This window comes from Rattus rattus, chromosome 5 (genome assembly GCF_011064425.1).
Source record: "Rattus rattus isolate New Zealand chromosome 5, Rrattus_CSIRO_v1, whole genome shotgun sequence".
Taxonomy (NCBI): Eukaryota; Metazoa; Chordata; class Mammalia; order Rodentia; family Muridae; genus Rattus; species Rattus rattus.
The window spans coordinates 131,879,843-131,940,790 of record NC_046158.1 but is presented as its reverse complement, the minus strand read 5'-3'; the positions used below and the strand labels follow the sequence as shown (position 1 = coordinate 131,940,790).

The 60,948-nt window shown below is 47.8% G+C and overlaps 4 protein-coding genes across 4 annotated transcripts; 2 read left to right on the top strand and 2 right to left on the bottom strand.

Annotated features, from left to right (window-relative positions):
- Positions 1–725: 725 nt before the first annotated feature.
- Defb123 (defensin beta 123) lies at positions 726–10,882 on the bottom strand. Its single transcript, XM_032902404.1, has 2 exons — positions 10,814–10,882; positions 726–975 (listed from the first exon to the last, which is right to left on the bottom strand). The coding sequence occupies exons 1-2, from the start codon at positions 10,869–10,871 to the stop codon at positions 830–832; spliced, it is 204 nt and encodes a 67-aa protein (XP_032758295.1). The 5' UTR covers positions 10,872–10,882; the 3' UTR covers positions 726–829.
- Positions 10,883–20,145: 9,263 nt separating this feature from the next.
- Positions 20,146–23,671, top strand: LOC116900700 (beta-defensin 36-like). Its single transcript, XM_032902403.1, has 2 exons — positions 20,146–20,220; positions 23,431–23,671. Exons 1-2 carry the CDS (start codon positions 20,163–20,165, stop codon positions 23,574–23,576), a joined length of 204 nt encoding a protein of 67 aa, XP_032758294.1. The 5' UTR covers positions 20,146–20,162; the 3' UTR covers positions 23,577–23,671.
- Positions 23,672–35,753: 12,082 nt separating this feature from the next.
- Defb119 (defensin beta 119) lies at positions 35,754–42,356 on the top strand. Its single transcript, XM_032902402.1, has 2 exons — positions 35,754–35,862; positions 42,086–42,356. Exons 1-2 carry the CDS (start codon positions 35,805–35,807, stop codon positions 42,277–42,279), a joined length of 252 nt encoding a protein of 83 aa, XP_032758293.1. The 5' UTR covers positions 35,754–35,804; the 3' UTR covers positions 42,280–42,356.
- A 2,394-nt stretch (positions 42,357–44,750) lies between these two features.
- Positions 44,751–46,080, bottom strand: Defb118 (defensin beta 118). The gene is made up of 2 exons (XM_032902400.1): positions 45,995–46,080; positions 44,751–44,969 (listed from the first exon to the last, which is right to left on the bottom strand). The coding sequence occupies exons 1-2, from the start codon at positions 46,050–46,052 to the stop codon at positions 44,776–44,778; spliced, it is 252 nt and encodes an 83-aa protein (XP_032758291.1). The 5' UTR covers positions 46,053–46,080; the 3' UTR covers positions 44,751–44,775.
- Between the last annotated feature and the right edge of the window lie 14,868 nt (positions 46,081–60,948).

The following is a 60,948-nucleotide window of genomic DNA, read 5'->3' as shown; positions in this document are numbered from 1 at the left end:
CCGGGGCTGGTTGTCCTGGCTTTTGTAAAAAAGATCTGAGCAAGGCATGAGGAGCAAGCAAGCAAGCAGAACCCATCCGTGGCCTCTACATCAGCTCCTGCCTCCAGGTTCCTGTCCTGACGTCCTTTGATGATGAGCTATGATATGGAGGCATAAGCTGAATAAAACCCCTCTCTCTCCAGCCTGCTTTTTGGTCACGGTGTTTCATTGCAGCTATAGAAAGCCTGACTAAGACGGCATCTAAAATACTCTATAGACAGGAATATCATCTTCCCTTCAGAGGTAGCATAGTTTCCTCTACTAGGCAGTTGAATGTGCTCGTTAATACACTTCTGCAAATAATAATAACGAGGCTCTAATAGAGAACACTTATGTCTCAGGCAAGGAAGGTTTCGGGATTTAAAGATAATGATTTTGAGGTTACAGAGGTTAATAATACCAACAATCATTGTATGAGGGTAGTGGAATTACTGTGAATTGATCGAGTCAAGCTCTGAAAATGATTATACCTTAAGCTTTATGCCTAAATGATTCTAGAGACACAAATGTATAAAAGCACATCTCTGTGAGCTGCCCAGCAGCGTGTGGGCATATGCCTCATGGAGTCGAGAAAAGCCCGCTCTGCACCTATGAGAGGCAGAGATGTCATGCGATGACGATGGCGGTGATTATTATAATTCTGACTCCCCTGACTAAACACTGCTAGTGTGGATGAGCGGGCAGCATTGAGGTTGGGCAGGCACATTTATTGACTGAGCGCAAGAGTCCATGGGGTCAGCCTAGGACAGCTTGGCCATCTGCATCGTCTGGGCTTCCGGCTTCCGGGCAGTTAGAACATCCACGGCTTCGGCTTCGGCTGGTATTTGGGCTTCACGCAGCACATCTTCCCGTTTGTGCAGTAGACATAGACGCTTTCCTTCCGGGAGCATCGGTGACGGCACTTGCCGTGGAGATTCCAGCATTTCTGAGCATCACCTGATACAAAGAAGACAGAGCAGATCGTGGTAAGAAGAGGGTGGCCCTGGCCGGGAGGAGCTGGCACAGGTGTGAAAGGCTTCCCGCTTTACCTCTGACCCCTCCCACCTTGTCTTGTTATTTTTCCCGACCCCATTTTTTCTACCTTTTTTTGAGCACAAATTTAGACTAAATGACAAGTGATGGAACTTTGAAAATGTACCTTTCAAGGACTGCTGTACCAGCCTGGGTTCCAGGAAACCCTGTCGTCTACACCCCCCAACCCCTCATAACATGGATAGTCACAACAGGATGAGGCTACACCAAACAGCTGGAGGCAAAGAAGAGGTGCAGAAAGTAATGGATCCCTCCAGAGCTGCAGGAGGGGCAGCCCCTGCTGCCGGAGACAAAGCAAATCCCCATAACCACTTCTCCGTGAAATGCCAATCCTGCTTCGGCTTACAGATGCCTAGGTGTTCATCAGCCAATCCTGCTTCGACTTACAGATGCCTAGGTGTCCCTCAGCCAATCCTGCTTCAGCTTACAGATGCCTCGGTGTCCCTCAGCCAATCCTCCTTTGGCTTATAGATGCCTCGGTGTCCCTCAGATGAATGACGTCTTTAAGCTCTATTTGAGTCACAGATTTTCTTTGGGAGAGTCTGATGGAGACCCAGACATGGAGCAAGGCATGGAGAAATCAAGGGGGAGCCTTTGAAGAGGAGGCCTAGAGTCCCAGCTTCTACAGCCTCTCTACCGGCCTTGCCCTCTCTGCGTGTTCTCTCTTAGAGCACAGAAGGGCAGCCACATTCCCATCTGCCACCAAAGAAAGAAATGGCACCGATTGTCTCCAAGGATGTGGGGAGAGGGGAACCCTTGTTCACTGCTGGTGGAGTGGAAACCTGAGCAACCATTCTGGAAATCAGTGCAGAGGTTCCCCATCTGAAATGGGCACGGCCACGTAGCCCACGTGCGTCCTTCCTGAATATACTTAGAGCTTTTACAGCAGTCCGTGCTGTCAGAGATGCTTGCATTTCTGTGTCTGTTGATGTACCATTCACAATAGCCTAGACGTGGAATCAGTCTAGATGTCCATCAACAGACGAACAAAGCAAACGAGGTCCTTGTACACATTATGTTCAGTTATAAGAATAGAATCGGGGTTGAGGATTTAGCTCAGTGGTAGGGCTTGGATGGGGCGCAAGGCCCTGGGTTCGGTCCCCAGCTCAAAAAAAAAAAAAGAACTCAAAAAAAAAAAAAAAAAAAGAATAGAATCATGCCCGGTGCAGGAAAATGGGTGGATGGGGATTATAATGTGACATAGACTCAGAAAGACAAACATGGCCCCTTTCATAGATGGAATCCAGATGGAATCACACACGTTTGGCATGAAGGTAGAGAGGGACCTGGGAAAGGAGACGATGTTCGGAGATGGGGACCAGGAACAAGAGAGGGTAATGGAATGTACAGACAGAAAAGCAGAAGGTGGAGAGACCAACCAAAGGGCAGAGGGGAAGGCAAGGTGTATACGGGAGGAGAGACACAAAATGTGATATAAATGCTCAGAAATGTCGCAGTGAGACCCTTTATGGGCTAGCTAAACATTAGTAAAAATAATTTTAAAAGACTAATGCCAGCTCTTTTAATCAGCATATAAAACTTCAGATGGGCCCGAGAAGAGAGAAAAGAGGAGAGGGAAAAGGATACGCCCATGGTGTGGAGGTCTCCAGAGGGACCCCTCGACTTTGAAGAATACTTATTTGAACACACATCGCAGAAACTACCAAAGCCTGGGAAGAATCACCAAGAGAGCAGAACTGTCCTCGGGGCTGGGATATTCTACACGCTCACCGGTCAGAGCGGAAAGGCTTTAGAAGACACATTGCATTTAGGGGCTGCAGGGATGTCTCAGAGGTTAAGAGCACTTGGTGTTCTGTCAGAGGATCTGGGTTTGCTTCCCTGAACCCACATGGCAGCTCACAAGCTGTAACTTCAATTCCAGGGGATCCAACAGCCTCCTCTGGTCTCTGAAGATGCCAGGCATGCACAGGGTATACAGACACACACACAGATAGTATATGCACATAAATAATAAGAAATACATCTTTAAAAGCCCTCAGCCAATCAGTGTAGCCCACAGGTATGATTCCAGCACCCGGGAGGTGGAGACGGGAAGATTAGGAGACGAGTCTCCGCCATAGGGTGAGATAAGTCAACCTGGTTTATACGAGACTAAATAAATACATAAATAAATAAACTTTGAAGTCTTTTTGAAAAGGCTTGGAGGTCCAAAACAAACTATTCAAAATGAAGTACAGAGAAGGAGCAAGGTCTTGGTGACTGTGGAATAATAGTAACGGATCAACGTGTCAGCAGCTGCCGTGCCATGGGAGAGCAAGAGGCAGCGAGGGTCCGTGGAGAAACAGCACCTGAAAACCTCAGGTGTGAAGATCCCGAGTAGCCGGGAGCCTCGGTTTCCTAATACGACTCCCAGAAGATTTTTCCTGATGTGCACACATGCACACATCTGCCGTGGTACATGAACGTAGGTATGGAAGTGGAAGGGGGATGTTTGGAGGCTGAGAAGGAGATCAGCAGGAGTGGGTGGGAACCAGAGAGGGTAGAAGGGTAGATGTGTGTGAGTGTGTGTGTGTGCCGTGTGTGGTGTATGTGTGAGTGTGTGCTGTGTGGGTGTGCTGTGTGTGGGGCATGTGTGTGTGTGCTGTGTGGGTGTGCTGTGTGGTGTGTGTGGTGTGTGTGGTGTGTGCTGTGGGTGTGGTGTGTGTGGTGTGTGTGTGGGTGTGTGCTGTGTGGGTGTGCTGTGTGTGGTGTGTGTACTAGTGTGTGTGTGTGTGCTGTGTGGATGTGCTGTGTGTGGTGCATGTGTGGTGTGTGCTGTGTGGGGTGTGTGCTGTGTGTGTGGTGCATGTGTGGGTGTGTGCTGTGTGGTGTGTGTGTGTGGTGTGTGTGGTGTGTGCTGTGTGGGTGTGCTGTGTGTGGTGCATGTGTGGGTGTGTGTTGTGTGGTGTGCTGTGTGTGGTGTGTGTGGGGTGTGTGTGTGTGTGCTGTGAATGTGCTGTGTGTGGTGCATGTGTGGTGTGCTGTGTGTGGTATGTGTGGTGTGTGCTGTGTGGTGTGCTGTGTGTGGTGCAGGTGTGGTGTGTGTTGTGTGTGGTGTGTGTGCTGTGTTTAGTGCGTGGTGTGTGCTCTGTGCAGTTTGCTGTGTGTGTGCTGTATGCGTTGTGTGTGGTGTGTGCTGTGTGTGTGTGTGTTGTGTGGGTGTGCTGTGTGTGGTTTGTGTGGGTGTGTGTGTGTGGGGTGCTGTGTGTGGTGCATGTGTGGTGTGTGTGTGTGTGTGTGCTGTGTGTGGTGTGTGTGTGGTGTGTGCGGGGTGTGTGGGGTGTGTGGGGGGTTTGGGGGGTAGGTGTGTGGTGTGGTGGGGGTTTGTGGGGGGGGGGGTGTGTGGGGTGTGTTTGTGGTTTGGTGGGTGTGTGTGTTGTGTGTGGTGTGTGTGTGTGGGGTCTGTGTGTGTGTGTGTGGTGTGTGTTTTCCTGTGTGTGGTGTGGGTGTGCTGTGTGTGGGTGTTTGTGTGGGGTGTGTGTGTGGTGAGTGTGTGGGGGTGTGGTGGGCTGGTGGGTGTGGTGATGTGTGTGTGTGGTGTGTGTGCTGTGTGAGTATGTGTGAGTGTGTGTGTGTGCTGTGTGTGTGCTGTGTGCTATGTGAGTGTGTGTGTGTGTGTGGTGTGTGTGGGTGTGCTGTGTGTGGTGCATGTGGTGTGTGTTGGTGGTGTGCTGTGTGGTGTGTGGTGTGTGTGGTGTGTGCTGTGTGGGTGTGCTGTGTGTGTGTGTGTGTGTGTGTGTGTGTGTGTGCTGTGTGTGTGCGTGGTGTGTGTGTGTGTGCATGCAGTGTGTGTGTGTGTGCAGGGTGTGGTGTGTGTGTGTGTGTGTGGTGTGTGTGTGGGTGTGTGTGTGTGTGTGTTGTGTGGTGTGCTGTGTGTGGTGCATGTGTGGTGTGTGCTGTGTGTGGTGTGTGTGGTGTATGCTGTGGTGTGCTGTGTGTGGTGTGTGCTGTGTGTGTGTGCTGTGTGGTGTGGGGACGAGTGTATGTGTGAGTGTGTGCTGTGTGAGTGTGCTGTGTGTGGTGCATGTGTGAGTGTGCTGTGTGTGGTGTATGTGTGAGTGTGTGCTGTGTGAGTGTGCTGTGTGTGGTGTGTGTGTGTGTGCTGTGTGAGTGTGCTGTGTGTGGTGCATGTGTGAGTGTGTGCTGTGTGTGGTGCATGTGTGAGTGTGTGCTGTGTGAGTGTGTGCGTGTGTGTGGTGCATGTGTGAGGTGTGGGTGTGTATAGGTGTGTGTGGTGTGTGTGTGTACAGTGTGTGTGTGTGTGGTGTATGTGTGTGTGTGCATGTAAGTATGTATGCATGAGTGTGTGTGTGTGTGTGGTGAATATGTATGTGTGCTGTGAGTGTGCTGTATGTGTGCCTGTGTGTGAGTGTGTGTGTGTGTGTGGTGTGTGTGTGAGTGTGTGCTGTGTTGTGTGTTCTATGGAATGTTGTTCTCTTGAGAATAGCAGCCATTCCTTAAGGAAAGTAGATTTATTTATAGTTTGGCTGAGCTGGGTCAACAAAGACGCCTCCATTCTCCCTTTCCTGTTTGGATGCTACGGTTCCGCAGAAAGAATACAACAGTCCAGGCATCGCATGTGTTCCCAGATAAGCAGTCAGAACTGTGTGGGCTCTCTTCCGGGGAGGCAAACTGAAGCAATGGCTCCGGGACTTCAGCCCGAGAGACTACTGAGAAAATTACAAACCTTTGGGGTGCACTATTCCAGTAGTATCAAAGCAAGAAAGCCACACCCAAAGCCCCCCCTCCCATCTCTCCTCTGGTGTAGAGAGTGCTTGGCTTTTTATCTGTCCAGAAAAGATGGGTCTCTTCGTCAGGTCATGAATCCATGTCCCATGGCAAGGGCCAGCATGTGACAGGTCTGCCATCACACTACTCCACCTCTCAGGCAGCATAAACAGACTGAGTCACAGGCCTTCCCAGAAACTGATGTGCGTGAATGGTTGTCACTGTGAGCCTCTGCCATCACCATATGACTTACATATCTTCGGTCTATATGTACGACATTTTTGCCTGCGTGTATGTATGGGAGCCACGAGTGTGCAGTACCCAAGGAAGCCAGACGAGGGCATAGGATCCCCTGGAACTGGAGTAGCAAAAGGTTGAGTGATGCCGTGTGGGTGTTGGGAACCCAACCCAAGTCCTTCTGAAGAGCAGCAAGCGCTCTGAACCCCTGAGCCATCTCTGCAGCCTCACCATCACCATCTCAGTCAGAGCAGCCGTGACTTCCTGCACGAGGCCCTCCAGGCTGGGCCTACTGAAGGCCCTTCATAGAGGGAGGGGTTGGGTAGATCATTAGATTCCCATTTCCTCTCGAACCCTCTCCCAACAGTTTGCAATTCTGCCCCGGTTGCATTTGTGTCAGGAGCTACTGGAGTATTGAGTAGGAAGGCTGGGGGTGGGGGGCGGGACTAGATCTATGCAGCCACGAATCCCATCGTCCATGCTGACACAAGACATTGGTAGTGCGCCTGTTTTGGGGTCACCTGTGCCCCTCTCTGTATATACCTCTCACTCGTGCCCTTATAACGTAAGCCCAGTAAATTGCTAGACTTGGGTGGAATTCTTACTTTGGTCTGTTGCTGGTGTTCCATTTGGAATGAGCAGACAGTTTTTACATCTCGGGAACTGTTCACACATTGGGTGGATACAAGCAAAGTACAATGGTATACATGTGTGAAGACGTCAGAACGAACGGTTAGTTTGTATCCTAATGTTTAAAAAGTGACTTAAAAGAGCATGCTCCGAAAGAAAACAAGATAATTGTTAAGGTCGGAGGTGCTGGTCAGAGGTCCAGCACTGTCTAATATATATGAGGCCCTGGGTGCAATCTCCAGTGTAAAAGCAATGATCGTGAGCTCAAGGAACATAAGAGCAGTGCATTGTGGGTTGACAGCACATGTAAGTGGCAGGGCTGGTGGAGGGAATCAGGATGCTTGCTGGTTTAAGGTTCTTATATTCTGTGAATTGGCCTGTTAGCATCCGAAGGCCAACTGGGGTCAACCTTGGAGCTAACTTGAGATCGATGCAGAGACTGGACAAGAGTGGTCTATTACTTCCTGTTACACCAGCGTGAACTCCTCTGACAGCTTTGTTGCTGAACAAAAGGACTAACTAACTATGGCAGAGAAACTGGTTTTCTCAAATCAGAACCACGTCAGACACTTTGTATCTGAAATCCTACCCCCAAGAGTAAAACATCCCATTCTTTCCCCACCCAATCAGGTTTCCCAAAACAAACTCTCACTCCTGCTCAGGGACTTTGCCTTTCTTCTTTAGGTGGGGAGGGAGGGAGCACTGGTCATTCTATTCTGTAGTCGAGGATGACCTTACACTCCTGCTTCTCCCAACTGGTGTGTGTGTGTGTGTGTGTGTGGGAATCCCGAGGTTTGTGCCACCATGGTCCGCTTCTCTTTCTTCTTTATTTTGTGCTTTCCTCAGAAATTCGGCCTTGAATTCGTTCTCCCCTGGGCCTGATGTCAGCCTTTTTCAAACTTCGTGGTGGCTCACTCTTGCGTGGGATTTTCCCAAGCATCATTCATCCCTCTCCTCCTCTCCTAGATGAGTGGTTCTCAACTTCTTAACGCATCAACTCCTTAATACAGTTCCTCATGGCGTGGTGACTCCCAGCCACAAAATTATTTTGTTGCTACTTCATAACTGTAATTTTACTACTGTTATGAATACCAATGCAAATATCTGATATGTGACCCCAAAGGGGGTCTAAATCTACTAGAACTGCTGTGTCTAGAAAGGTTTGCTTCTTCATTGGGCGAACTTGTCAACCCCACAGACCCCTGGGCGTGCAGTGTCCTTTGCAGCCAGGGACCATGTTTAATGTGTTGAGATGGCAGGGCCGGCAGAGTGGTGGTCTTTATAAAGATGGATGGGCATTACACAAGGAGACTATCACAGTTACTAGGTAGGATATTTAGAATAAAGCTCAGGAATCGAGTAGACTCCCCTTACCAAGGAGCAGACAATTTGAATTTAATAAGAGTAGCCAGATACTCAGGAGGCAGAGCATGAGAGTCTCTGTGAGTTTGAGGGCAACCTGGTCTACATAGTGAGTTTCCGGTCACCCGGAGCTACACATCAGAGGACTACTGTGAATTCTACCCTGAGTGTGCAATTGGCAGAATTCTCAGCGTGGGAGGGAGGATTCAGGTCAGTGACCAGTTATTTCACGAGAACTTGGAAAGACAGAGCGATGCAGATCAGAGAAATATTATAAGGCATATTTTAAAAACAGGATGTCTGCCAGCCAGGGCTACACAGTGAAATTGTAAGCAAGTGAAAAGCTGTCTAGGGATGTAACCTTGGCAATAGGCGTTTCATGAAGAAATGAAGAAAAAGTCAGTTGTTACATAAGTCAGGACACTTACCGGAGGAAGAGAACTGAGGTGAAGGGACCCGTAGGGCACTCAGCTGACAGAGCTGTGTGCTCTTACACGCCCTCACTTGGTAACGTTTGTTACTGGTAACTTTGCTACTTGGTAACTTTGCTAAGTAGCATATTTGTTTTTTGTATCCCTAATTCTACCTGATTTTACAACCATGCTATGGGGAAACCCACCATTTAATGAGATCTTTTAAAAAAATTTGTTTATTTTTATTTTATATGTATAAATATTTTTGTTTGCATGTCTGTATGGGTACTACATTTCTACAGTGCCCGCAGAGGTCAGAAGAGGGTGCAGATCCCTGGCTGGAGTTACAGATGTCTGCAAGCTGCCATGAGATCGCGTATTTTAATTCAAGGATGTCAAACAGAACCACTGTGTGTGTGTGTGTGTGTGTGTGTGTGTGCATTCCATGAATGAAGAAGCTAGAGGAGAATATGGGGTGTTCTCTATCCCTCCCCACCTCCCTGTACTGAGACAGGGTCTCTCACTGAGTTGGAAACTCAACACTTTGGCTGGCCTAGCTGGCTGGCGAGATCCTGGATCTGTTTGTCTCCACCTCCCTACCCTGGGGTTCCATGTCTGGCTTCCCAAGTAATTGGCCAAGGACCAAAACTCAGCTGCCACATGCTCAGGAAGTGTTCTCACCCACTGAAGCATCCCTTAACCACCTCACAACTACATTCATTCATTCATTCATTCATTCATGCATTCATTCATTGCTTTTACACACCAAGGACAACTCGAAGGAGCCAGGCCCCTCCTCTTGTGAGGGCCCTGGTGCTCAAGGTCAGGATGTCAGGTTTGGTGTCAAGTGTCTTTATCCACTGAGTCATTTTAAGCACTTTTAAGGGATGGACCCTTCGGCCTCCTTTCTTCATGAGACCCTGGGACTGTCAAAAAGTAGAACTGTGTAGAATTTCCAGACTTTAGGGGCACTCGTGAGCAACTTTAGGATGACCATTGTCATTTACCTTAAGTAAGAGTTGTTTCAGGTCATAGCAAGACCATAATTTCAAGAATCAAATTTTACCAAGAAAAGTCAAGGGCTAGGTGAAGCCTGGTGGGTTTAGACAGAGCCACCTCACTGTAGGCTCTAGGAGATGAAGACTGAAGGTGACCAATGCACTGACAGCTTCCACTCAACCCCTCTTACCACGATGTGCCACAGGAAGTGGAAGATAAACTCTTCCAATAACTTCCTGGGAACTGAGGGGTTTAAATTCACTTTTAGCAACAGCATGTCGTCATCATGAGTAGCAGCGGCAGCGGCAGCAGGCGGTGCTGCCTGAGAAACCCCACTAACCCTGCCACCCAGCCTGATGTCATCAGCATTCTAGGGACACAGGCCTTCTGGGGGTGGGCGTGGTGTGGGGGGGAGGGAGGAGCTGAGGGGAGGAGGAGGAGGAGTCAGACAGTGGTGAGCCAGTTGCCAACTTGGGCTCTTGGCTTTTCTTTCTCCCTTAGATGAAAGGTGTTTCAGGGCAGCGGGAGGGAACTGAGACTAGCTTGTTTAGGGAAAAGGCACATCCCGACTCTGGAAAGTTCGACAGTCTTGGGGTGGACAGAAGCCAGGTGCATGGGAGGGGACAGGTAGCTGGTACGGTAGTTGTTGGGAAGGGTAGGCTGACCTCTGCTGCCTATGCTCTCCTCAGCCCTCACCTGGCATCCATGCTCACCAGGCTGCTTCCTCACCTGTGGTTCCTATCACCTACCCCTGCACTCTGGAGTGGGTCTCCCTGCAGACAGCCCCCCCCCCGGATTATTACTGGGATGCTTATCTTGCCGGGGTCACCCTTCCCTGTCTGCCGCCCATCCCCCCATCACCCCCGCCCCGTGCCTCCACGCCTAATTTCATGTCACTATTTAGGACTGAGCTGACCTCAGGCTAGCCTGGCCCTAGTCATGTGTACCCAGTTCCTCGGCTTCCCTCTGCCACAGCTTTGGGTGTAATGTTTTAAAACACAGAGGGATGCCGTGTGCCTCCGTAGTCCTAGCTCCAGCACAGAGTATGGGACAGAGAGAGAGGAGCTGTAAACGTGAGCTTCTCTCCCCCATTAAGCTGGCTGTGGCTTTTACTAAGCCTAGAACATTTTGGGGACTATTTTGTAAGAAATCTGCTGTTGCCTTCTCCTCTCTGGCTGCTCCTACCCCAGCACTGGCCCTCTGCACAGCCTGGTAGATCTGAATATGTACTGGGTGATGTCTGAGACACTCCCAATGTCATTGTTGGTACTTAAGATGCAAGACACCTCCTCCATGCCCCTGGGGATTCACTGACAAGGCCAGGGTCTCCCTACCTGCCTACCAGGAGCCTTCCCTGAGGAGATCTACATTACCTGGAGTGAGCTGGGACAAGAGTAGTAGCGCAGCCAAAGTCAGCAGCAGGAGCTTCATGGTGGGAGAAGGCCCAAGGCGAAGCTTCGAAGCTTCAAGTCCAGAGCAAAGTTAGTGGCGAACTGGGGAGGCTGGGAGATCTGGCGGAAATCCCGCAGATCTCCAGGAGCAGCCAAAGGGAACAGCCTCGTACCCAGGGTCGACCGTGTGTAGCCACACCCACCGAGTCCACAGCATCCCTTTGTCTTTTGGATCAGGAGGGTGAGGTCATCCTAGGTCCAAGGCCACACAGCACAGCCTTTCCCCAACAGCTCTGCGCTGCATATCCCAGGGACCACAAGGGGGCGCCACGCACATAAATGCCATCGAATAGCTTGCAGAATAAACCCCAAAGAAGCTGGCAGAGAACAGGAAATGGGGTTCCATGCAGCGCAAGGTCTGTTCAAGAGTAAATCCGACATTAGAGGAACAGAAGCCGTGAGGAAAATGGCACGTGTGGGTTCTCTGAGCACACAGCCCAGAACTAATCAAACACAGAGTTGGTCTGGGCTCTGGGCGCAGTCCCTTCCTCAGCGAATCCAATAACAGAGGTTCCCTGAGTCCTGGTCTGAAGATTCATTTCCATTTCTTTGGCTCCCTTAGCTGAAGCGAGGTGGCGGCTTCTGCAGTCGGTAGTGGTAGGGTCCTCAGTTTTGAACCTCCCAGCAAAAGTAAGCAATTCCCTGCATTAACTATCCTCCGTCTCGGTTATTTACATGAATTCTAGTTCCTGACTGGGACCTCCTGATACATAGGTTAAGAGAATCAAAGCATGGTAACCATCACAGATGGTTAAGACCAAACCATCTGTGGGGACAGGGATTATTGAGTGGGCTGCCCGAGACTTACACAAAGATAAGTGAACGCTGGGGGGTGCTAGCTGTTCAGTATTGCCTTCGAGAACTTTTACAAGGAAGAAAATAAGAGATGGTCTGGGAAGGGACCTGGTGACAAGCCCTACAACTCTACCATGGTGGCCAACCGCCTCTTCCTATGAAGTGTCAATCAGAAAACGTAGTCTCAGGTTAATTGTTCGAGGAGCTGGGAAGGCAAAGACTTGCCGAGGAACAGAGGATATTTGTTCCTTTCCAAGGGTGATGGGCGAGAATCGAAGCTGCCCCAGGACTGTGATGGGAAGGTGCAGGCAGGGTATTGGAGAGATTCTTGGCTCCCTGGCTACTGAGGTCTGTTTGTGGTACTCAGAGAGAAGTGGTTAGTGGTGAGCCTGGCTTCTGGGGTTCCTTTGGTCAGCGGGGCCGGAAGTGGGGAAGGAGAACTGTTACTAAAGAAGAAACTGAGGAACAGTCGAGACTTGTACCTTGTCCTCACCAACTCTCACCTGTGACAGTGACAAAGCACAGTGGCTCCCGCTTCTGATAGCTGCAGTCCCCAGAGATCATTAAAACATAAAAAAGAGGGATTGGGGATTTAGCTCAGTGGTAGAATGCTTGCTTAGCAAGCGCAAGGCCCTGGGTTCGGTCCTCAGCTCCGAAAAAAAAGAAAAAGAAAGAAAAAAAGAAAGAAAAACATAAAAAAGTTGTCTACACACGGACACTCGAGTTCACAGAAGGGAGGAAGCTGAGAGGAGGAATCTTAGCCAGTCTGGTACCCACCAGGGTGTGCTTGAATGTGTGGGACATCCAGCCTTCGTGTTCCTTCTTAGGGAGAAGGTATTCACTGGATTCTTCTCTTCCTGAGAGACCTTCACTGACTGCAATGCCTGGGCCTTCAACAGAGTCAGTGATTTGTACTTCTTCTACAAACTTAGTCTTAACTTTGGAAAGTGTATTAAAATGTATCCTTCGAAATTTTCAGGAACATAATGTCTCTTATCTTGTTTACTCTCCACTCTCTCAACTCCCTCCAACACCTTTTCTTGGAGACATGTTTTCTGTAACCAACACTGGCCTTGATCTCTCTTTGTAGCTGAGGCTGACCTTGAACTTCTGGTCCTTCTGCTTCTACCTCTTGAATGCTGGAATTACAGACATGCGTTATCATGGCTGGGTTTATAAAGGGCTCACTCGGTTGAATCCAGGGCCTTGCATGTGCAAGGCAATCATTCAAGCAACTGGGACAGATCCTTAGCCCTTCTACTAATTTAATTTTTATTTAAAAAAGATGTATTTTTATTTTGGGTTATGCGTGAGTGTATGTGTATGCATGTGAGTGCAGGCGTACTTCGAGGCCCGAAGATCCCTTGGAGCTGGAGTTCTAATGCCTCCACCTTCCGCATGGGTGCTAGGAACTGAGCTCAGTTCCCTTGCAATAGCAATACGTGTTCTTAACTGCTGAACCATCGCTCCAGCTCTTATGTGATATTGGAGGTTCTTTGTTTTCAATGCTAAACCCAGGGCTTCATGCACATCAATAAGGGGCACGTCCCCAGAAGGATGTGTTTCATCAGGGGTTTGGAACAGATGAGCCATGGTCCGCTTACCCATTGATTCATATGAGTCTGTATGTGGGGAGGCGACACAGAAAGCAAATGGATACGGTGAGGATTTCAGCCCCCATGCAGGGCAGGGTAGTTGTGTTTTCACCCACAGACTCTTGGGATCAGCAAATGAGTCTCTGAAACCTTTAGGCAATGGAGAGTCTTTTCAACCTTCAACTCACAAGTACATGGTAGCACCTTGAAAGCTGCCTTCCCCTCCTGGGCCTCCTTGCACACTCATTTAGTACTCTGTGTTAAAAAAAGAAAACCAGAGTAGGTATAAGTACAGTGGGATCTGTTAGTCACAGGGCCAAGGGATCTGGTAAGAGGCAGAGGAAAAATGCTATGTGAATACTTCCGGCACACCTCAGATACCATGGTTGTTCATGGACAAGAAAAGCCACTTTCAACCTGATCAGGAATCAAAGAAAACAAATCCAAATAACAAGCTGCTATCATTTTCTGCTATGAAATTAATAAGAATATTATTTTATCTATAATACCAGAAGTTTATAAAGAGATGTTATTTTTCCAATTAAGCATATGCATATGTATGTGTATGACTGTGGCTTTGTGCACATGGGTGCAGTGCCTGAGGAGGCCAGAAGAGGGCTTCGATTCTCCTGGAGCTGGAGCTCCTCAAGGTTGTGATTTACCTGACATGGGTGATGGGGAGCCCTCTGGAAGATCAGCATATGCTATGCTCTTAATGTACCCCCACACCAAGCCTCGGCTATCTCCCCAGTAGCAACCCCAGAGACTTTTCTTTGGTGGGTTTTCTTGTTTGTTTGCTTTTTGGTTTTGAGGGTTTTTTTGTTTTGTTCTGTTTTGTTTTGTGTTTTTGTTTTTGTTTTTGGAGACAGGGTTTCTCTGTGTAGCCCTGGCTATCCTGGAATTCACTTTGTAGAACAGGTTGGCCTCGAATTCACAGAGTTCTGCCTGCCTTTCTGCCTGCCTCTGCTTCCCGAGTGCTGAGAATAAAGGCATACACCACCGCAGTCCTGCTTCTAGAGATTAGGATATCGGGAGAGAGGAGTACTTTTATTAGAATCAGCAGACTGCAGCATGCTTTTAGCAGGGTGCTTGCCAATACTCAAATCATGAAAATGCGCTGGGCTAGTGTCCTTATAAGGAGGAGGCAATTTAGACAGAATCGCAAGAAAGTCTTATTGGATGATGGTGCCAGGCTGAAGCTGTGCCTTTGTAAGCTGAGGAAGCTGAGGGGATCAGCAGCAAGGAGTCAGGAGCAAAGCACAGAGCACGCATCCCCTCTGGGCTTCTGGAGGATCCAGTGTTGCCACCGTTTTGATTTGTTTTTGTTTTTGATGTGGAGCCCTCAGAATAATAGAGGAAAAAATAATCTGTTTTTACAAACCACTCTGTTGTGGTATGCTGAATGACAGCCGTAGGAAACAAATAGGCCATCTTTTCAAGTTTATTAATACAAAGCCATGATATGTCTGTAATGGTTACCTTCACTGTCGACTTGACTGGATTGGGAAGTCTCTCTGTGACTAGCGAGGCACGCCTCTGAGAGTGTCTGCTGAGGGCATGCCCAGAGAGGATTAAGGAAGATGGACTTGTCCCAGATATGGGTGGCACCATCCCCTAGGCCTATGCCAAAGGGAAAAGTCAGCTAGCTTGCTGTTCTCTTTCTGTGTCCCGGCCACCATGGTGTGGTCAGCTTTGCTGTTTTGACCCTTGCCACAGTGCCCCGTCTCATCATGACCCAGAAACAACTGATCAAGACCACTAAAGCTTTAGTCCAAGAGAGGCATCTTCCCTCCAAGCTGTTTCTCTCCAGTGCGCTGTCACAGGGATGTCATGTCTAGATAACATGGTGTCTTTGGCTGCTTGTGATGTTTGAGCAATGGGATAGCCATGATCTTGTTCTTTCCTTCTTCCTTCCTGGCTAAGCAATTCTACAAGCCGCAGGGAAGCAAACTCTTGCTGCATTCACGTGCGTCTTATGAACACCAAACTCACCTATGACAAGACAAAAAAGATATGTATTGGCTGCCTTATCCCAGTGACTGTCACCTTCAACTTCTGACAAACAAGTGGCTAGAAAAGAGCAGTTCTGGTGCATCATAAAAATCTGGAATAAATACTGGCATACCAGCCATTGAGTGCTAATCATGTGTGATATTGTAAAGCTAGGCCCTTGCAAGCTCTGAATAACCCAGCGTTAAGCAGAAGGTTAGTGCTGGAGGGTGGGTGTGGGATAAAGGACGGACCAACAGCCTCATTCCTCCCAAACCCTCAGGATATAAATCCCATAGGTGGTGGTCTCTCAGTGGGCCAGCTCAACTCTCATAATCCCTAAGTATGTATAACTCATGGTGATGGACTCTGGCTCAGTTCAAGCCAGCCCCAGGTCTACCCCGTGTCGGGGACATGCCCAAGGTACAGTTACCCTTTCCCCTAGTGAACTTTGCAATTTTAGGTGCTGCTTAATCCCTTGCATATATTCTTGCATCTTATTAATTTATCTATAGCAGACTGACTGCTGGGTAAAGTGGGCTTTCAGGAAGAGCACATCCCTTTCCTGGATGCCCCACTTGCCTGTGGTGCACAGACATACATCCCAGCAAAACATCCATATACATAGAAAACAATGGGCTTTAAGAAATTAAAAAAAAGCCATGTGCTTAACTAATTCAAAATCCATAGGAAGTAAAATTAAGTACAAGATGGTTTTATTGAGAACTCAATCAACTTAAAATTTGAGAATATCAGAAGGTGGCCCATGAAAGCTAAGTGTTCTCTCTTGTAATTAATTGTCCCTGGTTTCTGGCTGAAGGGATGATCCCTTGAGAAAGGACTATTCCCTGTTTCTAATGCATTCCCGCTCCTGATGCTCTAGAGAAGTCCACCATAGTGTAAGAGGCTCAGAGCCCCGGAGCTCAGCCTGCCATCCCTGAACTCAACAGTGTATCTCTTGTCCAGCCTGCACCACTGGAGTCTGGCAGGAGAGCGGAACCACTTGCTCCCCTTCCTCCCCCCAGTTCTTCAGGGACGTCAATGCCATTTGTTTCCCAAGCCACAATCTCAAGATTAATGTACAACGATGTTTAGCTCTGCACTGTCCTCCTGCTCTTTCTCATGAGATAGTTGACTGTCCAAGGTCACTGGAAGCCATTGTGTTGCTCAGAGCTTGCTGGAACGGAACATTCTGTAATTCTTAGATTTTTGAAAGACAAGAGAAAACCTTGTAGAGGAGCTCAAAAATATCTGAGCACCAGCCAAGTCTGTCCAACAGGAATGAGTAAGACTTGGAAGAGACCAGGATCTTACAATTTATTCCCGATATTTCAGGGACCCCGGTCCTAGATGGGAGAATGCTGGTGAGACAGGAGATTGATGTCAGAGGAGTCTAACAGTACCTTACTCCCACCCCAGGTACTTCAGTTGAACCAAAAGGACAGGTAGTAGTGGTCAGCAGGACAGAATATAAAGACAGGTGGTCTCTCTGGTAAAGAACAGTTGTTGTTGGTGGACTCCATCTGCTTCAGCTCAAACCAGCGCTGAGGACTTCTTCACCAGCAGGGCATGCCCTGACTGAAGTTACCCTTTCCCCTCATGAACTTTGTGATTTCAGGGGCCACTTAAACCCTTGTTTACATTCTTGAATCATTTATGTTTACTTATAACAGAGAGACTGACTTCTGGATAACATGGGCTGCCAAGAAGCACACATCCCTTTCCTGGACGTTCCCACCCTGGAGGACATACAGGGGACAGGGTGACAGAGAGAAGTGAGACACAAGCCCCATGCCTTCCAGGATCAGCGCCGTTTCTGCTTGGCTCAGCTGTGCCGTTCTAAAGAGTGCATCATAGCTTCCTGGGCTGAGCTAATGAAACCCTCTTTGCTTTTCTCTGCTGCTGCGTCTCGTCTGAATTCTTCTCTTTGGGGAGCACAAGAGCCACGACTGCTTCTGGGGTCTAGAACATCGAGACCTCAAGGCCATTTTGTCCTGGTTAGCTATTCTCTTGCATTGAGAAAAAACCATGACCTAAAGCAACTTGGGAAGGCTTTTAGAATACAGTCTATCATTAAGGGAAGCCAAGGGAGGAATTCAGGGCAGGGGTATGGAGGCAGGAGCTGAAGTGGTGACCATGGAGAATACCATTTACTGACTCCCTCCTCCCTCTCCCTCTCCCCTCCCCTCCCTCTCCTCTCCCTCCCTCCCTCTCCCTCCCTCTCCCTCCCTCTCCCTCTCCCTCTCCCTCTCCCTCCCCCCCCCCTCTTTCTCCCTCTCTCCCTCTCCCTCCCTCTCCCTCTCCTCCCTCCCCTCTCCTCACTCCCTTCTCCCCTTCCCCTCTCTGTGCATGTGATTGTGTGTCTGTCTCTGTCTCTGTCTCTCTGTCCCTCTGTCACCCCTCCCTTTAGCTAACTTACTTATATAGCCTAAAGATGGTATTGCGCCCAGTGGGCTGGGCTCTCCTGTGTCAACTAACAGTCAAGGAGATGACCTGTATACAGGCCCACAGGCCAGTCAGATGGAGGCAATTCCTTAACCAAGGTTCCCTCTTTCCAAGGGTGTCAAGTTGCAAACCAAGATCAGCCACACACAACTCATAACAGGAAGTTCTAAGGCTGAGTGGGGACAGCATTAACATTCTGTGAAGCCATCTCCGAGGAGAGGCCAAGGCTGTCATTCAGCAGTGGTAACGAGGACAGTCTGTAGTTTGCACAGAAAGATACCCAGGTTGGACCACCTTCCTTAGAACCTTAACCTGGATCTCCATGGTAACCTCCATGGTAACCTCCCTGAGGAAGCTGGTGTAAGGAGTCATAGCCCTAGGACTCTAGGGGCAAGCCAATTAGTTTGGTCCACATTGGTGGCAAAATCTTAGATTTTGGTAGTCTTTCATTTTTCTGTGTATTTTGAGTGACCGGAGAGCCAGAGAGGTTGGATTGAGTTTTAGAATCCCAGAGGGTTTTAGAGCTCCCTGGTGAGACTAAATCCTAGAGAGAGATTTGGATTCATTCCAAGGTCACAGAATTCAGTGGCGCAGCTAGGACATGAGCTGGATAATTTCAACTCTATCTTTCTTAGCTTCAATGCCAACATTCTTCCTAAAACTGAGCATTTTAGGCAGGGAGAGCTCTTCTCATCGATAGAGACTATCCCGATAGGTACATACTGCGGAAAGGGTGGGCAGTGTCCTCTCTTCTCCAGGCTGGAGAGATGGCTCAGTGGTTAAGAGAAGGTCTACTGCTCTTCCAGAGGACCTGAGTTCAGTGCCCAGCACCCACATGGTGCCTCACAATTGCCGGTAACTCTGGCTCCAGGGGATCTAACATCTCCCAGGGCAACTGCATTTATGTGCACATGCCTATGCACAGGAATGCGCGTCCATATAAGTAAAAATAAAACAATTCTTTTTGATTGTGTGTTTGAGACAAGGTCTCTCTATGCAGTGCTGGCGGTCTTGCAACTTGCTGTATAAATCCACCTGCCTCTGCCCCTCAGGTTTTGTGATTAAGGGCCTGTGCCACCACACCCAGCTAACGTTTCTTTAAAAAATATATTTTTTAAAGTAGTTCATTTAAGCTATGTTAGAATCATGACAGCTGTGTTCGGATATGTGTGATGGTGTGTGTGGAGGTCAGAGATCAAGCTTGGGTGTCATTTCTCAAGAGCCATCACCTTGTGTTTTAAGACAGGGTTTGTCATTGGCCTGGAGCAGGCTGATTAGATTAGGATGGCTTGCAGTGGGCGCCAGGGCTTCTGAATGCCTGTCCCCACTTATTCCAGCACAAGGATCCTAAGTGTGTGTCACCGTGTTTGTCTATTTATTTTATTTTATTTGTTGAGACAGCTGTGTCACTATGTAGTCTTGGCTGTCCTGAAACTCCCTACGTAGGCCAGGCTGTCCTCAGACTCATGGAGATCCACCTGCCTCTGCCTCTGGAGTGCTGGGATTAAAGGTTTGCACCACCACACACCACTTCTGTGTTTGTATAGATTCTGGTGATCATACTTGGGACCTCCACAAAGGACTTGTGTGTCCAGTGCTTTACTGGATGAGCTGTCAGGGTAGCACTTTGTGGGGGCATGATACGGACTACAGAGTGTTGAGGATTTTTAAATGTATTAGCATTTTAAATATAATGTTTTAACTGATTCTTTGAAAATTGTGTGCATGCATACAATGTATTTTACTCACATCCACCCCATTCCTTCTACTAGCTTCTCGAAAATCCATCTCCCACCTCTCTACCTTCCTCCCAACGTCATGTTCTTCTGTTAAAAAAATATTTTGTTTGTGTGTGTGTGTGCATGTGTGTGCATGTGTGTGTGTGTGTGTGTGTGTGTGTGCATGGCCACACTTGTGTTTGAAGTCTCTGTGCCGCATGCACACAGTGCTGCCAGAGGCCAAAAGAAGGTGTCAGATCCTCCGGAACTGGAAGAGCAGCTTCCTAGCTTCCTAGGCAAGCGCTCTACCACTGAGCTAAATCCCCAACCCCGCAGCCAGTGCTTTTAACCGGTGAGCCATCTCCCCAGTCCAATCCTTTTAAAACATCTCAGCTAATTCCATTCGTGCTGCCCACAGACCCACGGATGTGGTACTGTTCGCTGGAGCATAGACAATCACCAGGGGGGGGCCACACTTTCATCCAGGAAAGATTCTCTCTCTTTTGACATAGACTGACATCTTCTCTGTGCCCTCTCTGTAGAATTTCTCTGGTTCTTGAGTGAATGTGGTAGGGTGTATGTGGGTGCTGTGGGTGTGCAGGCCTAGGGATGGAGAGACAGGCTGTACCCGTGGGCCTCGGAGGACACGTGTCCCTGCTGATTACAAGGAACAAGGATCCAGAGCGCTTGATCTCTGCCTTGTGCCAACACCCTGGATTTCCCGAAGCCATGAAGACTGCAGTGTTAACTATGGTCCTGCTGCTGCTGCTGTCCCAGGTCATTCCAGGTAACCTAGACCCCTTCAGAGGAGGGACAGAGTTGGAAAGTAGGTCTGCTCAGGGACCTGGGTGATTGACGGATGTGTAGGAGACACTGTCTGAGCAGTGGAAAGAGCCTCAGATCTTGGGTTAGACCCTGCAAGGCAGCTCACGCCTGTGTGTTCCAATGTCCTAATATCTACTTTTTATGCAACAAGTTAGGTTGAAAGGTCAAGACTGGGCAGGCTGAAATTTTGGTGGGCTGCCGCTTCTTCGTTTTCTGTAATTCATCAGAGAGTTCCAGGGACTTCCATCCTGCTGGTGGGAGAGCTGGGAGGTGACGGCTCAGGGGACTGCCCGTAACCCTGGAGGCCAGTTGCTTTGGCCTCTTAGGACTTGTGAGACAATTCTAGCTTGGGGAAATGGTTAGGCCTCCAAGGTTTCTACCTTCATCCCTCCCCCCTCTCCTCCCAATAATAGCTGGATTTAGGAGACAATGGATACATCATTACTCAGTTGAATGTAATTTATTTTAGACTAATGTTTTTGATTTTTTTTGAGGTGGTGGTAGTGTTGTTTTTGTTTTTGTTTTGTTTTGATTTTTGTGTTTTAGAGACAGGCTTCTCTGTGTAACAGCCCTGGCTTTGTAGACTAGGCTGACCTTAAACTCATAGAGACCAGACTAATAGTTCTAAGGCACATGGTAAGTATCCTGCCACCATTGTCCCTCCTGCACTATAAGCTCTTCCTGTTTGGCAGTGGGGAAGTGTTTGGTCTGAGGTGCTGATCTTTCTGATAAAACTCTTCTTGTCTTTGATGTTGCGTCCTCAGTATCTGGTGTGATAGGATGCTTCAGGCTTGTTTTGGAATTCTTGGCCAAAAATTGTTTCTTTTTTCTTTCTCTTTTTTAAAGATTTATTTATTTATTATATATAAGTACACTGTCGCCATCTTCAGGCACACCAGAAGAGAGCATCAGATCTCATTACAGATGGTTGTGAGCTACCATGTGGTTGCTGGGATTTGAACTCAGGGCCTCTGGAAGAGCAGTCAGTGCTCTTAACCGCTGAGCCATCTCTCCAGCCCCAAAAATTGTTTCTATGATTCTAAATACTGGTCAATGCTTTGCAATAACCAGAAATGAGGAAACAGCCTTTTTAAAAATAAGCACCCATCTACCTCTATATTCCTTTGTTTTTTTTCTTTTTGTAGGGGTGGGGATGGAGCCCAGCTCATGGATGGTAGGGAAGCACTCTGCCTCTGAGTCACATACCTAGCCTGTTAGGAATGATGGCCTAGACGTTTCTTCCTCATCTCATTGTCTGTCACCACAGATAGCTCTACAGTCACATGTTCTCAAGCCATTGAGAATGTCTGCACATGTTCTCCGTGTATGCCCATGTTGGTATTGTGCTGTGTGGCTCTTCTCTCTGGATGTGTAACCATGGAGTCTTTATGAACTCCTTTTGCTTCTGTATTCTTGTGGTTCGTGCTGGACAGGCACTCTGTCACTGAGCTCTGGTGGCCTGACTTTAAGTTGTCATTTAGTTAGAGTTCTACAGGGCACTGCATATCCAACACTTAGTTGTGTGTCTAATTTGCTAGTCTGAAGCTCTTTCCCTGTTAGAGTCCTTAGGAAAGGCATGTGGAGGCAGTATTTGTCCAGTTTCAGATGTTAACAGTTTCTTGTTGTCCTTTGTCCTTGGAAGGCACGAGTGTCGAAAGTGCATGATGCCAGTCTTTACTCTGTCATAAAGCATCATTGTCAATAAGTTCTAGTATAGCCCCAACCTCTGGTGAGCATGAGTGTGTGTGCATGTGCGTGTGCGTGCGCGTGCGTGTGCGTGTGTGTGTGTGTGTGTGTGTGTGTGTGTGTGTGTGTGTGGTGAATGTGTGCTGTCCACTGAGTTCATTCAAACAGTGCCTCTCATATGAATGTGTGTTTAGGGCTGATCACTTGGGATAACTTATTGGGGAGCTTTTCCCTGGGGAAGACTGATTCTTCTCCTCTCAGCCGCCACTGATGGCCTGTAGCTCTTTCTCCAGCTGATGGGGCCTTGTGAGACTTCCCTATCCTCACTGGTGGATCTGCTGGTGTGGTGACATAGGTCTAACTTATGCGGCCATAGTGTTAGGATTTCATGGGCATAGCATCCCAAGCATGTCTAGAAGACACGGTTTAGCAGCTGTGTCCTGGTACTCTGCCTCCTACTGTCTGTCTTTCCACACCTCTTCTATGCTGTTCCCTGCGTGGATGGCTTGTATTGTAGATGTAGCAGCTGAGCAAGGCTCCTTATGGCCATTAATTCTCTGCATTTCGATTAGTTGTGGGGCTTCCCTTTTTTATTTAAAAACCCTTTCCATTTCCCGTTTCTCTTAAGCCATCCGGCTTCAATATTTGCTAATATGTTCCTTCTAGTTCAGTTTCCTTCCCTGTAAAATAAACTGCTCGATCTTTGCTGAGGTTCTGCCCCATTCATACCGGGGTTTATTTAATACTAGTGTTTTCTTACACAAGTTAATTAATAATTAATTAGTTTTACTTACATTTTACCTTTTATTTCTTTTGAGACAGGGTCTCATGTAGCTGAAGCTGGTCTCGAACTCACGGTGTGTTGCTGAAGATGCCCTGGAGCTCCTGTTTCTCCCGCCCCTAACTCTTGAATGTTGAGATTACAGATATGGGTTACCACGCCCAGTCTGTGCTATGCTAGGGCTAGAAGCCAGGGCTTCAAGCATGCGAGGCAAACACCAACTGAGCTATACCCCCAATGCTGTTCCTTAGCACAGCTCATCCCCTTGTAGAAAAGAGGAAAGAGATTCTTTTTTTTTCCTTTTTCTTTTTTTTTTTGGAGCTGGGGACCGAACCCAGGGCCTTGTGCTTGCTAGGCAAGCGCTCTACCACTGAGCTAAATCCCCAACCCCGAGGAAAGAGATTCTTAAGAAAAGAGTCACCAGTTCAAGGTTTCCCAGCTGCCTTGGGACACAGATAGAATTCAAATCCAGTTCTATCCATTCTGATGGTTCATATTTGCCTCACAACCCAATGTACTTGTTAAGCCTTATAGACTACTGCACTTCCAAGATGGAGTGTTTGTAGAAGATGTGAGGTGATACAAGCCTCCTCAACCTCTAGAGGTGACTGCTCCTTCCACTGCCTCTGTTTTCATTACCTGAGGCCCTGGCCTCTACCTGGGACCTCATGACTCATGCAGGTGTCTGTGTCTGTTCTGGCATAGGGAGCCCTGAAAAATGCTGGAAGTCTTTTGGTATCTGCCGTGAGGAGTGCCTCAGGAAAGAGAAGTTCTACATCTTCTGCTGGGATGGAAGCCTGTGCTGTGTGAAGCCTAAGAATGTGCCCCAGTGGTCACAGAGTTCGGACTAGCACTCTAAATCCCAAGGCCACAGAAACGAAGGTGGACCTAGGCAGAGGTCTGAGCTTGGCAGTTTCCGGAGCTTCATTAAAGCAGCTTTGGCTGGCTTCTGTGTTCGCCTCTTTGTATACAGAGTCAAATGTCAGCAAAAGGCCTGTGGCTCAGGGGTGCGTCTAGCTCTTGCCCAGGAGTTCTGCAACTGTGGATGGAGTTAATCAACTGCGTGGGTGAAATATTCAGAAAAAAATGTTCATTACTGTTCATTACAAGTGCATTTCTAAACAATGCACTTGAGAACTATATATGGCATTTGCACTGTCCTAGGAAATACAGGTAAATGTAGACATGATGTAAGTATAGTCAATCCTTGTGGTAGGGTTCTGCAATCCCCAGAAACGTCAAGGCATGTGTGTCCCCAATTCTCTCACATACGGTCTGTGGGTGACCTGTGCACAGTCCCTCTGGTGCTTTATTTCTTGTTATTAGGTTACGTTGATTGTTCGAGACAGTAGATTTTATTGTGATGCTTTTGCCTGGAATTCAATGTGACGTGATCGTCTTAACTCCCATGACTTCCTCACACTCTTTCTCCCTGCTCCAGGCCTTCTTCCCTAACAGTTCCCTGCCGATATTCATGTCATTTAAATGTTCTTCTTTAGACTCCACACGTGAGAGAAACCATCATGTTTGTTTTTCTGAATCTGGCTTATTTCTCTTAACAAGATAATCTACTCTTCCAATGAAATGATTCCTTAGGATTGATTAACACTTCATTGTCTACATTTCACGTTTTCCCTCCTCCCCACTCTCTTACATTTGATTTCTGACACAAAGTCTTACCCTATGGCCCAGGCTATCCTGGAACTCACTGTGTAATCCAAGTTGCCTTGAATTTGTGGCAATCCTCCTGCCTTAGCCTCCTGAGTGTTGCAGTTACCAGTATGAGTTACCACACCTGTTTCACATTTTCTTCATCCATTCATACACTGGTGGACACCCAGGCTGCCCTCCTGACTAGGCTACTTGAGTAGTGCTGTGATAATCACTGATATGCAGGTAGTAATAGCCCCTTCTGCCTTAGCCTCCTTTCCGTGCATGCCCAGGGCTGATAGCTATAGTGTGGCAGTTTTGTTTTTAATTGTTTGGAGAACTTGCATAAGTGTTTCCGTGGTGGCCGCACCCATTTACATTCTCAGAAGAGGATGTGAGAGTTCTGTTTCCCTTTTATGCTCTCCAGTTTTTACTTTTCCTCAATGGTCACCATTTTTATTTTTTCAACTTTTTATTGATTTTTGTGAGTTTCACATCATGCACCCCAGTCCCACTAATCTCCCCATCCATTCATACCCGACCTTCCCCGTGGTGGAGTCTCCGCTGAGGATGCCCTGGAGCCACCCAGAGAAGGCAGGGCAAAGTCCAGAATGGAGAGTTCGCAGTCGGTGTTTCCCTTTGGGGTGCCGGATTCCGCTCCATGCGAGACCGGAAGTGGAACGGCGTGGTCTTGGACAAATGCTATGGTTCACCGTCTCCTCTCTGGGTATGTACCCAGATGCTGTTGGTGTACCACCTGGAGAGGAAGTCACGGGGTCTGAGGTCTATGTTTCCCCTCGGGGCATCTGCAAGCCAAGCCGGAGGAGCCAAGCCCGAGGAAGGAAGGAAGTGGATTGGGAGCGAATGCCGAGTACTGGATGGGTGGCAGAAGAGAGAGCCTTCTTTGGGAGTCTTAGGCCAGGCTTTTTTAGGCGAAGACTTCCCCGTGGCAGTCTTTAATGAAACAGTTCTCTGAGATGATCCTTGATTGTTCATACTGCTTTTTTTGGGGGTTGGGGGTGGATGTGAACTCGTACGCTTTACTCCGGGAGAAACAGGGATTATACACTTTTGGAGAAAGGGCATGGGAATATCCAGGAAGGTCACTGGCTGAAGGCTAAGGCTATCTGGATTCCTCATTGGGTGGTATGCTACCTTGACTCAGAACAGGTACAAAGGCGGGTAGGGAGTGGTTCCACTCCAGCCGTTCTCACATCCTGAGATTCCCAGAGTTTGGGCTCACCAGTTCCTATTTCTGTCTGGCGGCACAGCCCACTTGCCCCAATGCCTTTGCAACGCCCCAAAAGAAAACAAACAAACCAAAAATAATAAGTAAAACAAAACAAAGCATAGAAAATATCGTCGTGAAAGCTGTAGTATGTCACAGAGTGTCCCACAGGATACCCCTCTGTCCATACATCTTCACTTGCAAATGTTCCCGGCAATGAGTCATCGTTGATTTCCAGACCTCTGGCCTCGAAAATCATCAATACTAGATCCTCAGCGGGACTCTTCCTGGTTATCCTGTTGTTGCCCTGTGTCATGGAGATCCTGCTGATTTAGTTCACACTAGCCCTTTCATGCGCTCCAATAGCTCACAAATGGTATATTTTTTGGGGTGTGCCAACTCAAAAGCCCTGGGTCTGGGCCTGGGTAGTAGCTGTGCTAGTCACCAGGCCTGTATCTGCACCACCAGGGCGAGCTCTGCAGCGCTGGCCCTGCTAGCCCACCCAGGGCTAGCCAGCGCTTGGGGCTGGCTCACCTGCGCTCACACCACCAGAGCCAGCTTCACTGTGTTGCACAGTTGAGGCACGGGGCCCACTCTCTCAAGTGCTGAAACTGTAAGGGGCAGCTCTCCTGCTCTCACGCCCTAGCGGCTAGCTCACCTCATCATCAGGGTCCATTGTGTTGCCCAGAGGAGGTGCAGCGCCCCCTCTGTTCTCCAGCTTGTGAGGGGCGGGGCCAGCTTTCCTGCCTTCGTGACCTTGGCGCCAGCTCTCCTTACTACTGCAGGTAAGGGTAGGAGGGGTGGGAAGGCATCACCCCTGCACCCACACCACCTCACAGCAGATGAGCGGTGGGGCCAGCTCTCCCAGACTCACGACCTAAGAGCAGGCTAGGGCTCCACCAGGGCCAACTCCACTATACTGCCCAGGTGAGGGGCAGGGCAGCTCTCCAGAGTGCGGCCTCTAGTGAGGGGCAGGGTCAGTTCTGCCCAGCCCTTGGTGGCTGCCCAGACCAGGGATGTCTCCATGGTCTCTAGTGGTAATATGACCCATGGACATGGACACCAATCTCTGCTCCTGCATGGCCACAGACCCAGACGTGACCCTCAGCGGTAGCACAGGTTGGGGCTTCACTACAGCCTGACGTGGTTGGGCTGGCTACTCATAGCAGGCTGCTCCTCTCTACCCTCATGTCTCCATTCTCATCTCTCTTCATAATGTTCACACTGTCCTGCTTTGCTCTCTCTCACATCTGTCCACCATGTAGCTTGCACATTGTAGTGGCTCCTGCTGCAGGCTGGCCTTACGGCTGGCTGGTGGCGCTCTGGGTGACCTCCTCTGCTCATGCTATGGGGCATGGTCTCAGATTGGCCCCTGTGTATCTACGGCCTACCCGTGCCGTGTGGTAGTAGAAGGGTCTCTGGGCGTGTTCTCCTGCCCACCCCCATTTTTTTTTTCGGAGCTGGGGACCGAACCCAGGGCCTTGCGCTTGCTAGGCAAGCGCTCTACCACTGAGCTAAATCCCCAACCCCCCCCCATTTTTAATAGAACAGGGGGATGCCCACAAGCTGTTCATCTGACAGAGGATTAGTACCCAGAGTATATTATAAAGAACTCAAAAAAAAAAAAAAAAAGAGCAAAAATGACCAATTGCATGGAGAATTGACTAACATCTTTAGCCTTAACATGCCATTACAGGGTTAGTGGGATCTAACGGTCAGGTGACACCCTGTGTACATAGGCCGTGCAGCATGATGGTGACAGACACCTGGGCTGCACTCGTGTTGGCACTGAGCAAGCACATCCACCCATCACAGCGGTTGTTACTTTTCCTTGCTGACCCAGTGCTTGACAAGGAGTAGCTGAAGGGACAAAGTTTACGGTGGCTCACTGTGTGAAGAGGAAGTCATGGCGGCTGGAGTGCGAGGCAGGCTGGTTAAACTCTACAGGCATTGTGAGCTGAGGGCTGACCTTTACCCCTCAACCCCAGCAACCTCATTTCAGTGGGACCCGGACTGTAGAATGGTGCCACTCACCCTCAGAGTGGGCTTTTCCAGGAATCCCCTTATAAACACATGCGTTATTCCTCACGGATACCCTGTATTTTCATAACCCAATCAAATCGACAGTCGAAATTAGCCATGGCAAGTTTACTTCTTATCCACTCGATGCCAAAACCCACAGTTTTTAATGGTTAAATTCTATCTCTGGTCATCAAAGACCCATGGCCATGTAATAATACAAAATGTGTTTAGTTTATCTGTATGCGTCACTAACATCTTAATCCACATATGTTTGCCAAGCCTGATGACCAACTTTGATCCCTAGGACACCCATGGCAGGCAGTGAGAACCAGCTTTTCAAAGTCGACCTCTGACTCTATGCTCAACCTTAGTGCAGGTGTGCACACACACGAACAGCCAGCAAATACATGTCAGTTACCGCTTCAGCAGACTTTTATGTCCTGTGCTGCGTTGTCTCACTGAAAATCCTGAGCGAACAACTCCTCCTTTGTTGCTGATACCGAGACAGAAGGAGCAGAGCTCTCGAGAGAGACAGGCAGTTACCAGGTCTGACCTTGGTGATAATGACTAACGTCTCATGCACGTTCTGCTCCCATAACCCCACCCACCTATTTTTACCCACCAAATCCTCCATCTGGAAACCTTCTACCCCTGAGCTATAAAAGCCTGTCTTCCTTATGTCCAAGGTTGATCTCTTCAACTCTACCTTAGGGGGAGGCGGGCCATGTATATGAATGAAATAAAAGCTTGCTTTAATTAATTTCTTGCTTTAATTTGATCTGGGTCAGCAGTCTTTCTCCTCTCATCTTTGGGAGTAGCTCTTTGTCCTTGGTCCACAGGCAACCAAAAATGAGTTTCTTATCTGTTTCTCCAATTTCCTCTATGATTCCTATTTTACAGCGGGCTGGGCAGTTCTGATGGGGAGAAGTTAGAAAACTCCCTGCTAGGAACAGCGAAAGCATGATCTGCCCCGGGAGGGCTGTGACTGATTCTGGAAGAAGAAGGCAAATGAAGGATCCAGGGATGGAGAGGCCTCCGGAAGGGCGGAAGCCACAACAATGATAAGAAGCGGGAGGTCAAAGTGCCAGTAAGCGGGAAGAGAGACGCCAGAGGCACAGGGAGTGTAAGGAAGTGATAAACTCCAGGATGTGCTCAGATAAACCATCAGCATCCTTCCACCCCATCTTCCACCAGGGCCTCAACAGTTATTCTGTGTTCATTCTGGACACAGAAGAAGGGACTGGCCTTGAACCCAGTTCTGAGTAAGGAATCGGAGACTTAGACTTTCAACATTGTGAAATGCCCAAACTTAATGTGAGGATGTGCAGTTGGTAGAGAGGTCTGTGTCTCTTGCACTGGGTCTTATACTGATGAGGAAGGGAACCCAGGGGCACATCAGGGGAGGAGAGGAACCAAAGCCGGTGGGCTGGTAAGTCAGAAAGGCAAGCACTGGGAGTTAATGACAGTGGAAGTCAATCAGCCGTCAGGACACTGGGTGTCCTGGAACTTGCTATGTAGACCGGGCTGGTCTTGAACTCACAAAGACCCATTTGCCTCAGCCTCCTGAGTGCTGGGATTATAGGTGTGTAGCAGCCAGGCTGGGGCCTTTAGCACCTTCTATGGTGGGAGATGATTCTCCTTTCTGCCAATACGCAAAGGACAGACACACTCCCAGATGGTCAGAAGCTGGGTTGGAAGAGGAGCCTATGGCCATTTTGAGTGAACAATGCTACCAGCTTTGCCCTCCATAGGGGGTTTCCCTTTGCCAGAGCTAGGCCTACCACATAGGGAGGAGAGGCTTTGGGCTAAGAACTCTGATTCTTGGGGTACTTTTTTCCTCTTGGGGTACTTTCAGGCTAGTGTTTTCTAAAATGTCACCTCTTGAACCACATGTCTCATCCTACTCTAGTCCTAGACAAGGGTGACCTTTTTTCTTGTTGTTGCTATGCTGGGTGGACCCTTGGCAGACCAGGCACCAGGCACTACAGTGACCTGTGATTTCAACCCCAAATGTCCCCTTCCCTCACTAAAGACAAAGTGGTATAGCAATGGTGTGTGAAGGGGACAGGCTTAAAATGGAACGTAGGGGCTGTAGAGATGGCTCAGTGCTGTTCTGGATTCCAGTCCCAGCACCCGCATGGCAGCCCACAACCTTCTCTAACTCCAGTTTGAGGTAGAATTTATTTACCTGGTCATTTTTCTCCACTTTATTTAGTGGACATCTATGCACACACAATCCTTTTCTTCTCAGCCTTTGAGGAAGAGAAGTCAGGCCTTGTGCTCTGAGCGGGCTTCCTTTTTTAAGTTGGGAAACTGAAACTGTGTGTGTGAGGGAATGTGTGTGTGTGTGTGTGTGTGTGTGTGTGTGTGTGTGTGTGTGTGTGTGTGTGTGTGTGCGTGCGCACTCACATTTCAGGGGTAGCCAGGAAAACTGCTCCTTGCCTGCCCCTACCCCCATCTTTGTTAGGGACCTAAACACAAGGAAGCCCTTTCAAGTGGGTGCCCTCTCAGGCGTGTCCACCCAATCAGTGGATTTCAGAGGAACCGTCTACCTCAGGTTGGCCTGTAGACTGTGGGTGCATCTGTGGGGGATGCTCTTCATTGACGCAGGGCGACCCTTCCCAATGTGGATGGTACAGTCTGGGAACAATCCAGACTTAAAAAAAACCAGGGGAGAAGAAAGATTATTTACTGTTTGCTCTGTTGGCCTCCCCCGTCTCTCTCCCAAGTTAATTTATCCCGTTGCCACCACCGATTTCCTTTGCTGATATTGGAACCAGCTTCTTCAGGCCTTCGACGCAGACAGAGAACCATGACTCTCCAGGAGTCCCCTGGGCCCTCAGTACCAGTGGGGCCCACACAGAGCCTCATGCCCCCACCAGCTCTATGACCAGTGTCAGAACAGTAACTTTGGGGAGGAGGAAGCCGCAGTTGCTAGGTTTTGCACACACTGATCAATCATCTGTAAACACTTGTACTTGGGACGGAGAAAGGCTTTGCTTTTCCAAATCTGACCCAGGGGAAAGATTTTCCCGACTTTCTGTGGGTCTGAGGTCTTGGTCCTTAATGTGGCTGTTCCCATGTCATACGTTGACAGTTCTGGGCTTCACATGTTCACTCAAAGTGTGCGCGACTCCCCACACAAGATCATGGCTAAGGACTGGGACCCTCATGCCTAGACACAGGAGGTCCTGGGAGGGTTGAGCTGAGAACAGAAGGGCATGAGCCCAATAAAAATGGATAATGAACACCCTACCAGTAAATAAAATCAATATATCATTTCCTAAGATCTGAGGGTGATAGATCGATCAGTGTTTCTCTTACTATTTTGAAGATGTAGTTGGTTGGTAATACATGTGTGTATTCAGCATGACCCTCAGCACCACACATGCAAAAGTTTGTAGGTAAAATACTTCACCCTGGAATCTGTCTTCACCAGTGGTGCTGGTGTGGAGGATTGGCACAGGATACCCTCCAGGATACCCTCACCATACTGAGACCTTGGCCATCCATGTTGCCCTCGATCTCCCTGGAGCCAAAGGCCCGCAGGACCTCGGTCAGATGGAGTATGAATGCCCAGGGGGAAGAATCGTCATCAAAGACTTCGTCATCTACATAATGGCTCTAGAGAGAGGAGCCCCTGAAGTCAGGTTGAAGTTCTGCGCAGGTCCCTTCCTGGGAACTTGATAACCAGTGTTTTCTCCTCTCCTCCATGTAGGGCTCAAAGACAATGAAGGGTTGAGGGTGGGGTGGCCTTCAGAGCTGGTCAGGCCGAGCTGTTCCTACGTGGGAGACTTTTAAAGTCGGATGCTAAAGTTCGTTCTCATCTTGCCTCCCACAGACACCACGAAGCAATCACTACCAAGTTGTCCTTCTGGTCAAAGCTCACTTCCTCCCTTATTGGCGCAGTGCTACAATGGCAGCCCCTGCTCCTCACGTCTCCTTCGGCTGCTCCTCCTAGCTGTCTGCCACACCTCCAGCTCCGTAGCAAACTTCCCAAGTCAGGTTCCAGAGTCACGGGATCCAGAGGGGAGTGAGGTAGACCCTGTGTTTAGAGGTCTGAGAACAGAGGGATGTGGTAAAGATCTACTCAGCCACCAGCTGTGTGTCTCCATGTAAACCACTTGGCAGCCTAAATGTACACACCCACATCCTATACATACAAAATACCCAAGAACTACCAAAATACATACAGTTTGAACATCCACACTTATGCATGAGCACACACACACACACACACACACACACACACGCTCCCCATTCAGCACAAATATGAGCCTAGACACCCAGACAGCCACTGAGTCATCTTTCTCAGTATCTCCTGAGGGGAATAAAGACCATTTTCCTGATCTACCACAGCACGGTCACGTTGTCCTGTTCCAACAGGAGAGGGCTTATGAAGTGCAGGAAAGAGTTATCGTGAGGGATGACCTGGAACACGCAGGCTGAAGACCCCTGGTCCAGTAAAATGAGCTCTGTAGATATGCACAACCCGGTAAGGAGGGTTCAGGGGTCATCCTTGGCTTTGTGCTTGCCCATTTGCTTATTCTTTGTGTCAACTTTGTAAAGCATTGTTACTACAATTTTATAGCTGACAAAATAGGTTCAGAGAGGTTAAAGAACTTTCCCAAGGAAGTGCAGCTAAGACACGTGCTTGTAAGCACTCGCAGTTATACCTTGTATGTGGAATGGTGTACTGAAGGGCACAGGTCATGTGGCTCAGCTTTGGGCCAAATCTCCCCTCACTTCAGGCTACAAGTCTCCCCTCAGCTCTCCAGGTGTGTCACAGGCCCAGCTCTTCTGTAGACTTGGCCTCTTCTCCAGCCCTCAGCCTTCAGCCCTCAGGACCTGGCTTCTCCCCCTCACTCACCTGCTCCCCCCTCCTTCCCCACTGAGATGTCCTGACTTCCTGCCGGCCCATCCTGCATGGGTGTTCCCTTATCACTTGAGGATCACAACAGGGTCAGCAGGGAAAGCTGTTTATTCCCAAGCCTTATCATCTGAGGTCCATCCCCAGGACTTACATGGAGGAAATGGAGAACTGACTCTCACAGGTTGTCCTCTGAGCTCAACTTGCACATGCACACACACACACACACACACACACACACACACACACACACACACGCACACCACAACACACTAAAGGTAAGTTTAAAAAATTAAAAAGACCCCAACAAAGCAGGAAGCAGACATTGCTATCCCCAAATCTAGTGAACTGCTTGGCCCTGGAAGGACTCTGACACCCTTCCCACGTGATTGCTCTCCCAGCATCACCAATGCAAGCTATTGATTATCTATAACCTGAAGGGGAAACTTGAGGGTTCTTTGGAAAGTCAGTTGGATGGTGGGCAAACATGTGGAGGAACATTTCATTCAAGTCGACACAGGTGTGAAAGGCTAAGGCAGACTCGAGAAGGGACTTCGCTGAAGCAGACACAGGAGAGGGGATGCTCTGCTAAAGCAAGCACGTCAAAGGACACGTGATGAAGGAGTCTTCGCTACACCGCACATGCACTGGTCTGCCTTTCAGTGTGTAGTTGAACTGCATTTGTAGAGATGCCTTAGAGGGAAATGCACTAAACCCACTGGTGGTGTGCTGCAGTTTCCTGCCAATTCCAAGGACTCAGGCTGATTGACAGAGTGATGTCGGCTGAGACAGACGCACGTGCTGAGGCAGGACCCAAGGAGGAACAAGTGATGTTTGGAGGGTATAAATAGGACTCTGTGGACAGTGACAGAGGCCGAGCTAGGCTCGCTTATAGAGCTAGCTGTGCAACCCTTGTGGGTCTCATGTCTTCGCTGATCGCTTCCTTGAGAGAGGCATAGCTGAGACACGTCTCCTGCTGACTCCAGCTGAGGCTGAGGCCTGGCTATCTCTGCTAGACAGTGTCACCTCTGTTACTAACCTGACTCTACCGGACTGCATTGCTTGTATATCCACGAAGAGTCTGCGAAATGGATTGAGCTGCTGCTGTTAACCTGTGAACCGAACTGCCCATTTCCAGACAACACAGATGCGAGTTGCTCCGAAGAATCTTTCTAAACAGGTCCACTTCCCCCTATCCCTTCTTTTTCACTACCTCTGGTGGGTGGTGGGCTAAAAGGAGGTTAAAGCTTTTAAGAACGATCATTAAAAATACACTAAAAAATTAAAGTTATAACAATTATTTACTAAGTGGAGTAGAAGCTCTTATATATTAAGTCTGCAAATGTTTGTTAAATATTACTCTGCATATAAAGCCAGGTCCCAAGCATCACTAGTTCTCCTCAATGCTGGTCTTTTCAGTGAGTCAGATCCTGACTTTTAGCAAGCTGTCACTGCCTAGAATAAAGAAGAATATTCACAGTGTATCCTGGAGAGCTGGCTTTGGTGGAAATGGGTTCTGGGCAGTGGATGGAAAACAGCGTGTGCCACTTCTGAAGGCATTTTTCAAAGAAACGACTCTCTCTCTCTCTCTCTCTCTCTCTCTCTCTCTCTCTCTCTCACACACACACACACACACACACACACACATACACACACACACACACACACACACACACCTCTCTCACTCTCTCTCTCTCTCTCTCTCTCTCTCTCTCTCACACACACACACACACACACACACACACGCACACACACACTCAGGCCACACACACACACACTCTCTCTCTCTCTCTCTCTCACACACACCGCACCTCCGCCCCTGCTCCTTAGTGGTAGGAGTTGGAGCAGCTTCCGGATCAGCAGGTACTACTGTACATGGAGAAGTCAGCAGACCCCAGCTCTCTGCTGACTTTGAAGCTGCTGCACTGATCCACACACAGAAATGAAAGAAAAAAAAATCATCGTGGTTTGGAATCGTTGTTTGTTGTTTGGAAGCAATACCTACTAAAACCGCTGCGTTAATACGGTGATGCGCCACGTGGAATTCTGCAGTAGTGTGATAAACTGTAATAGTCTGTTTTATGAAACAGTTAAGAGTTAAATATTGCTAAATAGCCAAGGGTGTATACTTCCTAAAGAACAGAGATTCACTGAAATCCGTTGGGAAGGCAGACATTCCTTGATTAGCTGTCCTCACCTGTCCCACCTCACTTGGGGCCTTGTGGTGGCTGGGCATCCCAGAGGCGAGGCTCACATGGCAAAGCAGGAAGCCGGAGGCGACCGGAGGTCAAGCTCACACTTCCTTGAGATCTAAGTGGAGTCCCTCACATCTTCCGACTGTGAAGTCCCATGACTTTATAACCTTGTACTAGGCCCTGCCTTGGTGTGTGTGTGTGTGTGTGTGTGTGTGTGTGTGTGTGTGTGTGTGTGTGTGTGTGTGTGTATACCTGGGCCTTGGTGAACTGCCTGGATGGCCAGAGGGTCTGTGTCTTGGCTTCCCCTGCTCCTGGATTACAGATGTTCACCACTGAGCCTGACTTTTTTGTGAATGTTGGGGATCCAAACTCAAGTCTTCACGTTTACACAACAAATACTTTATCCATGGAGCCCTATGCCCAGTTCTAGGTGGCCCTACCTGTTAAAGGCTCCGCCTCCCGACACTGAGAAACTTCTAGGCCACATTCCTCCAAAGGACACAAGTTATGCCCAGTTCCCAGCATCTCAGGGAGAGAAACCAAGACGAAATATGTATGATAAATGTGAAAGTCTCATGTGAACCGGTGAAGGCTGCAAGAGAACTTACTGTAGTTCAGAGCCAGCCTGGCCCCCGTGAGAGACGCCTGGTAAGACAGGCACTGGCAGCAGCTGTCCCAGGAAGCTCTGAGGCTCTGGTGTGGAACAAACCGGAGGATTCAACATTTCGTGAGACATACACCTGTGTGTGGGGGAAAAAAGGGAAGAAAGCTAAGAATGAATAACTCTTAAAACTTAAGTGTTTCTTGACACGTGTTCCTGGGTTAATGAACATGGGCCTTAAAAGTCCAACCAGCTTCAGTTCATCTTGCCCTTCCTAGGACAGCGAAGGTCATGCCTGGCATAGGTGCCATCTGCTTTCTTTCTCTCGTTTCGTGCGGAGACTTCTGCTGTTCACACTGTCCTTCAGTCTGCTGGCTGACCTTGTACAAATCCCCCCTGTCCCAAGTCACCACCCACAGCCCTGCTGATAAGAGGAGGCTCATCCCTACCTCAGCGAATGCTGCTCCTATTCCCTGCAGTCCAGTCATCACCTTCACCCCGGGAGCTGCCGCCATGAAGCTGGTTCTCCTGCTTCTTGCCATATTTGTGACAGCGGAACTGGTAATGTCAGGTAATATGGGTTCTTTACGGGCCTGGGGTCCTGTCCCTGTATTTTTCCATAGTATAGAATAGAGTTTATTTAGGGCATGGGGAGGGGAGTTAAGGGGGTAGTAGGGGCAGAGAGAGAGAGAGAGAGAGAGAGAGAGAGAGAGAGAGAGAGAGAGAGAGAGAGAGAAGTAGAAGACTAGAGGAGGAGGGGAGGGGGAGGAGAAGAGGGGGGAGAGGAGTAGAGGAGTAGAGGCCAGCCATGAGCACATGGAGAGAAGTGGGGAGGGGAACAGGGAGAAAGGGGACAAGGTGGCAGGAGAGAGCAAGAGGAAGCAGGAGCAAGAGGTCTCTGGGTTTCTTTCCTTCACTCTCACAGGGGCGACACCCAAGCCTTTCCCCATTTCATGCAGCTTTGAAGGGTACCCCAAGATTCTGCCATGCATTCTCTCTCTCTCTTCTCTCTCTCTCTCTCTCTCTCTCTCTCTCTCTCTCTCTCTCTCTCTGTGTCTGTCTGTCTGTCTGTCTGTCTATGTCTTTTCTCAAAACCTTTTTTGTTTAAGTAGTTCCATGAGAGATGTTTGCGGGGCATCTGGTAATCGAGGCCAGAGTGGCGTTCTGGTGGGAACTTAGGAGAGTGCTGAGGGTGAAGGATTGTTCTTTGGTGGAGACTGGGCTAGGGGTGATTCTTGATGAGGGAGCAACCAGGGCCTGGGGTCACAGAGAGAGTGAAGCATGAACGGAAGGTGAGGGCCTGGTTTTCCTGACAACGGGGCTCCAGATGGAGGTGCTTGGCTTGAGTGGTGCTGTTGCTGGCACTAGGCTAGACTTGGGCTGAGGTGGAGGTGAGTGGAGTGCAGGGTGTTTCGATTCAGCTCGGGCAGCTTCTGGGTACTGGGTTGGTGACTTTATTAGATTTGGGTTTGGCTTGGAGTGAGGCCTCAGAGATCCTTGAGTTTGCCAAGGTAGGAGCCTGACTGGGTCTTGAGTTTTAACTTGGTGAGGAAGAGATCATGGAGGATTGAACACTGGGCTGTGGCTGGAGCTGAGGTTTGCGGACTCCTGTCACTAGCTCTTGAGGAGCTGGCTCTGTCTGTAATGTGATGGAGTCTCCTCTGTCCACAATTGAAACAGATGGGCACTGTCCCTTTCCCATTGTACCTGGGCTCCACTAGGTAGGACTGTTACCAACACACATTTACTCTGGAGGACGTACTAGCACGTTGGAGGGCAGGGTGATTGATGGGGAGAAACTTTGAAAAAGACGGTCCTTGGCTGGATGTGGTGGCACACATATTTAATCCCAGCACTGGAGGCAGAGGCAGAGGCAGAAGCAGAGACAGAGGCAGAGGGGCAGAGGCAGAGGCAGAGGCAGAGCAGAGGCAGAGGCAGAGGCAGAGGCAGAGGCAGAGGCAGAGGGGCAGAGGCAGAGGGGCAGAGGCAGGGCAGAGGCAGAGGCAGAGGCAGAGGCAGGAGGCAGAGGCAGAGGCAGAGGCAGAGGCAGAGGCAGAGGCAGAGGCAGAGGCAGAGGCAGAGGCAGAGGCAGAGGCAGAGGCAGAGGCAGAGGCAGAGGCAGAGGCAGAGGCAGAGGCAGAGGCAGCAGAGGGGCAGAGGCAGAGGCAGGTGAATTTCTTTGAGTCTGAGGCCAGCTTGCTCAGCATACTGCGTTTCAGGCTAGGAATAGAGATTCTGTCACAAAGAGGGAGGGGTAGTTCCTGAAAGTTTCTAAGAGCAGTCACCCTCCCTCTCAGATCCACATTCACCTTTCCTGGGACCCGGGACCGCACTGCTCACCCAGCTGTGTGGGTCTGTTTCCCCCGGTCCTCCTGTCCTCTGCTGCTCCTTGCCTGTCACTTGAGCAATACTAACTCACACCTAACAATTGTTCCTGTGCCCCAAAGATGGACATTGGAGGACAGACAGTGCCGGTGGTATGCAAGCATTGTGAGGAGTGACATATGCTGCCCACATCACAGACACTGCAGTGCCCCTGAGTTTACTCAGGGTCATAGCCCTACTATGATCACTGATGGAATCCTTGGCTGGACCATTCCTATGATGTCCACAAAAATCTAAGAAGGAAGAAAAGACCTTACTGTGGGTAGAAAGGACGTGGATTCTTGTTTTTAGTCTCCACACATTAAACCACAGAATTGTGTTTTGTGTCTGTCAGTCATGATGGACTGAGGTGGGGAGATGGAAGGATGAGTTTGGAGGTGGTAGAGAGAAGCCACCAGGACTGGATCTTGGCAAGAGGGTGAGGAAGGAGCACATTGTTGCAGATGCTGTCACCTGCCAGTCTCCTATTGAGACATACATAAACCGGGGGAGCACAGGGTGGGCAGACCCACAGGCTTCACAGAACTTCCGTTGCCTAGACTGCTGGTTCGTCTTTGGAAAAGATGTCCAAGGGTGGGCAGGGGCTGAGTGGAACCCGAATCTTTGGATTTCTAGGGCCATCAGCTGAAATACCTTCTAATGTTCAAGGGCTCACAGCTAGAAAGGGTTAGAAAGTTTCCAAATATGAAAAGCACCTACAACTTAGTCTTAGTTGAGCTCCCTCACACTTCGTTTTGAGTTCTCTCTCTCTCTCTCTCTCTCTCTCTCTCTCTCTCTCTCTCTCTCTCTGTCTCTCTGTTTGTGTCTGTCTCTCTGTCTCTGTGTCTCTGTCTCTGTGTCTCTCTCTGTGTCTCTGTCTCTGTCTCTCTGTTTCTCTTTGTCTCCTCTGTCTCTCTATCTCTGTGTCTCTCTCTGTGTCTCTGTCTCTCTGTCTCTTTGTCTGTCTCTCTGTCTCTGTCTCTCTGTCTCTGTCTCTGTCTCTTTGCCTCTGTCTCTCTGTCTCTCTGTCTCCGTCTCTGTCTCTCTGTCTCTGTCTCTGTCTCTGTCTCTCTGTCTCTGTCTCTGTCTCTGTCTCTCTGTCTCTGTCTCTGTCTCTGTGTCTCTGTCTCTCTCTGTTTCTCTCTGTCTCTCTGTGTCTCTGTCTCTGTCTCTCTGTTTCTGTCTCTCTCTGTTTCTCTCTGTCTTTCTGTGTCTCTGTCTCTGTCTTTCTCTGTCTCTGTCTCTCTGTCTCCTCTGTCTCTCTGTCTCTCTGTTTCTATCTCTCTCTTTCTCTCTTTTTCTCTATCTCTCTTCCTCTCTCTTTCTCTCTCTCTCTCTGTCTCTCTGTCTCTCTGTCTCTGTGTCTCTCTGTCTCTCTGTTTCTATCTCTCTCTTTCTCTCTTTTTCTCTCTCTCTGTCTCTCTGTCTCTGTGTCTCTGTCTCTCTCTGTCTTTCTGTCTCTCTGTCTCTGTCTTTCTCTCTGTCTCTGTCTCTGTCTCTCTGTCTCTCTGTCTCTCTGTCTCTCTGTCTCCCCCCCCAATGGTTCGCTTGCTTACCCGTCACAGTTCTGCCTTTCGTCTCTGATGGACCCTGTGTATAATCCAGTCAGAACCTCAGCATTGTGTAGCTCGGGGTTGCAGTAAGATTTTAACAGGCTCAGAGCATGGGGTCCAAGTGGCCAGCAAACGCCACCATCTGTCATCGTGCCAGTTTCTGTAAGCCTGTTATGAATAAATGCTGCTGGTCTTCCCTGACTGTGGCAGGGTGTGGCAAGGGATGGAAAATTGACACGGTTAGAAACTGGGACTTTAAGGATCCTGATGAGGAATCTGTGAGACCGGGTGCCTTCAAACCCTGGTCTTGGGGCCTCATTTACACAACACAGTTGTTCATCCCTATTTGCTATTAGAGATGAGGTCAAAGCCTGGGGGACTCCAGAAGCATGGCCTAAGCATTCAAGACAAAAGTTCATTGTGATACAGGAAGAGAATGTTCTAGGAAACGTGACCCTTCCCACTGCCCTGCTTGGGCCTCCTCTAAATTCCCCTCCACAGGGTGAGAAGATACTGGTTCACTGATGCCCACTCTGCCTTCAGGCTTGCACTTTGATCAGGCCTGATGTTGACTGTCCAAAAACCCCTGCGGCTACTTCCAGAAGTTACATGGGCCATTCCCTAGGCTCACCCACAGAGCCTTCTGGCATGTACCAGGAGGCAGGGGGAGAAGAGATAATCACATTCTGTTTCCAGGAGCCACGGTGGAGCTCTCGGATCACGTGTCCTCATGAGCAACTCCTTCATGTAACAGGTCTGAGGATGTGGTGGAGGAGTGCTGGGCTGATGGTGGCCACCTACCCTACAGCTGCCATGTTTCTACAGAATTCTGAGGAGTCCAAGAAAGGTGGATGCCAACAGGGTCATCCCAGAGAGCTGTTTCACAAAAGAACATAGAATATATTTTACTTATCTCTTGCTGGCTTTATTAGTCTCTTTTAGGTATCCAGACATACGATGAGGGCCTTCATGTGAATTCCCTCCCGGGATTTTAATCTCATCTTTGTAGGCTGATTTCCTTTCTCCAAACTAAGATCTGGTTTGTTTTACAAACTGCCATTCTGTGTGTGTGTGTGTGTGTGTGTGTGTGTGTGTGTGTGTGTGTGTGTGCGTGCACACACACACGTATGTGCATATATGGTGAATTTATAATGTGACATATGTGTTCTCACCCAGAAGTTGGCATGTCAGGTGTCTTTCTCTATCAGTTTAAAAATGTATTTTATGTATGTGAGTGCTCTGTGTGCATGTACACCTGCATGCCAGAAGAGGGCATCAGATCGCATTATAGAGAGTTGTGAGCCATCGTGTGGGTACTGGGGATTGAACTCAGATGGGTCCTCTGCTCCCTGAAACATCTCTCCAGACCCGCCACATTTATTTATTGGAGGCAGGGTCTTTCATTGTTTTAATTTTCTTGGTTCGTGTCTGGGTGTTTTGCCTGCATGTGTGTATGTGCGCCATGTGTATGCCTGGTGCTCAGAGGGTTCAGGAAAGGGAACTGGTCCTCTAGAATTGGAGTTAGAGATGGTTATGAGTCATTATGTGAGTGCCGGGAACTAAAACCAGGTCCTCTGCGAGAATAGCAAATGCTCTTAGGCACTGAGCCATCTCTCCAGCCCCGAAGCTCATGGTTTTAACCAGAATGTTTTAAGGAGGTCGATTTGTGGGCGAGGTGGCTCGGTGGTAAAAGTGCTTGCTGTGCAGGCTTGAGAACTTGGGTTCGGATTCCCACAAAGATGAACATGGCGGAGTGAGTCTGTCCCCTCAGTGTTGGAAGCACAGAGACAGGAGGATCTCAGGGTTCTCGCCAAGCAGGCCAGCCCAAATGACCCAGGTCAGGTTCCATTGAGAGACCCTGTCTCCGAAACACAAGCTAGACTGCTTCTGAGAACAACAACCAGGGTTGAGATCTGCCATCCATATGTATGCACATACACGTACACACACACACACACACACACACACACACACACAAATGGGGACAAAAAATGCTCCTAAATCCAGGAATGGTTAAACAACCCACTATGTGCATCCATGAGTACAGTTCAGAATGAGGAGAGATGAACCCCTGCTGCTCTGAACAAAGCAGAATCTGAAGCCTGGTTGATTATCATTTTTTAATTTGGCATGTGATTATCTTGGCTGTGAGGAGTGATTTTTCACAGAGACCTGGGCATTTTGTGTGTTACAAGATCCTGACCTATGCCCTGACATGGAGGCATTGCCACAGTGTGCTTGGAGGTTCCATCTCCTAAGTTTGTGTCCTTTGACTCCATCCTAGCTGGGCGGGGGGATTCTCTCTTTTGTGTGTCCCTCAGGGGCGCTGTGGGGCCTGGTAGCCCTGGAGGTGTTGCATGATCCTTTGGGCATGTACCTGTTTGGAAAGGACCTTGTTCTGACAAGAGATGCAGACCTAGTCCAAATCCCTGCACCCCCATACTCAGGGCTGCCAGCAGCAGGTACTGGATTGTCTTCTCCTCACAGCGAACGAACAGTTGTGACCCCTTGTGTCCCTAGCTGTGAGTTTACTTCTGAGCCCTCTCTCTGTCTGCACTGTCTCCATGTTGGTTTTTGTAGTGGAACCTGGTTGCATTTGTCATGCTAATGTCCAGAGCCTCGACCTGCACATAGTAGGACAGATAGAGGACAGGACACTGACTCTGTCCCTCTGTGGCACTCGCTGTCACCCTTTAGGTTTTTTTCATATGCTCCCGACTCCCCCAGTCTATGTCACTGGTAAACAGAAATTAATTATTCTCTCTCTCTCTCTCTCTCTCTCTCTCTCTCTCTCTCTCTCCCCCCTCTCTCTTTCCCCCTCTCCCTCTCCTCCTCCCTCCCTCCCTCCCTCTCTCTTTCTCTCTCTCTCTTGGTCAGGCAAAACTCCTACCCTTCAATGCATGGGCAACAGAGGATTCTGTAGGCCTTCCTGCAAAAAGGGTGAACAGGCCTACTTCTACTGCAGAACTTACCAGATATGCTGCCTCCAGTCCCATGTGAGGATCAGCCTGACAGGCGTAGAGGACAACACTAACTGGTCTTATGAGAAACACTGGCCAAGAATACCGTGAATGCTGGTACGCCATGCACAGACTTCCAGAGAAGCTGGCCCTGCAGCCTACCTCCTTATTAAAATGTATGCATCTGACAATGTGTGATTATTTTCCCTCCACTGGTGGGAGGCTGGGTTTCACACGGTGGGGAGTCTGTCCCATTCTGGATGCAACCCCATGGGAGAAGGGTCTGGGCTTCAGAGTGACTTTCAGAGAGGAACCCAACCAGGCACTGAAGGAGGGAGAGAGCAGTGGAGACCAGGGAAGGAAGTTAAGGACTTGGAAAGAGCTATGACGGTCTATGCTATGGACCCAGGGAGGCACCGATGGGACAGGTGTTATCTTCTTCTTTTTTTTTTCTTTTCTTTTCTTTTTTTTTTTTTTTCGGAGCTGGGGACCGGACCCAGGGCCTTGCCCTTGCTAGGCAAGTGCTCTACCCCTGAGCTAAATCCCCATCCCCAGGTGTATCTTCTTGAAGACACAGTTGATTAAGCCTGGGAGAGCTTCTAAGCAGAGCTGCTAGACTTAGAGGGGGCTGTCTGGCCACGGCTTCAGATTGTGAGGCTAAGATTGGCTTGGTGGTCACTGCAGAAGGAATTTGAATAATACATTCCCTTCTCCAAAACTGCTAAGGTCTTTTAATTCCCAATATATATCTATCTTCTCCTTTTTCTCCTCCTCCTCCTCCTCTTCCTTCTCCTCCTTCTTTTTCTGAGACAGAGTTTCTCTGTGTACCCCTGACTGTCATAGAACTCACTCTGTTCCAGGTTGGTCTCAAACTCATAGAGATCTGCCTGCCTTTGCCTCCCAAATGCTGGAATTAAAGGTGTGAGCCATCACCTCCTGGCAAAAACAAACAAACAAACAAACAAAAAAACAATAACAACATCTTTTTAAAAAAACTAATTCATTCTCTTTTTTTCCTGCTTTGACAGTAGCTAGCCTTCTGATCATGGAATGTTTGTTTGTACTTCTCCCACAATTTTACTTTTTTCATTAAGTTATTTATTTATTCACTTTACATCCAGATAGAAGCTCCCTCTCCTCCCAGTCCCTCCCTCACGTGGCCCCTCCCTCCGTTCTCCCCCTACTTCTACAAACAACCCCTTCTTATTGTGTGTGTCCATACGATGTGTGTCTACACAGGGTGGCTGGTCATGCTTCTGTAGAGCCTGGAGGACATCTCCATATGATTGGTTCTTTCCTTCTGCTGTTATGTGGGGTCCAGGGATTGAACTCAGGTCCTCAGGCTCCCAGGGACAGTCCCTTTACCCACTGAACCACCTCCCTAGCCATCATATTTTTTTTTACTTTTTACCCCCTTTGTTTTTTTTCGAGACAGGGTTTCTCTGTGCAGCCTTGGGTGTCCTGGAACTCACTCTGCAGACCAGGCTGGCCTTGAACTCATAGAGATCCACCTGCCTCTGCCTCCCAACTGCTGGGACTAAAGGTGTGTGCCACCCCTGTGAGCTAATATTGACTTTGAATGTCTTATTTCCCACTAATATTTTGTTTCTCTCTAGTCACTGTCAATAGGAGAGTAGCTACCCAAGGCTGTATCTTTCTCTACTTCTCTGACTGTGCCCAGCTTGGCTTTGGCATAGCTTGTTCTAGGGAGCTGGCTGTGGTCCAACCACTACTAGAATGTCTCTTTGGAAGTTTCAGAAGTCTACCTCTGGGCAGCACTTCCCCCACCACTGCCTCCCTTAGAGCACTAGCTTGCTTGCTCTCTGTGACTTCTCTCTTGCTTGGGTTTTCCTCCTGAGTTTAGAGCTTCTTTTGTTTGTATTTTTTTCTTCTCTGTTATGCAGGGAGTTTCTCTTTCCATTGTCTGGTTCAACGATCTGGGAAGCGCTGATCTAGACTCACGTTTCAGGAAGAATAAGGGTCTGACCTCACTCAGTTTAGATAGTTATGAAAAGACCTTAGCTAGGGACTGGAGCACTCGAGTCCATCTCTCCAGCCTCTGAAGCAAGGTTTCACACCCTAGTAGAGAGCATCATACATGAAAGATTTAGGATTTCATCTGAAGGGAAACTAACACAAAAGAACACTCTGGTTTCCCCAAGCCCTCGTCGGAAAGACAGTAGGACAGAGAGAAATGCAGTGCGGAAATGAATTTTTCCTCGAGCACTTCAGCCCCAACACAGCTCACCAGCAAATAAGGAACACAGGGTCCGCAGTGATCAGGTGACATTTCAAGAGCACGGAAGACTTTGCCACTGGAAACATTGGTTTGGTTTACACAGTAGATTTTATCGAGAGTTACACAATCGTGATGGTGGCTGTGCATTGTGGGCGTCTCTGTGCTTTCTATGACTTCGTCCATCATTCTTGGGACAGGAGCGAGTGACATCTGATGAGTCAGGAACTATCATAAACCTCAGGGACAGGGCTCTCTACCCACCTCTCAGGTTTTTTATTTATTTATTTATTTATTTATTTATTTATTTATTTATTTATTATTTATTATCTTTCCATCAACTATATTATGTCAAGTCCATCCGTGAAGTCTTAGGACAGATTGTACTCTATTGTAGAGGTTTTCTCCATGGTCCGCGTGATGGAAGCCTTTTGTTTGTAGTCGTTGTCGTCCAGAACGCAGCAGACTTGGAAATATTTGCACGCTTCCATGACCATTTCCCCGGTTTTGCATTTTCTCCTGCAGTGCCCCAATCTATTCAAGCATCTTTTCTCAGCACTATAGTCTAAACAACCAAAGGAGAGACCAACGATTTTAAGTTACTGCTATAAAATGGCTATGAGCCTGGCATTCCACAAATAATACTGGGACCAATGTAAGAGGCACGGCCGTTAGGCTCCTTCCTAGCGATAGCTTGATAATTCCATGCTTCTCCAGAGTCGCTACAAAGCTCCCCAGACCTGTGACAAGCTACCCACATCAAGAAACTCACCTGGGGCTCTTGCTATTTAGCCTGGTAGACCTGAGTTGACCCCAAGACACTATCAATGGAGGGAGAGGACGGACTTCCACAGTTTGTTTCTCTGACTGTGTACGCGCACTGTGGCACACACAGATGTGCTCTCCTCCCTTCCCCCAAGCAAAAGTAAATAAATGAATAAATGTAAACAACTAGATAAGGAGGAAATCCACCTCATGACTATGGTTTGAGGAGGTAGGTTTTCTAGAACAAGAGCGTCAGGGTTTTTAGTCATGCTTTTGGGTACCCTTTAAAAAGCAATGGTTTTCTTTTTTTTTTTTTTCCCCCTTCGGAGCTGGGGACCGAACCCAGGGCCTTGCACTTGCTCTACCACTGAGCTAAATCCCCAACCCCAAGCAATGGTTTTCAAACCCTAGACTTTCAGAGTCCATGGGAGAAAAACAGCTGGTTCTGTCATCCATGTAACCATCCTGCAGACATTATTTCATTCGCCAAATTCCAGAACATGAGGAGACAAAGGACCTCCTTGAGAGTGGTAGCGAAACTTAAAAATCTAAGAGAGGCCATAGGGCTGTGGACTTTGTGAGATGTTCTCAGGAGCTGCACCAGCCGGAAAGAGAGCAGGCAGGGCTGAAAGTCTGACCTTGTTCCTTAGGTGGAAACGGGAGCAAGGGGGAACTCTGGCTGTGTGAACATGGCCCACCTCTGTCCTACCCTTGTCAGAGATGCAGTCTCAGTGAGAAAAATGGTGCTGGTGTGTTAGGGAGAGGAGCCACACAGTCCAGGGCCTACCGGACCTTCATTTTGGTAATTTCCTATGGTTCTGTTACCTGGGATCACTTGGGGTAGCAGAGCAAGGAGAGGAAGGGCCATCAGCAGAAGCCTCATGGTTTGTGGGAGGTAGGACAGTGGATCCAGGTATCTGGAACGCAGGTACAGTGTGAATCTGGCCAAGAGTTTTATCGGCCTTTCTGTGGTGTGGGCAGAGGGATGTGCATTGAGCCAGAGAGAGATGTAAAAGGGTAACCAAGCAAAACATCAGCCGGTTGGCTGGCGTGCGGACTGAGCGTCTGAAACAGTCCCTGGGAGCACGGGCAAAACTTGTAAGTCACAGGCCTGGAGGACATGTTTGGGAGTTCAGAGAGGGAAAACTCACATTAGGACTCCGTCCCTCGCTTCTCCAGGCCTCTTGGCAGGGCTCCACCCCTTTCTCACAGACCCCCTCACTCCAGACTAAGTCTACTCTCAAGATCTCTCCTCCAGCCAGGCGGTGCTAGTACAAGCCTTTCGTCCCAGCTCTCTGGAGGTAAAGGCAGGCAGATCTCTGAGTTTGAGGCCATCCTGCTCTACAAAAGAGAGTTCTACAACAGCCAGGGCTACACAGAGAAACTGTGTCTGGAGCACCAACTCCCTATCTCTCCTTATCAGTATCTCTCTACATAGACCACGAGGTTGCTATTGGAAAGCCCCCGAGGCATGAAGCATCAGCCCAGCGAAGGCTGATGGGGATAAAACGAACACATCTGTTGTTGTAAAATTATAAAAAAAAAAAATTGGTATCTTTTATCCCCACTAGGTCTACACCGCAATGCCCCAAGATATCTGGTAGATAGATATCTTGCCAGAAGCACACATTCCAATTCCGTGGCGGCCCAGACCAGCCACCCCACACTCCCTTACACTTAAATCTGCACACGAAAGAGCACACAACACAATAACCTCTGATCCAATTGATAACATATAATTGCCCACCTAGACATACAAAGCCCTGTACACATCCATGCCTTAAGAACATTCACAACAACCTGTAAAGGTACAGCGTGGAATCTTAACGTCAGCTTCCATGCTGTCCCGAGGCTACTCTCTGTCCCCCCTCCTCTTCCATTCCTGTCTCCTCCTCTTCCTTCAAACTTTTCTCCCGCCCATCCTTCCTTCTCATCCAATGACAGGCCTCAGTCTATCTTGTTCCTGCCTCACCTGTGACATCATCCCACGTGCATCCAGTGCTAACCGCTGTTCCAACAGGGAAAGTGACTTGATAACAGGACTGACCTGCAGTAGAGTGTGGGGAATTCAGTGTATGGTGTGGTTCCAACAGACAGCTTGACAAAGTTACCCACTGTTGTCAAAGATGCTCCCAGTCAAAGGCATTCAGAGTAACCTTGGATGTTACTGTTGACGAGGGTACCATGGGGCACTGGGGGGATCTGGGCATTATCTGCAAAGACCCCAGCATCTAGATATGCCTTTAGGACACAGAAAACTGGTCTACCATTCAAGGTAGCCTAGTCCCACAATCCCTTAGTCACTTCCGTTATGGCTCCGTGTTTACCTATAAAGCTGTGAAGGTGAAGGCTGGGTTCGTGCTGCTCTTGGTTTTTAAAGACAGTGCTGAGCTTCCTGCCAACGGAGGAGTGGTAAGCAGGTAACTCATTGCAGTCAGTGACATAATTAATCCAGTTGTCACCTTGGTGGCTTGAGATTGAATCACAGAAACAAATGTTTGGATTCCAATTCTAATCCTGCCACCTCAATGGTTTCTGTAGAAAAGGATACCCTCAGACGGAGACTATTTGAATTCAGTGGAATCCACAGAACATGCTGGAAATCGGGACTGGAATCTCTCAGCAGAGTAGCACTTGGAGGTTTAGGAACGTCTTTTATTTCCTGTAACTTCGTGGACCACCCTTGTTAAAATCAGACTCCAGATTCAACGAAAAGATTTTTTTATTTTTACTTATTACCTGTTTGTATGGGTGTCCGCATGTGGGTTTGTACACAAGAACGCAGTACCTGAGGAAGCCAGAAGAGGGTGAGAGATCCGGAGCTGGACTTCCAGGGAATGGTGACCACCTGACTGACACAGGTTCTGGGAACTGTGGTCTCTTTTAAGAGCAGCTGTGCTCCTAACCACGGCACGATCTCTCCAGCTACCAGACTTCAGGTTTAGTTGTGCAGTTTGGTGGGATTTGGAGCTGGGTCAGTCCATAAAGCACTGGACTCCTAATTCTGCTGTTTGTAGAACTTTAACACAAGCTTAACACAACTCAGTTTTACCACCTGAAAACCAAGCTTTGATGACGGGTGAGGCCTGAATACTCAACGGGTATGTGGAATCAAATGAAATTGGAGAATTTGGAATCTTTATGGTGCAGAAACTAGCCAGTTTGCCTGTGAGCCTTCCTCACGACAGCCTGACCTAAGATCAGCCTTGGAAATTGATAACTACTCTCTTGAGACCCATCCCAATAGTACACAGGGCTGGTTAGAGCTCAGCATGCTTAAGAGGGAAGGTGGCAAGTCTAGCCTTGGAAGACAGACTTCCGTGTCAGAATGATGAGAATGCTAACTTCTTTAAGCATGGCCTGCAAAATACAAGGCCAGATTCTAGAGTCTGTTGGAGGGGTTATTTTGGTGATAGTTTAAAATATTTACTAATTTACTACTACTACTACTACTACTACTACTACTACTACTACTACTACTACTACTACTATTGTGTATTATGTGTGTGTGACAGAGGGAGAGATGGTAGGAGGGAGGGAGAGAGGGGGGAGGGAAGGAGGGAGAGTCGGAGGGTGACATGTACCTCCTGACATCATTGGCTTCTGTTCTGCTTCACCTCAGTGGGCACTGAGGGGCTCATTAGCAGGTGTGATGATGATTCAACAGAGACAGTCTTAGCATTAGGTGGAACTGAACTTGACAATTGTTAAACCCTGCCCGTCCCTTTCGGCTCTATAGCCGCTCTCTCCTGACTTTTTTTTTTTTTTTTTTTTTTTTTTTTTTTTTGGTTCTGTTTTTCGGAGCTGGGGACCGAACCCAGGGCCTTGTGCTTCCTCGGCAAGCGCTCTACCCCTGAGCCCAACCCCCTCTCCTGACTTTTTGCTGGTTTTGGGATGCTCTTTTTCAGGCATCTTCTGGGGAAATGAGACTTGATGCTCAGCTATATTCTCTTTTTTTCCCCGTAAGCACTCACCTTGAGTCATTGCAGAGCCCGTCGGGGGGAAAATACCAAATGCCTTTAGCAGTTTTCTAAAAGCCGTCCTCCCAGTGAAGAGCACAGATTCTAAACCACTGGACAAAGATTAGCGGTTGGATTGCCGGATCACTCAGCAGTTTGATTTTTAGTTTTAAGTTTTGTGGGGTTTTTTTTTTTAATCTGCCTCTCCCTCACCTTCTGTTTGGCTGTTTCCTGTAATGACCATCCTAACTTAGATTCCCACTTGCAGTGTGAGGGGTTAGCCTACCCTCCCTCCTCTGTTGTTCATATCTTCTTTCTTTTTTACATTAGCCATTTTAACAGGCGCCAACAACAGCTCGGTGTACTTTAACTTGCATTTCTCGGCTGACTTGGGGGCATCTCCACATGCTTGCTGGCCACTGTGTGTGTTCTTTAGAGAAATTTCTGTTGAATCTCCTGTCAGTCTAGAAGCCATATCCACTGACTTCTTCCTAAAGAGTTCAGACTTTATATGCCGAGAACTGATCTCCGTACTCTACACAGTGCAAACCCCTCCTCTCTGTCGCTTGTCACCTCAGGTTTGTGGCTGTTCCCTTGACTGTTCAGGAGCACTCAAGCTTAACGGAATCCCTTCTGTCTATTTCTGCTTCAGTTTCCTGATATTTTGAGTAAACTTTGAAGTAGAATGTCTTAGACTAGTGACTGTGGTTTCCCACCGTGCTTTCTTGCAGTCATTTTGTGGTTTCAAGTTGATGCTTAATCTGTGCAGAGTTGACCATTGTAAGGGATGGGAGATTCCAGTCTTAGGAATCTGTATAAATATCTATGTAATCTGTGTCTTACATCATGTCTACATTGTATCTATCTCTAGTTTTCCTGAATCATTTGTTAAAGAGAATGAAGGACATTTATATGTCTCATCACTATCTTTCTTTCACACACACACACACACACACACACACACAGAGGGGGAGTTCAGGGGAGGGGCAGGAGGAGGAGGTGGAAGAGGGGGAGGGGAAAGGGGAGGGGAGAGGGAGTACAGAACAGAGAGTCTCACACAGGCTAGGCGAGAGCAAGAGTTCTGCCCCTGAGATATTTCCCCAACCATTTTTCTTAAGCAAGGCAGGCAGAAGGAATCCTCACTCGGGCAGGACATCAGACTGGAGTTTAGGATGAAAGGCAAGCTTGTGATACGGGGTGAGCTAACTAAAGGCATTTTCCATGTTTTGAAAAGACCTCTTAGGTTCCTGGTAGCTGTCGGTAACACGACAAACAAAAACACACCAAGGAGTTACTTACTACATCCAACTAGAAGGCAAATTAACACAAGCGTCCACAGTGGTTTCCCTATTGCCATTTTGAAGGCAGACACTTGTGTGGAGAACAAGGAGCTACAGACGTAGGACACCAGGGGGAAGGCCCAGAAGTAATGGAAAACTGTTTGCCTTGAGCCAAATCGTCTGGTGTTTATATCTGAGGAAACTTCCATGGAGGGCTGAAAGTTTCCGGTTTCCATCTGTTGGCATGTTTAGCACGGGTTGGTTCTGTGTTTTGACACCTCAGTGTCTGCCGGTAACCCCGTGAGAACAGAGATGAGAGACGGCAGAGAGGAAGTCATGGATTTAATGGACACTTGGGAGACACTTGTGCTGGCACCATCTGCTCTGTAGAGGACCGAATCATTTTCAGCATAACTCTAACTTACTACATATTGTTCTTGAGGACCGCCACTGGCGCTGTTCTGGAGTGTACTCTGAAATTACGACTAAACGCATTCTTGGGCGCCTGTGGCACAGTGTTTAACTTCTTTGCAATACAGCAGTAGTCCCCGTTGCTGCATGGCTTTTTCACCCGCTCGCCGGATCTGCAGTGTTTTCTGCAGTGTCCTCTTATGACCCAGCAAGATTTGCGGCACCTGTAGACTGACAAGAGTGAAGAAAGGCTATAAAAAAGATTCCAGGGCTCATCCCATGTTCTCACAGAGATCTTACTACCGATGCCAGAGGAACTCACTAGCTGACAGGAACTGGGATAACTTGTTAAGGAGCTGTGGGATTTTGTAAATAAATTAGGTGCACAACAGGCTAACTTAACTCCATGCCGGCTGGGTTATTAGTCCCAAAGACACAGGCCTTATGATTGTTGCCAGAAATGTATTAATAACCTTTGCTTCAGGAAGACGGAAGCTCTTAGAGGTGAGGAGTTGGCTTATGGTGGTACTGTGTTACCATAACGACTGAAAATGACACACACACACACACACACACACACACACACACACACACACTTGGTGGGGCTATTTGGGAAGGACTAGGAGGTGTGGTCTTATTGGAGGGGGTGTGTCAGTAGGTGTGGGCTTTGAGGTGTGAAATAACCATGCCTTTCTCAGTCAGCCTCTTCCCTTTCATGGTTGTCTCAATAGGAGACCTCTCAGCTCTAGTTCTAGTGCTATGCAAGCCTGCCTGCTCTCATGCTCTCCCCAGGATGTTTATGGACTCACCCTCTGAAACTGTAAGCCCCCAACAAACTCTTTTTTTTCTATAAGTTGCTTTAGTCATGGTATCTCTTCTCAGCAATACATAAGTAACTAAGATAGGCACAGACTGTGGTAACGATCCTACATTCACTTCCAAATCCACCCACTAGCATACATTAAGTACACAGAGCTCCCATCTATCAATCGTAGCTTGGTAAAGTGGCTTCAAAAACGAGCTGGCAATATAACGAAATAAGCCTGGGAGAGCCCGGAAATACAACTGAAGAGAAGCAGGTATCGGTCCCCATTTTAACACATCGCCACCTGCTCTGTGGATTCAAATCATTAAATCAGAGATCTCTGGGACCCACTCATACAGAGCTCTGGATTCAGCCAATCAGAAATGGACGCACGTGTAAATTAGCACTTCTGATGGTTCAGTAGCTGGTGCTGATGTGGGGGCTGAGAGAACCAAGGGGCTGTAATGGAGCCTTCGGCATCTTTGGAAGACTCTCTACACAACAGTCAGTTCTCAATAGATGGCACCCATCTTAAAGAGCCGCTGATAAAAACCGGTCTGTGAAAGGCTTGCTGGTCATCTTGCAGAAAACATCTGGGCACTTCTAGTGCTCCAAGACTCACGGAAGTTGTGACTAAGGTAGCCCATCTGTCAAAATGTGTCTGTTGCTGCGCTGGGGAGATGGCTGTTAGCTTAAAAGCACTAGTTCTCATCACAGTGACTCACAACTGTCTGTAAGTCTAGTTCCCGGGATCTGATGCTTTTCCTGGCCTCTGCACAGGCACCAGGCACTCACGTGGTGCACATCCATATATGCATGCAAAACAACCAAATGCATAAAATAAAACAAATAAGTCTACATTTTCTTTTAGAAATCTGCCCATTGATTAAGTGTACCTAAATGGATTTTCTAATGAAACATGTTTTAATTAAGAAAAATGAAATCAATCAGTCAGAAAACACACCCATCACCATTCTCCCTTTGCTGTGTCTGGATGCTGTATTGTTAACCACAAAGGTTCTCCCAGAGTCATGGAGGTTTGTCATAGACGCGTACGCATTGCATGAAGTGCTGACGTCACACTGGCGATGTCTTTGATGGTGATAGCGTTCTTTGGCTGTATTCAACGCCCCCATTCCTTCTCCTTAATTCCACTTCCTCCTTTTCCTCTCTCCACAGTCTCTTCCCTTGCTTTGGCCTCCCTTCAGCTTTCTACGGATCAATAGAAACAGTTTCTGGGTCTCTAAAGCATCTAAGACCCACAAGTGAGCGAGAACACATGAGGCTGGCCTTTTTGTATGACTTACCTTGTTTCATCTGATCCTTACCATGGAAAAGGATGTAACTTGATTCTCTTTAATGGTTGTTTCAGAGCCCGTTGTGTATAACTTGTGTGCACCCTTTACTTACTTCTCACAGAGATCTAAGCTGAGTCCTGGCTGTTTTGAACAACCCTGCCTTAAACACCCAATGCGGACATCTTTAGAACGCTACTTTGCGGTCCTTCAGGAATGTGTGCAGAAGTGGTTTAGCCGGGTCATATGATAAGTCTATTTTGAGTTTTTTGAGGATCTTTGTACTGATTTTCATGCCAGCTGCAACAATGTATCTTCCCACTAACACTTTAGTGCTTTTCCTTTCCCACTTCCTTGTTCATCTGTCCTGACTTGGATGAGATGAATCCTAAAGCGTTTTTTTGTTTTTTGTTTTGTTGTTGTTTTTTCTTTTCCCCTCATGGCTAAGGATATTCCGGGTTTGGAAAACTAACCTCTGAGAACTCAGTTGAGTACCTAACCAATAATGGCTTCTATTCACTGCCTCTGCAGATACGGCTTGAGCCAGGGCTACATAGCAGATGCTGTCTTTAAAAGGAGGACACGGGGGTTGGGGATTTAGCTCAGCAGTAGAGCCCTTGCCTAGCAAGCGCAAGGCCCTGGGTTCGGTCCCCAGCTCCGGAAAAAAAAATAAAAGGAGGACACAAGATGTGCAGGGATAAAGATGACCGCCCCAACCCGAGACCCATCCATGATGGGAGAGAGCCAACCCCGGCACTATTAATGATACTCTGCTATGCTTGCAGACCGGAACCTGGCATGACTGTCTCCTGAGAGGCTTCATCTAGCAGTGGGTAGAAATAGATAAAGAGACCCACAGCCAAACATCAGATGGTGCTTGGAGAGTCTTGTGGAAGAGTGGGGGGATGGGCAGAGAATTGAGTGAGCTGGAGGGGTCAAGGACACAAGAAGACCTACAGAGTAAACTAACCTGGCCCCAAGGGGGATCACAGAGACTCAACCACCAACCAAAGAGCATGCAAGAGCTGGACTTAGGTCCCCTACACATTTGTAGTAGATGTGTAGCTTGGCCTTTATGTGGTCCCTAACCATTGCAGCAGCGACTGTCTCTGACCCTGCTGCCTGCCATTGGATCTCCTTCCCCTAACTGGACTGCCTGGTTGGACCTCAGTGGGAAAGGATGTGCTTAGTCCTGCTGAGATTAGATGTCTCGGGGCAGGGTGGGACCCAAGGGAACCTTCCCTGTCTCTGAGAAGGGGAGGGGATTATTGGGAGAGGGATTTGTGAGGGTGGGAGTGGGAGGAGAGGAATAAGGGGACTGCGATTAGGATGTGAGGTGAATAAATAAATAAATTGATGGGGGAAAGAAGGACACAAAGTTGGGCGGGTAGGGAGGGGTATCAGGGAGGAGTTAGGAGGGTAAATATGATCAAAACACACTGTAACATCCTCAAGGAACTGATTTTAAAATTACCTTTCTCCAAATTTATTGCCTTACCTAATTTGAGAGGAAACACATACAGTTTTAATTAAAAATGCCATTTAAGTATCAGGAGGAAAATAGGTAAAAAGGAACAGTTAGAGAAAAATCTATGTCATTATGCTAAGCACAAATCTAGAACATACTGTGCCTTTCATCCCAGCACTGAGGAGGCAAGAGCAGACAGACCTCTGTAAGGCCAGCCTGGTCTACATGGTGAGTTCCAGGCCAGCCAGGCTACATAGAAAAACCCTGTCTCAAAAAAGAAAAAAGAAAGAAAGAAAGAAAAGAAATAAAAAAAATACATGTATTGAACTCTGAACGTTGATTTAAAAAAAAAAACCAATAATAGTTTATTGAGTGCACTCTGGACTGTCACTGTGATACCATCAAAAGTAAAAAACAAAACAACAACAAAAAACACCCCAAAAAACCAAAAACCAACTGACTTTCTTTTTTTTCTTTTTCTCTTTTTTTTTTTCGGAGCTGGGGACCGAACCCAACTGACTTTCAATAGAAGCATAACAGACTCCCAGAATTGTGTACGGTTACTGGTGCACAGCTGGCCGGACCATCACAGAGACTCTGTACAAGCAGCTAGCACTTAGAGGGTCTTTGGGACCTCTCCTAGTTAATAATATTCCTCTCCCATCGAGATATTTTTGTCCTGACCTCTAATACCTCAAGGTAGATTGCAAAGTAAGTAAGTAAGTAAATAAATTAAATAAATAAATAAATAAATAAATAACGGATGAGATAAAATTTAATCAAAAGCCTCCCATTTTCCGTGCTCATGGCCTTGGCTGTGTAGCTTTGTGACAATGCGCTCTCCTTAGATAAGGTCAGGGAGCCACCTTCCCAGCTGCCCCCTCCTTGAGTCTTGCTTGTTAGTGAATATGATTTGCTTTTTAGCACAGGGTTCATTTAGTGACATTTTTCCTCTTTTCTAAGTACATGTGTTTTTGTGCCTCTGTTACTATTAATTTCACCCACTGATGTTGACAAATATGATTGGCTTGCTATTCATTAGTGAGGCTTTCTTATCGGTCTAAAACGTGTTCTATTTTGGGGATCATAAAGAAATTTTGTCATTTATAGCTCATGTTCGACAGCTGACACTTTAAAGTGCACTGGTCAGACCCTCAGTATGGTTTTCTGACTTGAGTGTGAAGACCTGGGTTGAGGACTGCGTGCTGGGATCGATCATTTGCACTAGAAAATATTTTTTTGCGGATGGGTTGGAGAACTGTGAGTACTATTATCTGTTTCTCTAAGAGGATTGCCACTTGTTAGTTTGAAGATGTGGAAGCTGAAATTACGAGTACCAATGTGTCCTGTGGCTTGATTACCTCCTCCTGTGTATAACTCATCTGCTAACTATTTATGTATTTCCCCTGAACCACCTCGTTGTCTATGACTGCCATTCTAAGTTTCTGTTAGGTTGTATTTGCCTGAAATTGTACTTTACTATTTTGAAATTTTCATATCTTTTTATCCATTTTACCTGTCATTTAAAAAAAGAGAAAGACGAGGTCTTTTTAAGTAGCCTGGGCTGGAGCTTACTATGTAGACCAGACTGGCCTTGATCTCACACAGATCTGCCTACCTCTGCCTCCCAAGTTCTGGGATTAAAGACATGTACTGCGATGGCTGGCAGATATACTTTTATTTTTAACTGTGTGTGTGTGTGTGTGTGTGTGTGTGTGTGTGTGTGTGCATCTGTCTGTCTGTCTGTGGGTATGTGAATGTGAGCACAGATGCCTGTGGAAATCAGAGTCACCAGATCTCCAGAACTGAAGCTGTGAGCCACTTCACGTAGGTGCTGAGACTAGAACTCAGGTCCCCTGGAGTAAGAGCAAATGCTCTTAAGCCCTGAGCCATTTCTCCAGCTTACGTGTCTGTTTTATTATTATTATTATTATTATTATTATTATTATTATTCAACCCGTTATTTGAGTTATCTTTATCTTGTAAGAGAATAGATGCTTTCATTTAATGAGTCAACTATTATAAGTCTATTTAGACTTTTGAAATTCCCATTTCTGTGGGTGTTTTTTCCTATTTACCATTTTCAGTGAAATAGACCAGGGTTCTCTCCTCTGGCTTGAAGCATCTACCTCACTGGCAGTCGGAGCTTATAAACTATTGTCACTCAATTTCACAGGTAGCTTAAGAGTGCACTCATACCAATTGCCTTTCTCTTCCCTTAGATTTGGCTGTCTTTTCCCTGCCCAGGTTAAATATCTAAACTTTATAGGCAACTCAGACATTCATGCTCTCGCTCTTGAGATGACTGGTCTCTCTCTCTCTCTCTCTCTCTCTCTCTCTCTCTCTCTCTCTCTCTCTCTCTCTCTGTCATCATGGGTTGTACTCAGGGCCTTGAGTTCTATCTATAACCCTCTATTCTAGCTTCAAGTCAACTGTAGACCAATAAACAGTTGATCAATCTTACATGTCCTAAATCCCAATGTCCTTCTGGAGAGCTTCCTTGTTTATTTGAATTCCTCTTCATTTTCAAGACAGATCTTTGTGTGACAAGCCTTGCAATCTCAGAAGCTAGAGACCACCTTCCCTAAGCCCCCATGTGTGAACAGCAGTGGCACAGAAGACCTTGCCTGGCCAGTTTAGAGTCTTTCTTTTCCTTTCACACCAGGTATGATGGAAGGTTTCTCCAGTCAGCTTTTTTATAAGTTTTACGACAGATGCCTTTTCAGATCTTCTAAAGACCCTTTGCACTAAAAAGGAATTGACTTCCCCCAGAAATGTATGCTCAGAGGAGAATCTGAAAAAGTGCTCACAAAAACATAAATCATAAAATTAGTCTTGACCTACCAAGTGGACCTCTGGAAAATTATACAGAAAACTTAATCCAAGTGTGCAAAACCCAGTTGTAGTTGTTGTTTGTTTTGTGAAAGGACTGAAAAATTTTACCCCCAGTAGGAAATAGATTTATACACTTTCAGTTATCCGTGTGATGGAACAGCATATGACTTCTAGAAACATCCAGGCAGGTGCCAGCCAAGATGTTGAATATATACTGCTGAGATAAGCACTTTAAAAACAATGCAGTTGCATTTTTACTAAATATGTACATGAAACTACACTGACATACATATCTATGTGGACTTATATATGCATAAAGGAAAGGTTTTCACATACCAAAAGAGAGGCATCATATCTTTTCTAAAAACCATCCAAGCTGTATAAACAGTAATTTCAAAACTAAGAGCATTTATTTATAGAATTATATTGTAAATCACTAAGCAAGCAACAGTCTTGCATGGCTGAGAAAAAGCAGCCGGGTCTACATTTTCTTCCACATGATCGCTCTGAGAACACTTTGATCTCACAACAGGAGAACAGGGACTTCGTAGGAAGCCATAGTAGGACCTAACATCTAAGAAAGGCTTCAGAACTCAGCATCGGTGGAGACCGGAAAATCTAGGTACTTGGACAAGGGGCAGAAGAATGGAAGAGAGTTAAAGACATCGTGGGAGCACACAGAGAGGGCACACGCTCTAGGAAGTCTTCCTCTCATGCATGGTGTGTCGAGAGACTTTGCTCATAGCCTCTCATTGTACATCGGTGGAGACTGAAAAAATAGCCCAGAGGCATCATTGGGACATTCATTGAGGCAAATACTAGGGGGAAAGAGCTGGGCTTCTCAAGACGCCTGCCCAACCCCACAGCCCCAGGGATGCTGACCGGATCTACTCCCAAATATTCCACTCAGGGCGAGTAGTCCAGTAGGTTTCAGCTGCCTCAGAGAACCCTGCCCACAATGGACGGAAGGTATCAGAGCCCCCACCGGCAAGCAATCCCCCCAACCAAACTCCCTTGTCCGTTTTCCTTGGTTCTGTTTACCTGGAAACAGCTGGAACAGGATAAAAAATACCAAAAGATTCAGGAGCAAGTATTTCATGATCTTTGAGAAGGTCTTAGCACATCCCAGGGTCCAGGACATTCTGTGATTGGACTCCAGACTCAGGTTTTATTTGCTTCCATGGGCTGGAGTCCAGAGAGTGAGCCGTGAGGAATGAATGACGTAGAGACAAATACAAAGAGTGTGGGTTCTTGGCCAACAGCAATGAGTGATTGTTTGCTACTCAAAACAGTGTTCTAGGTACTTGGACAAGGGGCAGAAGAATGGAAGAGAGTTAAAGACATCGTGGAAACACACAGAGAGGGCACACGCTCTAGGAAGTCTTCCTTTCATGCATGGAGTGTCGAGAGACTCTGCTCATAGCCTCTCATTGTACATCAACACGTGCGACCTTGCACAAGGGTCAGCTGAAGACTCTTTGTGGGCAGAGGTTGACCCTTTACTGTGTTTCTAGGGCTAGAGATGTCAATTGTAGGTGCCTTGTGAAAGAATCTTTTAATGACATGAATGAACATATTTTTATATAATGTCAGGTGATAGAACCCTGGAGTGTACTCTTCCTGTGATGGTAACTACTTTCCTTGTGGCCAGCTTTTCTCCAGCTCCTCTTGCCCCCTGTTCTCCATGACTTCTAGTGATGATTCTATTCTCCATTTCATGAGGTCAGCCTTTTATTCTCTGCATGCGATTTCCCATCACGGTTGAAGAGACCAATCTCTCCCCCAGGTGTGTTCTTAGGGTCTCTGTTGAAGACATCTCTGGTCATGTTGTTGGAGATGAGCCTTATTGCTCTGCTCTGTGTTCTGCCCATAGTTCCATGGGCTGTTTTCATACCGGATCTATGCTCTTTTGACTGCAATCCCTTTGTAGCATATTTTGCAGTGAGGTAGTAGCATGTTTGAAGCTTCCCATTTTGCCTTGGTGTGTGTGTGTTGGTGTGTGTGTGTGTGTGTGTGTGTGTGTGTGTGTGTGTGTCCCCACATAAACTTTTGGCTTTTTTTTTTTGCTGTGAGCAATGTCATTGGAATCTTGATGGGGATTCATTGAATCTGTAGGCCACTTTGGATAGTGTATTAATTACTTTTCTCTTGCTGTAATAAAAAGAAAAATCATTGAATGCAACTTTGAGGAAGAATGGTTTATGTGGGCTGGGAGGTCCAGCAGCGAGTAGACATCTGAGGCAGGATGCTGAGAGCTTTCATTCTTTACTACAAACTCAGTGTTTAAGCACGTGAGCCTATGACAGATAATCTCTTTTATACAGTAGTATGGACCTTTGAACAATATTAATTCACCTTCACCATCCATGTTTCATGCAGTTTTCATTGCACACGTTTGTGACGGTTTGAATAAGGTGTCCCATATAGACTCAGGTTGTGGTTGGTAGGACTGTTTGGGTAAGCTTAGGAGGTGTGTTCTTGCTGGAGGAAATACATCACCGGAGAAGGGTGTTGAGGTTTTCAAAGCCACACAGCACCATCCCCGGTTCACTTTCTGCCCAGTCTGTGGATCAAGGTGTGAGCTCTCAGCTCCCAGCTTCAGCTGCCATGCTGGCCTGCTGTGTCACTTTCCTGTCATGCTAGTGATGGGCTCTAACCCTCTGGAACCATAAGCCCAAACAAACCCTCCCTTCCCCAAACCACCTGGGCTGTGGTGTTTTGCTAGAGCAGCAGGAAAGTGACTGAGACCCATTGCCTCTTTGGTGTGAATGAATGGAGGGTCCTGAGGTTGTATCTTACTGAATGGACTCTTTAAAAATGGTGTCATATTTGTGCTTTTTTTTAAAAAAAATTGGAATTTGGTGAACTCTTTCAATCTAAAGATTCACATCTTTCTTCAGTTGTGGACATAAAAGCACAAGGGAGTGTAAGAGCCTTTCCCCAAGACAACAGTCTCCACCCCTCGTCATTCATTGGCCGTTATGAGCCCTCCCTCCCATTTATTTTAGACTCCATCTGTTTAGCTATCCTTGGCATCTATTTTCCCCCTTTAATGTGATTTTTAAACTGATTGCACTATTTTAAGTTCTAGGTTTTTCTTACGCTCCACTTGTACTTCCTTGAGAGTCTTTGCCGTGCCAACATCTAACATTTCATCTGGTTCTATTCGTTTTGCCTCATCAAGGACACAGTAGGAGTGAACAAATGGGCTCTGTCTGCACTCCGTGGCCCTGAGGAGAGCCACTAACCACGGGACAATGGCTCCTTAAAATTCCAGGGAGCGCAGGCGCTATGATGGACGACGAATTAATTCATCCTGGAATTTTCACGCTGAGCTGGAAAAGTGGAGGCCGATGGTCCTTCATCCTACAGGGCCAGGGCGATGGAGCGAGAGTCTCCTCATCTTTGGTCTCACGCATATCTCGTGGGATAAGCACCCAAATACAAAGCAGGGTGGACTGGGAGCATCTAAAACAGACCACCGATTCTACTCTCTCTCTCTGGGCAAAGGGCTCGAATTCAGACCCATGGCCATCTGTCATCAGAGGTTTAGGACATGGATATACTTTCTGTGACACACCCTTTCTGAAAGAGAAAGCGGGCTCCTCCCAAAGCAACACTTCCCCACAGCCTCTTTGAGCCAAACTGGTTTCCCCTGGGCCTTTGTTTCAGGAAGCATCCCTTCCCCCCTTGTCAGTTTCAAATTCTCTCTACTGTTTCTCTTCC

Excerpts from the sequence above, each read along its gene's own strand:
- LOC116900700 (XM_032902403.1), top strand. The coding sequence starts at position 20,163 with ATGAAGACTGCAGTGTTAACTATGGTCCTGCTGCTGCTGCTGTCCCAG. Across the intron at positions 20,221-23,430 it reads GCTGTCCCAGGTCATTCCAG|GGAGCCCTGAAAAATGCTGG; the intron begins GTAACCTAGACC and ends GTTCTGGCATAG.
- Defb123 (XM_032902404.1), bottom strand. The coding sequence starts at position 10,871 with ATGAAGCTCCTGCTGCTGACTTTGGCTGCGCTACTACTCTTGTCCCAG. Across the intron at positions 976-10,813 it reads CTTGTCCCAGCTCACTCCAG|GTGATGCTCAGAAATGCTGG; the intron begins GTAATGTAGATC and ends TCTTTGTATCAG.
- Defb118 (XM_032902400.1), bottom strand. The coding sequence starts at position 46,052 with ATGAGGCTTCTGCTGATGGCCCTTCCTCTCCTTGCTCTGCTACCCCAA. Across the intron at positions 44,970-45,994 it reads GCTACCCCAAGTGATCCCAG|ACTATAGTGCTGAGAAAAGA; the intron begins GTAACAGAACCA and ends TTGGTTGTTTAG.
- Defb119 (XM_032902402.1), top strand. The coding sequence starts at position 35,805 with ATGAAGCTGGTTCTCCTGCTTCTTGCCATATTTGTGACAGCGGAACTG. Across the intron at positions 35,863-42,085 it reads AGCGGAACTGGTAATGTCAG|GCAAAACTCCTACCCTTCAA; the intron begins GTAATATGGGTT and ends TCTCTTGGTCAG.